At 42.2% G+C, this 72,089-nt stretch overlaps 4 protein-coding genes across 8 annotated transcripts in view; 1 reads left to right on the top strand and 3 right to left on the bottom strand.

The window, feature by feature from the left end:
- The window catches only part of hdac9b (histone deacetylase 9b), a 23,198-nt gene extending 22,750 nt beyond the window's left edge, over nucleotides 1-448 (top strand). For all 3 annotated transcript variants that reach the window (XM_041941753.1, XM_041941752.1, XM_041941754.1), the window contains exon 11: nucleotides 1-448. This exon is cut by the window's left edge and continues 1,406 nt beyond it. The gene's annotated coding sequence lies outside the window, so the exon portion shown is untranslated.
- Nucleotides 449-22,911: 22,463 nt separating this feature from the next.
- twist1b (twist family bHLH transcription factor 1b) lies at nucleotides 22,912-24,242 on the bottom strand. The gene is made up of 2 exons (XM_041942940.1): nucleotides 23,597-24,242; nucleotides 22,912-23,403 (listed from the first exon to the last, which is right to left on the bottom strand). Exon 1 carries the CDS (start codon nucleotides 24,127-24,129, stop codon nucleotides 23,623-23,625), a length of 507 nt encoding a protein of 168 aa, XP_041798874.1. The 5' UTR covers nucleotides 24,130-24,242; the 3' UTR covers nucleotides 22,912-23,403; nucleotides 23,597-23,622.
- A 13,592-nt stretch (nucleotides 24,243-37,834) lies between these two features.
- macc1 (MET transcriptional regulator MACC1) lies at nucleotides 37,835-43,498 on the bottom strand. 3 transcript variants are annotated; one of them, XM_041942813.1, is made up of 5 exons: nucleotides 43,369-43,498; nucleotides 41,678-41,800; nucleotides 39,531-41,581; nucleotides 39,229-39,417; nucleotides 37,835-39,106 (listed from the first exon to the last, which is right to left on the bottom strand). In XM_041942813.1, the coding sequence occupies exons 2-5, from the start codon at nucleotides 41,790-41,792 to the stop codon at nucleotides 38,903-38,905; spliced, it is 2,559 nt and encodes an 852-aa protein (XP_041798747.1). In that variant the 5' UTR covers nucleotides 41,793-41,800; nucleotides 43,369-43,498; the 3' UTR covers nucleotides 37,835-38,902. The 3 variants fall into 3 exon arrangements, with proteins under 3 accessions (XP_041798747.1, XP_041798748.1, XP_041798745.1); XM_041942814.1 differs by lacking the exon at nucleotides 43,369-43,498 and adding an exon at nucleotides 43,186-43,279; XM_041942811.1 differs by lacking the exon at nucleotides 43,369-43,498 and having other exon boundaries at nucleotides 41,678-41,810.
- An 8,266-nt stretch (nucleotides 43,499-51,764) lies between these two features.
- sp8b (sp8 transcription factor b) lies at nucleotides 51,765-53,596 on the bottom strand. The gene is made up of 2 exons (XM_041943086.1): nucleotides 53,576-53,596; nucleotides 51,765-53,102 (listed from the first exon to the last, which is right to left on the bottom strand). Exons 1-2 carry the CDS (start codon nucleotides 53,594-53,596, stop codon nucleotides 51,765-51,767), a joined length of 1,359 nt encoding a protein of 452 aa, XP_041799020.1.
- Between the last annotated feature and the right edge of the window lie 18,493 nt (nucleotides 53,597-72,089).

Genomic DNA, 72,089 nt, shown 5'->3' with positions numbered 1-72,089 from the left:
AAGTGAGTGGGGATATGGTTAAGGGAGTCCCTTTTAAAGGGAATCGCTTCCTCCGTATTCCCCAGTGGCATGCTTACCTCAACATGCAGGTTTGATGTTACTTCAATAAAAACCCTGGATAGGACCTTGCTTCTTCTTCTTTTTTTTTTCTCGAGCCTGTTTTCCCCTGAAAGTGCCCATTGCGACATGTATAGTCTGTCTTAAAGTGATCAATCAAATGTATTGCATAGCCGTAAACCTTCCTGTTTCATTTGTACCGTCGACTAAATGTAAAAAAAATGCTAGTATGAGGTTCTGTGTTTGGATTCATGTGAAACTCAAAGCTGTCTGTCTTATATTGTACATTCAGATTGTCTAATGTTTTTAGTGCAAGTAAACACAATCAGAACAATGTGAGTCTTGTTGTCTTGCTCCTTTGATTTGGTTGTAACGAGAACCCCTTTGCTGCCAGCAGGGGGTGGGGGGTGGAGGGGGGTTGGGGGTCCTGTGGTCTGTTCATAGCTGTTTGCATCTCTTCTTTTTTTTGCCTTGTGTGATAAACCGTTCTTTTTTAAAATAAACGTTAATTTACCTCTGACGTTTGTGCATGTTGCAGATTATTTGTACACATCTCATCAAGCAAAGCACCATACTCCATTAAGTTCATGTTTCAGCTTTCTGTTTTATATTTCAATTCACAAGTTACATCTTAATCATTTTGACATCATTATCTCAAATGGACTGCCTAAATCATTACCCAGCTAGCTTTTCCCACACTGGGTCCCATAACCAAGCTCTTTATTTTCAGGGGATCTTTGTAACCCTTTAAAGGGAGCTTAAGAGGCTTTCAAAACATTTCTTTGATGTGTTGAGCAAGGCTTCTTGTGGCAGTATTAGAGCAGTCAAGATAAGGTGAGCTGCGAGAGGGTGATATATTACTTGTGCAGGTCCTTTCAAACCAAGCTTAAGCAATTTCACAGCAAGCTTAGTTCATGGGACTAGCATGATATGCAATACGCTCAATGATGAGACTGGAAAAGTGCACTCATAGTCTAATGTTGCTCTCTGCCAAACACCACTCCACAGAGAACATCTATAGAACGGCAGTGGTGAACAAGTTGGCACTCCTTGCTACACATATATGTACATAATAGTTCAAGTAAGACCTTTACTAGATTGTATCTTATATAAAACAATGCAGTTTGTACAAACAGGCACGTTCTGTCATGAAACTTTTATTAGAGCTCCTAAAGCATTTTCACAAAGGTGTAGAGTTACTTCACATTAGAAGGTATTTGAGTTAAATTAGACACTGACTCTTTCTTAAGTTGATTCCATCTGTCTTGGGCTTCAGGCCCTTGTGATTTTAAATGAGCTGTTACAAAGGCAGAAAAAATAACGAAGCCCAAATCCATCTGCGCTGCCCCTCCCCAGCTGCCCACAGAGGCAGTTGTAAAAGCAAACAAGCATTTTTAAAGGTGTAAGGAAGTAAGGATGACATAAGCCTACCTATTTCCTCTAAATGGACTACACTCCAAGTGAGGCCTGAATTTTTATCACCTACAGTGCTATAAAAACTAGGCGTTTGGATGCAGTGGGCACATGCAGTACATACAAGAATGTGCAATAGGTGATGGTAATGATAACTTTTAGTCTAAAATCTCACCTACCTTCTGATAGAACAACTTGGAGTGGTACTCAGAGATACTTATTGTGGGTTATTATATAAATTCAAACTATGTCTTGTGGTTTAGATTGGATATTCATAGGTGTTACAGTGTTAGCCACTGTACATTTGGACCCGATGAGGTAGCTTACGTAAAGGTAGTTTGTTTGCATCATCTAATCCTCCAACCACATTATACAGTATGTATAGGGACATAGTAGGAGACCTTGGGGAACTACTTTAGCCTGAACTGACGGTGGCAGTCAGAGAGGATGTGTTACGGTCAGTTATTCAGTGTGATTAGATTGATGTGATCAGTGACAGCCATATGAAGATAAAATGACTCTCAGCTCATTATTAATGATCAACATTGTCTCACCAAAGCAGGTCAGGGTTATAGCTGATCAATCACCAGCCTCCAGTGGCTAAATGAGAGAACATTATACTTCTCTAAATTTACTTAAAATAACTGAACTGACCTGAGGCCTACACCAATCTGCATTATATTTGTCATCATTTCAACTGCTGCAAATACCCACAACGAACAGTAGCAAGATTGAGCTGACCAATGACTGCAGAGAGGGCCAGGCAGAAGAAGTTGAACCCAGCCGATGCCCTGTAGTAAGTGCTTTCTACTCTTGGAGACACACAAATCTTCCTTCATTAGTGACTGAGGCTAACGTTTACCACACACGCAGAGTAAAGGTGCAGCTAATGATGCGTGGCTAACTTAGTTTGGCGACCTATTAATGGCTTAATCTTCCCTGGACTAGTAGTGATATGTGCATAGATTAGGGTTTTGATTTTTTAGACTAATAGCAAAAGAATTGCATGGATAACTGAGTGAACCTGCCAATGAAACCGTACATGACAATGGAGTTAAACTGCTAAAGCAGAGGCCAAGTAAAGCCACAGTTTCCCAGATAACACAGAACAGCTGGACAAAGGGAAACAGCACCTGTGTTTTCTTCAGGCCATTGCTCTAAACTGAACTCAGAAATCACAAACCTGAAAACCAAGTCATACAACAGCCAGTGGTTTCACAGATTGACTTTGTAAAAATCTATTGATACTACTGGAACTTAACGGGCAGGAACACTGTTTGAATGCGTCTACGTGGTGCAGCTGACAGCAGATCTGGTCATATTGAATATGGACACGGCTGAATACAATCTGAAGACTTTCTGTTGTACATCTTGCGCACTCCTGCAATCTTACAATGAACTATGAACCTTATTCAGCTTTTTTATGGTTATGTTTAGACGCTGGCAGCGCTTGGTTAATGGAGGGAAAGATAATGGTCTGTTTTAATAGAGAAAAAGTCAGCAGCAATGATCTTTTCCCTGACCTTAACTAAAGCGCTCTTGTTTCCTGAGCCTAACCACGCGAACCCTGGATTCTGCGCTTTGTACGGCCGCCATCCACCCTGACCACCTCCCTGCAACTCATAATAAAACACGACATAAAATGTAGTGTTTCATTCCCTCAAACAAACTTTGACTCCGGACATAATCCCGGCAGCGATTATGTTTGTCAGCACAACCTAACTGTGAATACAAATCAGTTGTATATAGATGTAATTTCTAGATGTATATTACCATAACTACTCTACTAAAGTTACTGAAATGCTCTCAATTGCTGTCAAATCACAGTGGAGCATATTTCATATGATTCAACATGCTCTCACTTTTAATCTCTGAGAGTTACTAGCAGAGAAAATACATACAGTCGAAACACTGCAACAGAACATTCATTGCATCAGTTTTTCCACTGAGAAAACATTGACCCTGGATCAGAATAAGCAGATACAGAGAACGGGTGGATGGACAATAGCTACAGTTGCTTCTTCTTCTTCTTCTTTTTCTTCTTCTTCTTCTTCTTCTGCCAGGTACAGCAGTAGTTATTGATATTCAGATGATCGTCATTTCACTCCGCTGGTCAGGTTCCTGAGCCCTAATATTAAAGGCAAGGGGTGTACAGCCAATATTGGGATATAGAGCCATATAACCATTATTACAAATTTACAAGTTCAAATAAAGCGCCAGCAGCTTTATGTTAACTAGCATTACTGTGTTTGATGTTTTAGCTGGTAACAAATTAAATAAGTTTGGGTTTTCATCTTTTTTCTCATGTTAGAGATTGATGTTGTGTGTATAAATATTTTGACCGCGTAAGTAGAAGTAAATCAGGAAGTAATTTGTTTGACCAACCTCCACTATTTCAAACCCTGCCCACCAAAGTCGAAGATGACAGAGGGATAAAACAGTGCATAAAGGACATTTTCCAGCTTTCTTGTGTGTGCATGTCAGGATTTGTATGAATCTGGCTTCTAGCGTTACAACGTGGTGTTTTTCTTTCCATGTGCTCTTAACCATGCTCGAGGTGTAGGACAGTGCAGCGCTGGCAGCAAACGGGGGAGGCTGTTTTGTGTGCTGGTGTGAAGTGCATCATCGAAAAGAAAGGAGGGGGAAAAGAGAAGTGATGTTAGATGGCTGTTCATGTCTCCGCTGGATCCTTTGCAGCCTGTGATGTCTTCGAGGCCAAGTTTTCTTTCTTTGATGGCCTGTGTGCCTGTCATTTAACATTAAATCACACACTTTACGAGATCAATACATCTTAAACTGTGTTTCAAAACAAAGCTTCATTTGCTCATTTTGGATTTTTTAATAGAAGAATTGCATATTTAAGAGTGGAATACATGTTTGAGACAACATTTTAAGAGAAAAACATCCTTTCACATCCTCTCTTGTCTCCTGAGATGAAGCATTGATGACCCAACGTAGATAGCGTTTCTATTACTGTCAGTCTCCCCGACTGGTGTCATCCATATTGTTATCTTAGCCTTTCCAGGATTAATATACCTTTTCAAGTTTAATAAGACAAGAGACCTGGGGGAGTTCTATCCCTGCTGTGTTCAAAGACCATCCGGCCTGAGGAACTGCTTTATCTCAGTCACTGATTGACCTGCCTGATAGGTGATACTGAGGAACCACAGTGGCCCGGGGAAGTGGCCTCTCCGCCCGGGTGATGGGGACGGCGTCCCTGGGATGCCGTCTCCTCTCTTTGATTCCTGTGACCAAGCACTTTTACGTGCCTACCTCCCTCACACCGGCCAACCCAGAGCCCATAAAGCAAGTCTCCCGCTCTCCAGCCAGTTGGACAGGACGTGTTTGTAAGTGTTGCCTGAATGCACCGCCAGGCGAAATGACACCCCGAGGGCTCGTAAGACTTGTGATTTCTTCTCCAAGCCCATGCCAAGAAACCATTTTAAGTTCCAGCTCAGTTCTTCGAAAATTTTGCCATTTGTGGCTTGTGACCATGGACCACTGGGGTTTGTCTCATGATCTATACAGCATGGCAAATGCTATGTATTAACTAGAGACATAATCATAAAGGAAATACAGAAAGCCAATAATAATGGCCTGAGTGAAACACCACATAATAACCTCACTCTTCAAACAAAATTTGTTCTTGCAAAAATACTCAGAGCTACATCAAAGTCTAACCTATAAATAACTTCAAATAAATCATCATTGAACAAATATGCATTCAACACTTTGTCCATATTATAGAAGGCATGCCAAATCTCTTGTACCATGGTTCATTTTGATATTTTAAAATATTCCAGGGGATTTAAGACATAAGATAGTGAGGTATGAGGAATGCAGCCAGGGGGGAGCACAGCTCTGAGGGAAATATTTTTCAAGGATAGTTTAAAGGCTCTCTCATTATCACTGTATACCGAGTGGATAGAATGAGGGCCATCTGCGTGCAAAGGAGTTCACGCCACACACTATATCACAGGCTAATCTCTGAGGGAATCATCTGTGTGTGGATACATGAGGCACGTGTTGGTGCAACTGAGCAGCAGGTCGGAGACAGTGGGGGAAAGCAGGGCTCCAAGCTCCATTAAAGCTGCTGCTGCCATGTTTGCTCATCTGTGCAATTTCCAAATAACGTCATCACTCAAACGCACTGTGGAGAGGGTATGCCTGAAGCCTATGGGCTGTGTCTGTTTGAATTTACTGAGACCATGTGAAACTTCATAGTCTAAAGTATTTTAAGCACTGAGGTGATGCTCTATCTGAACAGTCTGTTTACATTTAATCTATGTGATATCCATCCTCATCTCATTTAAGGACCAACATGCAAAATTAAATATTGAAAGCTCTACAAGGTCAAGAATGACACTAACACGACATAAAGAGTCAGAGCGAAGCAGATTCAGAATTCAGGAAATTGAACAATGGAGCTTGGAAACAGCAGCTTGACAAAAAAACAAAAACAAAAAAACACAAAAAAGCACAAACACAAGGCCTAGCTTCTTTTCCACAGCTTCCAACCATATTTCATGGCCTTCTACAGTGATAACAACTAAACCACGAGGGCCACAAGATGTGGTTAAAAGCTTAGGAGGCAGGCAAGCAAGTTGGACCGTGGGTTGATATTGCTTTGTCAAATTGAACAATAATGGTTTATAACCCAATTTAACGTTTAAAGTTTGTAAATGAAAGCATGTGTGGAATTAATTATGGATCTGTTCTTCCTGGAGACAAATCAAATTAAGGCAACCGTGTATTTAAACCGTGCTTCAGTTTGGCAAAAGTTGTTTATCTTTGCTGTGTGAAACCACTGTGAAGTCCTGAGGGAGAGTTTGAAGTAAACCTTTCTGGACAGTATATGAGCTCTGAAAAGTCAGTCAGTACAAGTCAGTACAGTCTTGATGCGCCCTGGAGAGCCACTGTATAATTCACATAATTCATAATGAGGAATGAGCTACACAATTTCATGTTGTGTGACTGGTTTGGGTAGAGGCCAGACTGTGAACCAGCACTGTGACAGATCCATGGTGCTACATCACAGCTTTAACAGAACAGCACAGTGTAGGCATGTTGTTGACTGAACATAACGCACTACTAATGTAATGTAAGAATGTGTTACCCGACCAGACGGGAATGTGTGCCCACGCCGGCGCTGAGAGTCGTGATGGAGCATTTCTTTAGGCAAAGTGGGAAATCACCATCCATACGAGGGGATCATGTGATTTAAATGCATGGGATGCCACAAATTGTGGTGCACTGAAGTTCGAGGCAGTTCCCCCCATGTTTTGAAGTTCAGCTGGCACTGCCACCTCATATGGCCTGGTGTTAATCTGCCATGAACAAGCCTGCATTATGCCAAGAGGGTAGTAGAAGTGAGAGGGAAACAGGTGGCCTTAACTTTCTCTCATTCCTGGACACACAGTTGGATCGCCTGCATTCTTTGGGGGAATTTCCTCCCAAGCCACTTTATTAGTGAGTGAAAATAAACCTCAAATATTACCCAAGTGTTTACAAGTGTGGATCGGTGAAATATGTTAGTGTTAGTGACTGGCCTTGAAGGCTCATTTTCAGGTTCATACTTTTATTTTGGCCGTCTAATAGAAAATGCTTACATGCTTTAATGTTCAAAAACACATTCTTTTTGTCGCACTGCCCATTGCAGCAGCACCTCTATTCACTCTCTGAAAAGCTCAATTCAAGTCCCACCCCTGCTCTGATTGGTCAGCTCTCACAGGCCTGAGCGGGTACCTTGGTGGGTTCATGGCTGAGGGCGGGGACTGTAATGTTGTGACATCACAACCTTACGGAAGTCCTGACGGCTCGTTTAATGGCACAGTTTTTGAATAGGTGTACATTTCTCAGTGGATTGAGCACATTGATACTTTCATAGTATTTACAGACCACCTGGACCTGCTTTATTCTCAAAAAAGATACAGAAATCTCACTTTTTCCACAACATGGGATCTTTAATGTACACACTCACCATTTTGCTAATTATTCTTATGTTCTTTCTTGCTTAGAGTTGTTTGAGAAAATTCACACCACTCTCATGTCTGTACAGTAAATACGAAGCTATCGCCAATAGCCAGTTAGCTTAGCTTAGCACAAAGACTGGAAACATGGGGAAACAGCTAGCCTGGAAACAAAGAAACAAAACTTGCCACCAAGCACCTCTAAAGCGGACTAATTAATGCATCACAGCTCATTTGTTTAATCAAGTTAAAGATGCTGGTAGATGTATTCAGGCTTGCTGTTTTTCCCTGTTTCCATTTCCAGTAGAATTTGTCATCCCTTACATTTTACGTCAGTCCCATCTGTCACTTCTCCAGTAGCATTCATACAGATATACAGTGCTCTGTAAATAAAAACAGCGTTCTCCTGAGAGGACTCTGGTGGATTTATGTTCTGACGCACAGATGATCACATTGCGAAGAGGTCAATATGTGCTGTCTGTTTATTGCGCTGCGTAACACAGCTCTTCACAAGACAAAGACGTTTGACAGCTCAGCTCATCATCATCTGAACTTGGACAGCTCCATAAATAAATCTATTGTTGTACCTGAGATAAAAAGAGAACACATAGATATTACTGTATATAAACATCTCCATCTGTAATGACAGACAACAGACAGTCTCTTCTGAAAGAATCTCTATACATCATATCTTCAAAAGACCTCGTCCACTGTTATCACTTATAGCTTGGCCGCAGCACAGAATATGATTCCATGGATTTGAAGGAATTGATAGCAGATTGTCTGCAAGACTCATTCTGGCAGGAGAATAAATGCGTAGTAATGCGTCACTGCAGTTTGTTTTCTCTGCAAAGGGGTGAAGAATCAGAAAGCTCATTTACTTTGATGAAGGACTGTCACTGTGGGACTCTAGAAAAAATTTTAGGTGGAAACTTGAAGAAAACAGGAAAAGATTGTTGGTTCTTTATTGTGTGGAACCCACTGCTACAGATTTAGGTTATGCCTTATTTCACTGGCTGCTGTATGAGGAAAATCACTCTTATCCCTCAGAGGGACAAAAAGGCATTTGGTACTGAAACCAAGCAGTTCTTGAGTGATTATTGCCATGCAGCCTTCTCCTTCAGCATTGAAGGATTTGCACAGGTAGTATGTTGTAACCCCTGTTTTTCATACTAATAGACAAAGTCAGGTGTCAGTCAACAATACCCAGACAGACTGGGGAGTCATGGCAGCTCCAGTCCTCTGGTGCTGCACTTGGACAGAGATGAGAGAGCGTGGGGAGAAAGAAGGAGGTCTGCTTTCCATAAAGTTCTGGTATCCTGTGAGGCAGCTCCACTTCATAATCATAAATCGTCTAGATGGAAATTGGGGGTTCGTCATATTCCAACATAACGGGGAAGTTTCAAAATCAAAAGATGAACTGGCGGTTCTCATGACATTTTAATATCAAAGGAAAAAATTTGAAATTTCCCAAGGTTTCTGTTCGGTTTTATTTGAAGTTATGCAACTAGAGAAGGCAGCTACAGAATGCCTGGAGTTCAACGCAAACTCACCTCGCAAAAACAATTATCCTGTAATGATGGACATACACTGCAATTCCCTTTTTCTCAATGCATGTGCTTGCATGTGTATAGTATCTGTGATTCTGGTTTTGTGTCTCCGTGTGATAAACCAAGCTCCTTCATTCCTGTTTTGGGAGGCTGTGGAGGACCCAGGTCCCCGGCCTCCGCCTGGCTTGTGCTCCGGCCAGCTCCAGCCCATGCGTGTAATGCTGTTTGTAATGAGAAATCTAAACAGGGAACAGCAGTGAGGCATGACTGGAATGTGTTTCCATTGGAGGGAGCTCCACGCAAGAAAAAGAGAAGAGAAAAAAAAGAAGAAGAAGAAGAAACGTTGAGCCAGAGTTGTGTCCAGAAAGAGTGCTCACTTGGGCCAAAGCGGAAGACTAATGTTATTGTACATTGGCTGTCACTCTGCCAGCCCTCCCTCACCAATTGGTTCCTAGTCTCCCTACCAGTTTCTCCCCCGCCTCTCTCTCTCTGTCTCCCTGCTTCCCCGAGACTCTGTTTGCTCAGGTGGACAGTGACACAGTTCTGAATGAGCCCCAGTCGTCCCCCCTTCTGCACGCATGGCTGTAGACTGTGTCATCGAGTCGGAGTCCGGAGGGGCCTGCAGAGAGCTGGGAGTTGAAGCTCCAGCCCTCTGGATGGGAGGGAGCAGGAAGTCGAGGGACAAACACTGGGAGGAACAAAACAAAAATGGAGAGAAAACGCAAAAAAGTGAGGAGAGAGAGTGGCAAACAAAGGAAGCGAAGACGTTGGGGAGAAAAAGAAGGAAAAGCAAGACAAAGAGGGGAGAGCGAGATGGAGAAAAAAAATCCGACCACCCATTTTGAAAATTAGAGAGAGGTGGTTGTAGTCTGTGGAGGCCGTCTTGGTTTATGGTCCATGGAGGATGTCTTGAAACAGTGCTGTTTAGAGTTTATTTTATCATGCCATGCTGTCTCAGACCCTCCGTCAGGAATCTAATTCTGCAGAGACTAATTACAGTGTAAACACTACATTAAAGTCTGTAGCCCACTCCACCTCACTATTTACCTTTTCTTCCTAACAATCCTGACATCCCTCCACAGATTGATTTTCTCCATAGAGACCGCCTCTGCTGGTGTTTATTTGTTTTGAAGCTTGCATGCAATTCATGCTGAAATGGATGGATATGGATTTCAGTGACAGCAGAGGTGGTCCCACCTGCAAAATGCAACTACGCTTTTTTTTTAATTTATTTATTTTTTTTTACATCTGAGCATTACCAGGTTTTCCAGCAAAAAGGAAAAAAAAAAAAAAAAAAAACAATGTTCACGTTGCCAAAACATTCAGCAGATACAGCACATTATATAACTGGTGCCTGTCAAAGCCGTCCAACACTCAAGGGAGGCAAATGAACACAAAACTGAATATCTCACTCTTATAAAAAAAAAAAAAAAAAAAAAGACAACCAGGAAACTCGGCTTCATTAGCACATGCATGGGTGCTGAGGAGTGGTCACTCAGTGTCAGTCACCTGCATGGCTGAGCCAGAGGACGTAATTGCTACCACATGGAGCCAAAGGGCCGGAAGAGAATGCTTTTAAGGCAGCCAGAGAGTTATGGCCTCCCAGATCTTTTAGCATATAAAATAAACAAGGGAACTGCTACTGCGTGCAAGTGTGTGTAAGTGTGTGTATTTATTTGTGTCCTTTGTGTTTTATTTTTCATTTATGATAACTGGAGAAATCCTGACCCTTCCTGTTTGTCTGAAAATTATGTTGCAATTCTTGGTAAAATGCAGTTTAAGGCGTGCTGATGAAGAAAGTTAGTTACAACAGTGGTGGGAGAGGAAGCATTGAGATTGTGTACTTTAGTAAAAGTAGGATTTCTGCACCACTATAAGCAAAATGCTGCATTTAAAAAGTGAAAGCACTCATGGGGTGACAGATCGGCCCTCGCCAGTGTTACATTACTGATGCGTAAATTACATTTTAATTATTTATCTAGCTACGGTGAAGCTAATTTACACATGCTTTATTACTACTGGATACTTTCATTCATACTTATTCATTATCAGCTAATCTTAATTTTGTATGTAAGATTTTAATGAAACTATATCTGTCTAATAAAATAGGGTTTTACTCCTATACAGGAGTAAAACCCTCTCTTAAATGTAATGAAGCAGTAGTATCTAGTAGCATTAAAATGGACATACTCATTTAAAATACAAGTATCTCAAAATTAACTACACTACCTCACTTAAGTACATGTACACTTGTCAACCAGGGTTAATATGTATTTTAAAAATGAATAAAATGAGACTTGCGCTGATTTTGCCAGTGTTGACGTATAAGGCTTGAAAATAGGAGGCCAGCATTCGTCTGTGTTGTGTGATTCCTGCACTGACACCTGAGGAGTGTTGATATTCAGGCTGGGCCAGCGTACCCGGCAGCTGCCTGGGAGGTGTAATAGGTTGTCTTGCAGAGCACAGACAGGAAATGAACCCTGGTATCAAGATTGAATCAGCCACATCTGGACTCAATTATTCATCCTGGTTGTTTTTGGCTGGTGATAAATGATTTAGTCACACCGCTGACACCATTTCTCAAGTACAAATACATCTATCGCTCGATATAAAGTCCACCTAGATGAGGAGAATGTTGTCGTTTCTCACCTGCAGCTGAGGGCAGGACTGTTAAATTATAGTAAGCAATCTTATTTTGCCCTGCTATTCCTCAGACCCGCATGACCGATTGGTTATTAAATATTTGCAGGGCTGTATCATCTCTAAGTGTTCTTTGTTGCTTCATTTGTCTCCTCACTGTATTTTCTCGATTGTGATTAACTGTGTTCTTACACAATAAATCCACGCTATGCCTTCTGTCATTCCAAAACAAAGCAAACACATTATTATCTTTATCTTGACACAACGCTCTGACGTTTAAGCTGATTCAAGTATTTTGTTGCACTTGCATGCAGGGCGGAGAAGAGCGAAAACATTTAAATATCTTTCCAGTCCAAATCAAACACTGGCATTGCTGGTGTGACCACAGGAGAAAGCTTAATAGCCCCTTGGAGGTTATGAACTGTTGACAGTTAATAAGTCATAAAATTTCCCCTTAAAGAGGATGCTAGATTCCATCTGCAGGGCACCCAGTACAAAGAACCGGAAAGTAAATATCTCTCAATGGAAGTGGACTGGAATCTCTCAGTGGCGGCTCATGGAGAGTCTCTAGAGCATGTCCCTCAAGGTTTCCTGATTTCTAGAGGCATGGAGGAAAATGACCACATTACTGAGTAATTTTCCCTTAAAGTACACTGATTTTTTTTTTCACTTTTGAAGAATATGGGGCCTTGAGAGTGGGAGGCAGCACATTGCAGGCAACTGACCTTCGTGATTACACCTCGTATTATTGTACTTGTCATCTATTTTCTTTGGCCCTTGGGATGTTTGCCATGGTAACAGCACACAGCGGGCTGTCAGGGCTGACCCATGCTGTCCTCTGCATTTCCCAGCTAGACTGTGATGAAGGGAAGTCTCTGCCCATGATCCCTAACCCCTGATGAGGAGGGTTCTCAATTTCAGCTCCAGGTCCTGCATGGGCCTCATAACCCTCTCCGCTCTTTTGCCACCCTCCCTCCCCTGACCCCCGTTCAACCAAAAAGGGCATCCCTTCCTTGAATAAACAGCTATTTTCTCAGCCAGACCATACCAGGTTACCTAAACTGGCCTTCTGCTCTGTCAAAGGGAACAAGTGCTTCATAGCCTGAGCATGCATTTTGTTTTAAGAAATAGTTCGACATTTTGAAAAGTGGTAGAGAAACCGCTTGCCTAGCTCTGTGCTAAGATAAAAAAAAAAAAATCAGCCTACCAGCACCTCTTAAACTCAGTAATCACCACATCTTTTCTTTAACATTCTTAAACAACCAGTGGAAAATCCAGAAAGAAAGCAGGGACATCAGCCCTGTAAATACACAATGTGTTGTTTTTAGTCTAAGATAGCGGTATTAAACCAGGACCACAATCTTTCCCTAACCTTCAGCAAGTCCTGTGAGTGCATAAACATAACCATCAAAAGTGTTAATGAACAATTAGCAGGTCATTTGGCATCAATGATTTGTGATTTACCAAATACGTGAGTAAATATTTTGTAATTATGCTGATAAAACTCAGCCTGCAAAAATAACCATGCAGTATAATGTTCCTTTTAAAAAAATGTTATTTAAGCTAAACATAAACGTCATTCCTGAGAGACGGCGTAAGCTTTAGAGGTGCTGGAAGGTGGATTTTGTTACCTGTGGACAGAGCCAGACTAGCTGTTTCCCCCTGTTTCCAGCCTTTATGCTAAGCTAAGATCATCATGGATGAATAAGTGCATCACCACTATTCCTTTAACAGTGCCTTCTAGACAGCATGCCTGGTCGATCTTATTTCTGGAGCAGAGTTTTCCCATCTTTTAGTGAAAAGAAGTGCCGTTAAGGCTATAATTGTACGATGCACATTGCTTTGACAGGTGTCCGTGCCATATGCTGTGACAGCGGCCTTCACAAGCCGAGCGGGCACTGGAGCAACCGGGCTCCACGCTGATGATGAAGCACAGCCTCAGGCTGCGAAGAGAAAATCACCAAGAGCCCAGACACGCTCACGCAGCTTCACCTGAGAGCAAAACTAACAGTGTTTTGGCTGACTCCTCTCAAAATTTAGGACATCCTTATGCTGGGATATCCAGAGAAGAAACGTTGTGTTTTTTGTGTCCTGTGGGGTTGAAAGAAGAAAATCTATTTACAAAAGCATGAAAATATTTTATCACTAGCAGCAGGGGCAGGAGTGTTTTAATGACCTGATCCACAGGCCTCTGGCTGGCTGCGGGCTTTCTCAAACTGCAAAGAGCCCACTGGTCTGCCTGCCAACCCTTGGGGCAGCATTGAGATGAAACAGATAAGATAATTGTCTCTAATGAAATCCAGATCTCAAGGTCTGTCTGGACGAGGACTAGCTGGGCCCTTTTCTCCCTTTTCTCCTTTTTTTTTTTTTTTTTGAAGGGGGTGTTCCATATTGATCTTGAATTTGAAGAGAGACTGTGGAAGTCGGTCCCTAATTTAAACCAGAGCTCGTGCACCAGCCCCGGTGGAGCTTTGATACTGTTTGAAGTTCTGCTAGTGAACACGGCACCATCAGCCTGCTGGATCATGTTGTCATGACAACCCTAATTATCTTCCTTTACGGCCTAGGTTTTTTTTACACAGGAAGGGAGCCATTATGTTCTTTGGGCATTTGCATCTCTCTGGGGCAAGTGTTAAAGGTCAGGGAATGAACCAAAATAACACATAATATGAATACAAGAAGGCAAACGTATGCGTGCGTGAGAAAAGGTAACTTGCTGCAGCACATCTGATACTCTGACAGGCTCTTCTATTGTGAAACATTTCGTGAATTACTCACTTAAACATATGCTCTCAAGGATAGTTGAAACTCCAGCTTTTCTGCAGCATTTTGTCAAGGTTGCAGTGGAGAACCTTGTTGTACTATTGGATGTTTTTCGACTGTTTTCGAGTTTAGCAGCATGTCACTGTACTTTTTCTTTGTCAAACATTAAAACCCTGCCTCCTCTAAAACTCTTAAACATAGAAAGCACAGGAAACTGCACGCATTGTGAAATAATCAGCCGTTCTCCTGCCTCAGAGAATTATTTTATTAATACTTTGAGCTGCGTCCTAAAAAAGCAGCAGTCGAAACACAATACATTATTCATTCTTATAATGTGATAATACACTTGTAATACAAAACAAACACAGCGCTGTTTTTCCTGATGGGTTTCCAGTTGTGTTCAGACGTCGTCCGTGGAAAGTTAACGTGCCACATGTATTCCCTTGCTGTTGGGTAATGTGCGCCGGTACCAGACTCTCTGATTGAAGAACAGCAGATCATGGCCCAGACTAAACTGCCGCTTTCACACGGCAGATGCTGCGGTTCTGACATCTTGTTCATATATTTTAAAAAGGGGAAAGTGAAGCGCTGCCAATCAGCTGCACCAAAGTAGGTCATTCAAATGATAAACAAGGATTTGATTCATTGCGTCAGTGATTTAAGTTTTATTTCCTCTTTTATATCCCTTGGATAGAAACAAAAGGAAATGCACAACATCCAATTCCCAAAGGGTTTTATGCAACCGTGCAGTGACTTTACAGGTGTAAGTGGAAACTTTTAAACAAACTCTTAACGTTTGGAGTGAAATCAGATTTATCTATTCAGTTTTTAACACTCATGTATCCTGATGACACAGTGGGAGCTAACATGTGACAGAGTGGATTAATGTGGGCTCAGTTCTCAGGAATCCAACCACTCACAGTTAATGTTTCAAGTATTTCCTCTTATCTAATTCATACATTTACTAAACTGGAACTGCACTTGTGATGTTGCCAAAATAATTTCTTATTGTGCAATAGATAGAACCTTTGTGCAATAACGGAACAGAGACTGACAGTTATCAGACTGACCAGCGTGGCTGGATGAAGCGCCTCAAGCGGTGTCACTCTGCCAGGGGTCACAGAGAGCTGCGAATCAAAGGGGGAGCCAGAGGTTGACCAAACAGGCTGTTCTCCCACTGCCCTCACGTAAAACTATCTGCCAAACTCCAGTGGTCCTCTTTGAACTTGATTTAGCACTAAGGTCACAAACAGCCAGTCCTCTGCTGCAGAGGACGAAGCCAGCCCCGTGATGACACGGAGATAAGATGAGGTTTGAGTTGTCTTACGCTGAGATTATCACCGGGTTCTTAATGGGGTCTCAGGCAGACTGCACTCTTTATTCCTAATCACTGCTCAGGATATAAACCTGGTCTGCAAAACATGTACGAGCAGGGAAATATGATTTTCATATATGTAAATATGAGCATTTTAATTATGTGTCATTTTTGTATATTTACACTAATATTGGTAATAATATCATAATACTATATATATATATATTTACAACTACTTGTTTTTTAAGTCATCTTCGTGTTCCTGTGGAAATAACCTCATAACAACAATTTCAAAACTCTGAATTCAGTTGTTTGTTTTTAACAGCATCAAAATGACAAGTTATCAGAGAAATACATCCTATCCTGACAAAATGTTTTTGATAAAGAGCATAAAACATTTTTTATTAACTAAACAACCATAAAAGTAATCACATCTGCTCATATTAAAAAAAAACAAACAAAAAAAACAACAACCTTAATATTGTTACTGTCGTTCTTGACGTCTTTGTTTTGGCTGTCTGACCAGGTGGCGCCTCGGTTGGTGGACTGAAGGATCCTGACGCCACGTGTGAAGAGTCAGCGTTCTGCACCGACGCTCCTGCTGGGATGTGAGGAAATACATGATGAGTCATAACTTATAAAGAACATTAAAGCCAGGTGAGAACTTGCCTAAAGCAACGCTTATCAAAAAATGATCCTGTTTACTACTCCGTGACTTATGCATTTGAAACGATGATTAAAGAAGTTCTTAAAGTGGAAAACAAAATATTGCATTCAACTCTGTATACCGTACCTCATAGCTTGTTGTCCAGAATGCTGATTTAATTATCTTATTTAGTCTCCATGAGCAGTTCAACCACATATTTTCTGTATTCCAGATTAAACAAAGTGTAAGGTTTCCCTCATAATATTTGACAGTTTTATAAATCAGTTTGTTGGTGCTGTAACATTTGATTTGAGCACAATTTCTGTGTTGTTATAGTTGTTTTTAAAAGCCTCTTCAGAGTAAACACAATCCTCTGGGCGTTTGTTAAAAAGATTGAAGAAGCAAATTTCCTCTTCAGCTTCAATTACGGGCAGGAGGAGGAATTCTTCGCTGCGAAAGTCCATTGATGAAGCTCAGTCTGGGCATCATACCACCTTGATGAACAACATGACCCCCAGCAGCCACTTTACATTCAGTTTAATGCTACATTTTGGTGCATCTTGTGATTTTTAGGCATGATCAAATAAGGCATCCATCACAAATGAATTAACCACCGCAGTCTGTATTAGAACAGGTTTTTTGCAGTGACGGTCAATTAGAATAGATGCTGCTGTCTGCTAAGAATTCACTGAATTGGATAAGAATAAAGTATTTAATGGAGTTCAGAGGGAATAAGGAGATCATTGTAACACGAGGTAACAACACATCAATTATCAGCGTGACATTAGAGTCCCGGTATTCGGCATTGGTGGGACCGGTGGGCCAGCAGGTTAATGAAGGCAATGGGATTAATTCCCAGGGAGTGGAGCGCCCTCGGGGACAAAAGCCGGGTTGCTGCATCATTAGAGCCCTATTAACCCCCGGGCAATACACAAGCACTGCATGTTTCACTCAGTGCCTCAAGAAGGGACAAATTGTGCTCTGTCTCACATCCAGGAGGAAGCTGCTTTGAATAGGCTGAGATTTTTAATAAGTGAGGTGACATGGCTCACACCACACATAGGCTTATTTTAAGAGGTATCGGATTTATGATCGTTTAAATTGATTTAACTTTTTACAGTGTGCTGGGACTCATGCAACTCATGCATGTGCTTTAACAGCATTGGTAGGATGTGTAGCTCACTTTCCAAAATGAGTGAACCTCTCATCAAACAGTTTACATTCTATAGTGAGGTATTCTTTTCCCCTCTCCCCTCAGAAAATAATCCTTTGTATTTCATGCTGGAACTGGGGCTACAGTTATATATATATATACTCCATCTTGATTGAACATAAACAGGAATGTTTGAAATCACTGACTATGACTGCCCTCCACTTCATCTGTATGTTTATACTTCCTGTGAGGGGCCCTCTATTTATGGACAACTGAAGAACACAAATAATCATCCCCCTCCAGTGAAAAATCTGCTTTTATTATCTGCAAAGTTTTGCAATGCCTTTGTGTACGCTCACGCTGCCTTCTGATTGCCTGTTTATTATTACAGCGTTTCTGCTGAGCCAATGGGGATCCGGCCAATTCCGAAAAAGGTGCCAAGCCTTCTCCAGCCTTTTCCTGTGTGTGACATCATTGTGTATTCCCCTAAAACACACTGATCCATGTCTTGTCTGCAGCCTGGGTGGCACACATCACACGCAACCGAGGTTAAACACAAGGTGCACACATTTGGACGCGTATCAAAGGACACGTCTGGTCCTGGATACAGTCAGGTCGCCTGCCCAAATCGTGACGTCGCTCTTCACGACCAGTGCGCCTTTCAGTGTGATGAAACGCTGACCTGTTATGGCTTCGCTTTTTCAGTTGAAATCTGTAATTTGCCAGCTTAAACATGGTGCATGTCCACAGGCCTGCAACCAGATTTAAACAAGCATCCATTTAACATTTTCTCAAACAACCAAAGGCGTACAACTCCCTCTGTTGAGTCCACTTTTATGACTGAATATCTCAAGGAATAATGTTACAGCATTGTAATTTAGACAGAGATCATTTACCTCAAGGGCCACCGGACATTTCAGACAAAAGCTTTACATTCTTATTTGATATCAGGATGAAAAATCTTTAATTCTTGCAAATAAATGTTTCTCTGAAAGAGAAGAGACAGTTCATTTAATACTAAAGGGATCTAACTTCTTCCTGCCAGTCTCTGAAAGCAGACGTTAATTCTTGCAGTTTCACGGCAGTAATCAGTAAATCCACCAAAAAAAAAAAAAAAAAAGAAATTTCAATCAATCATTTTGCCAAATCTCTCACTGTTTTGCTCTCCTGTGTTGACTTAAATCAAGTAAGTGCACCGCAGGTGTCTGCACTGTTTAAACATTAAATGCAGCTGAACCTGCACAGAAATGTTTTGTTGGCGTGAAGTATCTCACTGCTCATTGCTCTGCACCAGGTTGGAGACACAGTATCCGAGCCTGCCTTGGATCAAACTGATTTATAAAGCCGCTGTTTTATGTCCAGGTGAAAATACTCTTGAAAGCGAGATCCCTTGTATTTGCACAGTGATTTTGATCAGTTTGTTATCGGCTGACTCTAGAATCAGCAGTTTATTGGACAGTGTGCAATCTATGATGTGGATTTCCTTCATTGATGATGAAAAAAAGAACGCTGTGAAATTCTGAGAGTTGGTTCAGACTTTTAGAGCCAAACCAGCTTCATATCATTTATTTTAACACAAACAGAGTGAGTCTCCACCTGTGCTTGAAAAGAAAACAGTGTCAACGGTTGCGTGTTGTTGATTTAAGAGAGGATTCTGATGCTAAGTTTGAAGATCTCTTTTACACATACAGCTACATTTTAGCTTTAATTGAAGGTTTGTTTTGGTGCGCACAACACATTTCCAACTCCAATGCTGCACATCTGGTGGCAAAGAAACTCCAATAATCTGACAATGGTCCATGATTTTCTTAAACTGGATGTTTCTTCTGTTTTCTGGACACACAGTCATTCACAATTTGATGCCTGATCTCAAGCTGTCATGTTAAAAACTGTATTTTGAAGAGCAGTTAGTGGTCCCAACAGCTACTTATAGGTGCCATCTGCCCAGAGATGTACAAAGATTATGGATTACAATCCATTTCATTGTATTTTCATGTGATGTTTCAAATCAAACATTTCTTCAATTGATTTACTCTCCCATTTTATTTGCTGTGACTTTTTTCTCAGCCATGTATGACAGGCGATGAGGCCAGCAGTGGCACAATGAAGCCAATCAAACACCAATAACAAAGTTCCCATATTGAACAAATAATCAAGATTCTCCATCTTTCCGAGCCTTTTTATAAATCACATATGAAACGAAAGATCTTGCACACATGTGTGGCTGAAGTCGACGGCACACAATACGGCCGCTTTTTGTGGACAACAACTGATCTGACTTTTTACATGTGTATCAAATAAAATGGCCTCTCAACAAAGAGCTGTATTAGAGATGTTAATGTATTCAATAATCAGCAGACTGCAGATGCAGGAGGAATGCGCTAGAGCTGTCTGTTTCTGTTTAGCCTCTCCTCTGTTTCCTTGCCTCAAGTGCAGTCCTGTGCACTGATCTTATCTCCATGCAGCTCAGCTACTCCTGGGTTTAATATACACTTTCAGAGGCATTGTTAAAGGTGTGGATGAAACTGTGTGTGTGTGTGTGTGTATGTGTTTGTGTGTGTGTGTGTGTTTGTGTGTGTGTGTGGGTTTGATTACCAGCTAGAGGACTTCTCAATTCTGACTGACTCAAAATGGAAAATCTGGAGTTTCACTTAAAATTGTGTAACTGGCAGTAAAGTCTGCACCTGCTCTTTCTGCTGAGCCCAGAAATAAACTTTTTAATGCAAAAACGTAAAACAAACCTAAGCTGCCTTGAATAGATATATAGTTAAAATCAGTCTAAGGGACTCTGACATAAATTAAATCAGTTACATTATACTTTTTGTAAAAATTAGCTGCACAAAAAAAAAACAACGGTAGTCAAGTAAAATTTTATGAATGCAAAACGAAACAGAACACAATAATCTTGTGCTGTGATATGAGACAAAACTTGATAGACGTAAAACAAAAGTTGAAAATAGAAAAAATAATGCTCTTATAATGTAATTTATGACTAACCTGTCAGACGTGATGTATCACCTGTCAGCTGCAGAGGCACGTGGATGAACTGCGGTATTTGGTTACGAAACACAGATTTTACTAAGAATAAATTCGAGACAATAAACGTTATTTTTGTGCCATGACTTCAGCCTCACACAATGCGTTAACGAATGAACGGATAATAATAATAATAATAATAATAATAATAATAATAATAATAATAATAATAATAATAATAATTGTTTTTAATACATTTTATTTGAAATCTCAGATTTCATATATCAACGTTACAGAATATACAGTTTTCATAATAAGCTACACAAAGATATCAGAACAAATGAATCATTTGAAAACTTCCACAATAAAGAAATAGTCATTAAAAAAAATGTGATTTGCTCTTGCAGTTAATTTTGTCCTTTTTCAGCTGAGCACATCGTCCATGTGTGACACACCAGTTCCGGTATATCGGCTTAGTCAGAGAGTTCTATGTGTCATGCATTTCTTTTTTCTCCCAATAGCTGGATGATAAATTATCGTCCGTTTCTGAGTTACTCCCCACTTTTAAGCCTCCTCCCTCCCCCAAACGCACGCAGACACGCACGCACACACACACACACACACACACAGAGAGAGAGAGAGAGAGAGAGAGAGAGAGAGAGACACACACTCACACACACACACACACACACACACACACACACACACACACACACACACACACCGCTTCAAAGTAGTCTGAAACTTCGAGGCCTGATAGTTTTGGAAGCTTTTTAAAAAACACATCCTGACTTTCACGAATCAACATGTCAACATGTTCCACCATCACAAGCCCCGCAGACCGTCCGGCCTTTCCCCGCAGCCTACCTTCGTCTCTGCGCGGTCACTCTGCTCCATATAAATCCCTGCAGGTGGCCTTTTTTATAAATCCATGTGAATCAAAGCCGCCGGACGCCGTGAATGCGGGACTACAGAGCCAAGGTTCGTGTCCGTGCGGAGGCAAAGCTCCTCTCCCTCTGCAGAGTAACGCGCTGCACGGCCAGTCTCTGCACAGTCTGAACATCTGCTCATTTCACGTGACTTTTTTTTAAAAATACTAACATCTGTTCTAAATAGGTTTCATTCTGTGCCTCTGCATCGTGTCAATTGCCAGCTCCTCTGTGCTGAAAGAGGGGAGAGAGGAAACTTTTTCAAGCCTGTTGCATTGCGTAAGGGCTGAGTTGGAAACTGTTTTTAAAAAAGAAAAAACTGAGTTTTTTTGTGATACATGTCACGAATGGGCTACAGCTTGCGCTTTTCTGGGCCCTGTCTGTTTATCTGGTATTAAGTGAAAAGCCTCAACTGTAAAAGCATCAGGAAATGCTGTTTATTGATCTAGACGGTGTGTGTGAAGCATTTCCCCCACAAAACTTTCAGTGAGAATAGTCTCTGTGCAGCTACAGACCCACTGCTACCTTCACGGCCTCCTTAAATTTCATAGACATCTGGGAATTCCATACATGCCTCGCAAGCCAATTACACACCTTCAAACGGGCACACACTTTGATTTGGACAGTGAGAAACACTTTCCCAGATCTCGGAGATCAATCACAGCACGATAACAGTGGGAAAGATTTATTTAGTGACAATAATCGGGATTACTTTTCAAAGAGAGACGCACAAAGTCTTGTCTGTTGATTATTTTGTTGCGCACAATCACAAGAGGTACGATGGCTAAAATAACCCTGTTCATGTTTGTTTTTTTTCGTCAGCATCTTAAATGTGACAGACGTTTTTGCCGCAATAAAAACAGCATAGAAAATAATCTAGAACGCTACGCTGCAATGTTGCTCCTGTTCAGCTACAGGCGGGAGAGAGAGACTGTAGCATGGGCCCAAAAGCAGGTTGACATGACCCCAGTGTAACTTATTTACTTATAATGGTGAGTTTCAGGTCCAGTCCTTAATCCAACTGTAAACAAATCCAGGAAAAGAGAGAGTGAGGGAGAAACTGGAGACTGCGCGAGGCTTTTACAATTTTAATTAAAATGGAATTTTAACTTAGTTTATACAGGCTGACTTTGTTTTTTCTACTCCACATTTTTTTTTTTTTTTTTTTTTTTTTGCAGCAATAAAACTTTTTCTCACGTTTAGATGATGTGTTAACACTGGCCCCCTTTTTCCCTTCAATAGTTGAATGACGTGAAAAATTTATAAGCCCTGAATTGTTTTTAGATGTGTAACAATATATATGTATGATGGAAGCTTGTGTATTTCATTTCATATATGATTTACACTGTCTCCCAAATTTTTAGATTTAGAATTAGATTATAAGAAAAAGAAAAGAAAGTCAAAGACAAACACACTCAGCGTTATTTTCTTTAATGCAAAAAAAAAAATGTACAAACATTTACAAAAAAAGATAATAAAAAATAGGAATGTATTTGTATTTCAGACACAGGATCTATTCCTCAATGTAACACGTTTCACCAATAAATAAATAAAGGTATTCTGAAAATATTTTTTTTTAGCACAGGTTAGATCCACACAGTCAGCCTACAATGTGAGCTTCACCACCAGTTGACAGCCTCACACCAAACACTGAGACAACTGCTTCAATAATGCACTTTGACCTCCACAGAAATAAGTCCAAAGGCATGCATTAAACGTTTTCTTTTCTTAAAAAAAGCAACAAACAAAAACATGATATTTTAAACATTCGTCGTCAACAACATGAAAACACACCAAAGTTGGGGGGTGTTTGCAGCGAAAACACGGCTGCAAGTCCCCATCGGGCCTCTGCAAAAAAACAAAAAACAAAAAAACAAAAACTGATCCTCCAGAGCTTCTGTCGTCTTTGGTTTAAATAGAGTGATCCCATGTATCCAGCATTGGACTCCAGATTTGTCCCGTCAGAATGTGATTAGTAGAATCAGCAGTCACCTGCAGGTTAGACAAGGTTTTCATTATCACTGTGCTGTGCAGAGAAGCGCACAAAACAACGCTTTCAGGTTGCATTAGACCACAGTACAGCCATTACAATAAATGCTTCTAGGAGCCCCCCCACACACACACACACACTCTCACACACAGTTTAAGGCTTGGATTATGCATTTCAGGTGAAAATCAAGAGTACCATTTAGGGCATAATTTCTCCAGGTGCTAGTGAGATGTTGACATGGACCAAGCGCCCTCCATCCTCCACACAGAGAAGGCGTAGCTCAGCCTCTCATGAGCCACATAACTACAACTTGCCATTTTGGAGTCCAGCTCGTCGCTCTGCAGCACCTGGTAGAGGAAGTCGATGTATCTGGCTGCGAGCTTTAGGGTCTGTATTTTGCTGAGTTTGTCCGAGGGCAAAGTGGGGATAATTTTCCGCAGAGCAGCGAACGCCTCGTTGAGGGACTGGGTCCTCTGTCGCTCCCGGACGTTGGCCATGACCCGCTGCGACTGGAGCTCCTCGAAAGACTGGGGGCTGCTGCTGCTGGACTTCTTCCCTCTTTTCCCAGGGGTCGGGCTATCTGAGTCCTCCCCGTTTTTCCTGCTCGGTCTCCTCTTCCTCCCACATCTCTTCGGCTGTCTGTCCAGCTCCCCCTCGCTGTGGCTCAGGCTGTCCACAGGAGAGACGGGGGAGCTGCCCGACTCGTCCCCCAGATTTTCCTCAGACATCTCCACTTGGGTAGATGGCGGTCACCGCAAAGTGTCCCCAAAAAAAATAATTATTTCCCTCTCATGAAGTCACGGCGTTAGTCCACCTGTAGATCTGTCTGGCTTTGAAGGCACCAAAGTATCCATAGATGGGATCCTGGGAAGACAAGCCTTTTCCGATACTTGAGAAACTTAGGCAGTTCTTATAGGCTGCATGGCGTAAACTTTTTGGGGAGGGACAGGATTGGCCGAGCAGATGAATTACGTGAGGCGAGGGGTGGGAGCCTCCGAGGAACCGTCAGAAAGGCTCCAGATACAAAGTCAGAGAAGGAAAAGATAAATGGGTAACGTCGCAATTTCGCATCATTGCACTTTTATTGTAAAAGCTACTAAAATATAGTTAAAATTCTGATTATTATGGCTCCAATATGATTGCTGTTAAACGAGAAATCTTTTGATTTTGCTTTAATTAGTTCACATTCGAATGGTAAATTGCCTCATTATGAATATAAAAAAGGCTTCAAACGAAACCGCGTTTAAAAAACATGCAAATCTAATTTAAATGATCCTACTTTAAGGGACGTGCTTTGCCTGCAGGTCTGAGCACAAACAGTGCGTATTTTCATCCCTTCATCCATCCATCGGCATCATCGCCAATAAAACTTTCCTTTCGTATCGCTCCTGCTATATGTCTGCTATAATCTACAGCAATTGCCTGAGCTGACACTTCTTTTTTTAACATCAAGTGTTATGCAACCCTGGCACATCTCTCCAGGCCTAACCCACATGGATTTTGGATTTATGTTTCCATCCAGTCTTACTTCAATCAAGTGAGATCAAAAGGCTCTCATATAGGCAGCATATGATCCCAATCTTACATTTTTGACATGCAGCCAGTACTGCAAATTTTCAAACTTTTCCTCTGAGGGCTGCTGCATGCTCTAATCACATCCCCCACAAGAGGGCACGTTTTTGGTTTACTGCAAAATACCACAAAATATATGTGAAACCACGGAAAAATAAAGTTTTATTCCTCTGTTCCTCCATAAAACAATAGATGAAGTTATTATTCCCCATTGGCTCTAGTCGGGGATGAAGAGAGGGCGACTCTGTGGCCCTCTGGTATTTACTAGGCTGGTGATACAATATCCATCTTGTTTAGTGGAGGATTACTTTGTTTAGGTTGAGAAGGCTGTGGTGCACAGGAGCAGCATCTGGTTCAGGAAACAGGGGGCAGTCGGTGTCAGAGGTCACAACACCAGCGAACATCCATTTACATCCTCATTGAGGCCTTGAAAGTGAAGTAGTGTTCCAGGAGAGGCTTGTTTAAGTGTTAAGTGTTTTAACGAAAGAAACAGACACTTTTACTACATTCTCTGGCTCAAACATGTACGCTCATTCATTTATATCACTCTGCCGCAATGTGAATGCAACACAAGTGTGAAATTTCATAGCTTGAAGTGTGGAATGCAGATGCAGATGATGCTTATTGAAAAAAACATGAGGAAGAGCAGCTCAAGCCTCTGCAAGGTGAGTTTTTTTTACCTGTCTGGTGGCCCTGTCCATGGTGCTGATCTCAGCAGACACCACCCTCTACCTGCTCTGTACCTCACAGGTAAACAAACGCCTTCTTGAATCCTCCTGCCGCCGTTTCTCCTGCTGCATCTCGTAACACACAGAGTCAGTCAGGAGATTTTAAATTCAATCTTAACAGCTTGCTTTGCTGTTTGCTTATGTTTATGTTTTATGTTTTAAAAGTATTTGTTGGCTTCAGTTTTGCCTTTTCAGTGGTGTGTAACTAAGTACATTTACTCAAGTACTGTACTTAAGTAGAAATTTAAGGTACTTGTACTTTGCTTGAGTATTTCAGTTTTATGTGTCATGATATTACTCCACTGCATTAACATTAAATGCAGTATGGTTACTTTTCAAATGAAAATCTTTAGGTGGTTTTGGTGCAGTGTTATAGATACTCAACAGTGAAGCAGCTCAAAGCAGCTCCACCTCTGCCAGCTGATGGGGGTCATTGTGCTTAATGAGCACTTCTGATATTTTAAGCTCATTTTACATGATGTTGTGTTACTACTTTTCCTTTAGTGAACTGATTTGAACACTTCTTCCACCGTTATGTCTTTATTATAGTTCACAGCAAAGAGGTGAGAGGGAATGAGGGGTGATGACATGCTTTTTATGTTTCTTTCACCTGCTCTTGTTATTTTTGATTGTTTTCTTTTCTTGACTGATGTTTATGATTATACTTTATTGAATCTTCGATTTTTTCATATTGGAGGACTTTCCTGTCTTGCACATATCAGCCGAGCTTTATGCCTTTTATTGTGATGCTTAAATTGAGCAAATAAAAACAATAACATCAGCCAGATTCCAGCCAGATTTGAACTTGGGATGCTGTGATTACCTGGTGATCATCGCGGTCACCCCCCCCCCCTTTTTTTTTTTTTTTACAATAATAATAAAGCAAACGCTAGTGTTGACACCCACTCAGCATTTACATTTCTTGGCAGATTGCTCTGCAGAGTTCAGCTCTTTGCTGCTGAAGTGACTCTGAGAAAACACAGCTGCTTCTCGGGAATATGATGTCATCACGGGACAACTCCTCCAGTGTTGATCTTTAATAAAGACAAAACCTTCATCAGTCAGTTACAGGCTGTCAGGGCCGGACAATTACAAGAAAAAATAGATAAAGATGGAGATAAACAGCGCTGATTGTTTTTTGGTGTGATTTACCGTACATTGCAGTCCACTCAGCCTGCAGTGGTGGCTAATAACTGATGAAGAACGCTATTTTCCTTATCAATGAGCAGTGAGTGGGTGTTATGAGAAAGTCAAGTGTATATTACTGACTCATGCAACCGGACACACCAGTCATGAGTGACCCCGGATCGTCATTAACCAGCTTTCCCTGAGGTCACATCAAGGCAGACACAACTCAGGCTCTCACTCACTAAGTCCTGGGCCAGATCCAGACCCACAGAGACCTGTCTATTTTCTCTGCTTGAGCCCTGGAAGGCAGTGTTTCTCTATCAGCCTACTCATATCTATTGAAATAACAAACCACAGTCCTCCACATGCACGAGGCTCCCACAATTGACGGTGATATTCATGTTCACTCCATTAAAGTTTAACCGCAACGAGTCCGGTGCCAGCCCGCCAAGATGGATCAACTGCACAGGATGAGAAAAGACAGGGGTGCGTTCTTCAAAGAGCAGTCCCAGATAGCCTCTAATCAACCCTCGGGACTAACAAGGTCAAACAGCAGAGGGGGATGACAGCATTTTTCCTCAGCAGTCGTCTCAAAATGTCCCATTCTGCAGAGAAATCCAGACATCATATCAGGGGATTTCTGATAACAGCAGTCCGGTGGTGGTGGGAGAGGATCTGCCGGTGCTGAATTGAGAGGTGAGGATGAAAACAGCTCTTTATAAGCTGTCTGGACACATAGGAGCCAGGACTCCTGAAGTTAGCTGTAAAAGAAAGCCTTTGAAAGCTGAGTGCTTTGATGTTGCAGGTTTTAATCGTGGTTCAAGTCGGTATTCCTGTGGCTGAGCACAATTTAGCCTTGTCAGAGAAAACTGAGAAAATCCTGCCCATTCCTGGAACCTTATCTCACAAAAAAGTTGGTTATTGATTGCTTTGTAGAGCAAAAAAGGCTGATTTTTGCGCACGAAGAGGCACACGTGCATATGCACGTGCGCGAGTGTAAAAGATGTTCTGTTAAATCTATTCATGTCGTCCTAATGACTCTGTGGGACATCAGACAGCTCAACAGCACAATGACACCTTATTAGCCACTAAGAACCAACAAACCTCCAGTATGTTTTCACAGCTTGGAAGCTCAGGGTGATGTGGGCTCTGTGGAAGAACTGGCATCCCAGCAGTATAATCTCTGTTTAAAACACACACACACACACACACACACACACACACACACACACACACACAAAACAAACACAGGCCTTCCTCCAAGGGTTTGAGAGCACTGGTCTAACTTTACTCACAAAACAACAACACAACATTATGTTTTAAGGAGAAACAAAAGCTTGGAGAATGACTGAACTCTGCATTTAAGCCACACGACCTCACTTCCTGTCAACTGTAAAATGATCATCAGCTCATAGATTTTGTGCCCTTGCCACTGCTTAAACTTCAACCTCAAGACTTCTGAGCCGTGCCTTCTGCTGCCTATAAAGCCCACTGCCACCCGGCAGACCACACACACACATTCACCCAGGCCGCTGTAGCACGGAGACGAGTGCACTGACCCATGCAATGAAAATATCTGTTCACAGAGTTGCAGTAGCTTTAGCATTTTTTGGCCACACTGTCAGAGCTTGACAGGTGTGAGTGTAGAGATGCTGTGACTGTGTGTGGCTCATAAGGAGATGTGATTGTTTTGCCTGTGTTACACAGATGAGAAATACACAAGTTTATTGAGTGCTGTATATTGCATGGATGTATTTGTGTAATACACTAAAAGGTGTGTTTTTTTCACCCAAATCCCACAAAACAAAAAAGTCAGTGTGCAATGTGGTATCTATGCAGATCATTTTGGTTTTATGTGCTTTAGTTTGAGGAATATCTTTTTGGTGATTTCTGACACCATCCCAATACAATGGATTTTTGTATGTGTTACTCGTAACATTGAAAAATAACATTCATGAAACTCAGCAGCAGCATGTCTTTCCAGAAACAATGCCCCACAGTTACTGTTGACAATCTGCAGACCTCGCCGTCAGCTGTTTTTATTGGAATTATTCTCTGCTGGTGAAACACTCCCGATGAAATGTACATCGAAAATGTATAAAACAGGTTACAAATCCTACACGGTTCATTTGATGTGAGCGTAAATGCCCTCCAGTAAAAGCTGAATGTCAGCGCTTCAACCTCGTAGTTACTGCTTTTCAATTTCAGTGGACAGCCAACACAACAACAAATGTGCCACTCTCTTGACACTTTACGACTGCACTGCACTGAAGATAAACGGACCCTTTAATTGAATATGTGTGAATGAGGGTATAAATGTCATGATATTAAATGACATGCTTCCAAATAAACTGCGCAATAAAACCCGTCGCACAAAATACAGCGGCACGGGCTAAAAACTTGCAAAACTGCACAGTAAATGATGGCATCTGTGGAACGGCGTTTCCCAAAGAGCACACCCACGTACAGAAGTGCTCTCTTGCAGGTGCATGCTGGGTAACTGTCAAGAACACAGGAAAAAATAAATTATTCTCGTACAATGCTGTCATGTTCCCACGAGCTAGCTTTTCTTTTATTGTTGCATATATTGAGCATAACTGACAGGATGACTTGGGGAAGACCACCTGGTTGGAACGTCATCACTCACGCTCCTGGTGTGAAACAATAAAAGTTGGGAATGTTAATAGCAGCGTCTTTATCTTCATCTACAGCTACAAGCCCGGCGAAATAACCCTGGCAGAGCTCGCCGTGTCACACAGTAAGCGATGAGCGTCATGTCCAGTGTGGTTCTTCACTCCAACCGCAAAGTGCTGCGAGGGGTCCCACCACGGCCCCTGTTAATAAGGGCTCTGTGAGGAGAGGGGAGGTCAAACAGAGTGCTCCAGCTGCACATGAGGATGAATAGCATACCGGGGGATGATGGGCAGAGGTGTGGGGGTGGGGTGTGGGGACCTTGAGAGTGATCAGGACAGAGGAGGGTCTCCCATCCTTTGCCAAAAAATACAGGAGGAGTGTGGAGGATCACTCCAGCTGCTTATCACATAGAGCTTATAGATAGATAGATAGATAGATAGATAGATAGATAGATAGATAGATAGATAGATAGATAGATAGATAGATAGATAGATAGATAGATAGCATAAAAACAAAGGCTCATAGAAAAATGTGATGGTTTATGATTTTACTGTTCCACCCGCCTCCCCTCTAAGAGTCTATTTATGTAGCTTTCAGCCCTACAAGCACACAGCATAATAAATTCAAAGACAACCTTTGCAGGCAGTCAATTCTGAGTTATGTGAGGTAGTAACAACGCTAACTCTCCTCTGAACTGCAGCTGTGTTCCCATCTCCCCCAGATTTCTGCTCACCTCTGCTCCTCCCTGTGTGTCAGTTACAGGCGACCTCCTCCTCCTCCTCCTCCTCCCCCTCCTCCTCCTCCTTCACTCAGACCAATCTGTCAGGACACAATAGGCTACCTCTAAAGCTATGTTGTTTTTGGAATGGGAACCCTTCGGCCCTGCTTGTTCGTCCTCTTGGTTGACAGAAATTAGCCAAGAAGACACTTTGAGGGATTTATCTCTCTGCTCTCAACTGACTGCAGATTTAACTTTGCTCAAAGGAAGTTGCTTACTCTCGCTCATCAGTGTGGAAGTTGTGCGATCGTGGCCACACAGATGCGAAGTCACCTTCAGTTCTTACGGTTAACTGAGTAATTTCCTCATCAGCAGAAGCAGCATCAGATAACGTCTCTGTCACAAGACATGCAGTAGTGAAAGTGGACTGTCTGAGCTTTATTCACATGCTGAGGGCTAAGATCTGTTAAAGACATTACTTGCTGTTGTGAAGCGTAGACACCTGCAGCTTGTGGCTGTCTCACCATCTGCTGCATGACATTCTTTAAGTAATGGCAGGTAACAGGAATGTGTCTATATTACAAACGTAAGCAGCAGTGGTTGTGATCTGTCAGTTACAATTGCAAATTATGTGTATTCGACAAGAGTATTTCAGTTTTATTCTACTCTATAATACTCCACTACATTTCAGAGGGAATTATTTAACTTTTTACTCCATTTACTTGGCGGCTATAGTCGTTACAGTCACAGATTTGACGTAAGAAAGGATATTTTACAAAATAAAATTCACCGTTAGAGAGTAATCAAACTTTCCCAGCCTTTTTGGCTTGTGACCTCATACAGAAGAGCAGTGTCTAGCTGGGGGCCCTTGTCATGTTTAAGATGTTGTTTCCTTTTCAGTGGGAATTACGAACTTGTCAGTCACCTGTAAATCGCTTTGAATTCCAACATGCATGGAAGGTGCTACAAGTTTGATTGATTGATTAGTGAGTTGGCAGTCCAGCCAATCGTGATTCCTCCCTCTTAACTTCTCAGATGGTTTCATTTAAGTATCGAGGCCCAAAGAGTCTCAATTATTCAACTTTTTTACAAAAAAAGAAAAACGGAATATAGAATTGTGCGGCAGAACTTTGTTTCTTCCTCTTTCCTGCCCAAATGATCATCTCAAGACCCCTCAGATTACACCTTTGAGGGGGCCCAGGTCGGGAAGCGCTGGACCAAAACTGTATATAAAGTCATTAAACAAGCTCCGCCTTCCACCAGCTACAACAGTAAAATGCTGCTTACACATGGATGTGTCAGCATGAATAATCTCATACTTACCTATAATAATATATCACTCACAGGGGCCATTTCTCTACAAGTACTACCACTAAGTACTTTTACTTTGAATTACTTTAGGTAGATGTTACTGATGATACTTATGTATTTGCAAGACTTTTAATGGAGTATTTTACATCTTCATTCTTCCACTGCTGGTACTCTATTTAGAGCAATACAGAAGCCAAATGTTTATAATGACAGCTCTTATGGTGAAAAGGCCTCAGACTGGAGGATGGCCTACAGTCTGTTAATAAGGCTTGTGTTTGTGTGTGTTAGTGCACTTTTGTAGTATTGTGCAGAAGCAAAGTGCTCATGACGAAAGTGTGGCTGCAGTCCTTAAAATCCCCATGTTTCATTCCCAGCCCTCCTCCATCTGGTTTTTAGATTATTGACGAACTGGGAGTGTCACGGTTGGTACATCAGACCTGTCAGCAGACACGCTCTTTGCACCTCCCCCACTCCATCATGGCACACCTGACAAAACTTCTTACTGCCAGATAGGATGTGATCACATCAACAAAAATAAACCCCTCCAGTAACGGGGGGAACTGGAGAAAGACTTTGCCATCATTCCATTGACAGCAAACTAATCTCACCAGATCAGGGACTTTGTTGTGGTCTGAGGTGCAGATGCTCTCTCGGATGTTTATCAAGAATATCTGGGCTTATTTGTGTCTTCTGAGTCTCCTTAATCTTTATCGCAGGGTTTTGCCATGACGAATCTCTGCGAGGTTGGTTGATGGAAAAAGTGAGAGTTAGAGCAAAGTGAGGTGTCCAAGGATGTGGATGGTGATTACTCACAAAGCTGCTCCGAACGCTGCCAAACACTCCAGGTTGTTTTTTTTCCCTGTGAGTCATTTGGTAACAGAGCTTCCTCCTTCCCAGCGGTGGTCATGGGAAGAGGCTCCAAGCAGGCTGTTAGTCAGCAGAAAGGCATTGAACTCCGGGCAACAATCGACACCTTGTAACACACACCACAAACATTTTCAGCTAAAACTGGAAACATGCAGGTTTACAGTACTACAGCAGTGTGTTTTTGTGATATGAGCAGTTTAGATCAATGATTTCTATTCTATTTCAGGCATACTGTGCATCAGGAGTATGTGATTAACACAATTCATATTTCTCATTATAAAAAGCAGATTTAGTGAAGAAATGCAACTGATTTGTAAGTCGAGTCACTAAATTTCTGATTTTCCACAAGAGGTTTGCTGTAGGTGTCTTATTGTGGAGGGGTTTCTTTTTTCTTAATATATATGGACTCCAGCCATAATGCAGGTTGCTGTGGTCTCAGCATTTAATCATTTACTCAGTGACTAAAACACCAATGATAAATGATGTGCAGCCATAGAAACGGTAAACCCTCACCTTTTTTTCCTGACTTTTCTAATTGCTGAACTTTCTCTGCTTTCACATCATCTATTACCAAATTATTACGGTGCAACGATATAGGGGAGGAGGGCGGAGGGAAGGGTGGTGGTCTTAGAGACACCACCAGCACCTTTGCAGCATGCATAAATCACCAGGCTAATAAATTGAAAGCTAAATGACTTCTTGCCCTCTACATATATCATGGAGGCAAACCAAATGAAGCCTTATATACCCTTGAGGACAGAGGAATGCTTCTGTTCATAACAGTGATTTGTGGATCACTCCCCCAACTGCTGGCTTCAGAAATCAGAGTCACAGAACTGTTTCGACTGCGAGCATTCTTACTCATAGCAGTTTGTATATCAGCTGTATGTCAGCATGTTAAAGTGAGTGAATCGGGAGAAATGCAAAAAAAAAAATAATAAAATAAGTCTAACAATTTCTACTGTTGTTTATTCTTTTCCTTCCTCAAATACATTTCAAATATCTATCAAATTCTCTATCAAAATTCAACAGTAGAGATAAAATAAAGAATACAAATGTGTACCAGCACTTTATTTATTTCAGCCGAGAAGCTCACAGTTTCTGTTGCTGACGTTATTTAGTTGTCTGATAAAAGACATGATGACACAATTATATTATGTTATCGTTTTAAATAGCTGTTTGTTAGCAACAAGGCATATGAGATAACACAAAGCATCAACTGTGGGCTAACACTGAAAATCACTCAACATCAATACAATGGCGCCACCCACTGGATTGACACCACCAGGTCCTGTGATGGTTAAAGGACTCCTGGCTTACTGTACTCTGCTGTATTTCAGACATATTGAGGGTTATATCTAATAAATCAGCTCAATAACAGTCAGTTAGGTCAATTAAACTGAACTAAAGGTGAAAACGAGAACTCAATGATAAGAAAACTTTAGACATTGGGTTTTTTTTTAGTTCACATCTGTTGTGTTACTGCGAAAACATTTGAGGGGGACAGGAAGTATAAAAAGCAACAGCATGATATGAAGGATAGTCAAGATCTTCTCAGTGCATCATCCACATTTCTATGAAGAAAAATGCACCATTGGACTAAGTTTTTCTTGGCACTTAGCTGCAATAAGAGCCAGATGAAACACAAACACCAGCATTTCTTCATCCACGAAAAGAAAAGAAAATCCAGCCAACCTTTCCTTAATCCTGCCTGGATCACCGGAGCAGATCGAGCAGCTGAGATGGGCTTTGTTTGTGAGGTCTCACCTTGATGAAGAACTGCGTCTGTCTGGGACGCTTCTTGAAATGCAATCTGTGATGAGTATTTGCCTTGAATGAAGAAGCCCAGAAAGCAGGAAATACACACGAGGTATGCTGAGGAAACATAACGTGCATAGCAGAACAGACCTCAGCATCTTGGACGTGTGCCTGGTTTAATGCATTCCTGGAATTTTAATGCTGCAGTCAAGGGATGCACTTAGGAGTGCAGTGTGAGAGCATTTTCAGTGTCACATTTTGTTCTGCAAATAACCAACAGGATCCACAGAATCCACAGGAGACGCTTCGGCTTGTATTTTCCTTAAATGTTCACACACTGGAAGGCAGGGACTTAGCATTGGCACATGTTTGGCAGGAGCATCGGTGACATGGACTACTTAATGTGTTAATTTGTTGATGTGTAAAGAGGAACAGCAGTGGCTCATGCTGGCACGGAGCTCTGAGCGAACCAGCAGTCTGGAGAAGTGTGTGTGGACATAAACGCATGACTGTGATGTATATATGATCCCTTTTGATCATGTAGTTTCACTGAGAAAAGTCTGTTCAGAGGTCAGAGGAGAGACGCTTTAGTCAGCCCTTCCCACAGCTAAAAATGCTGTTTTGTGAGCGAAGCGGTAAAAATAAGACAGACAGCGGTCTACTGAGAAGTGGACAAAAAAAAACAAAAACAAAAAAAGATGAGTCAAACTTCAGCCTACGCTCAAAAAGTGGATGAGTAAATGTGGTATGTCAAAAAAAAAAAAAGCCAGTCGCTTAAGTGTTGTGGTGGCTCTGTTGTGGTGTGTTCATTTTCCTGCTGTATATTTTCTGGTCCATAAATACCAGAAAACTCAAAGAACGCAAAAATAGTTCTCTCCTAATGGGAAGTGAGTCATTCAGAACAACAATGCCCATAATTAAAGTGAACAAAAGCCCACGTAACAGTAAAAAAAGGAGATTAATTTCAAAACAAATGAAGACTGTCTTGTTGTAAATAGATGACAATAACTGGGGTTAGTTTGGCAATAAAACACTTGCAAGCCGACCTTTGAATTTGGATGCCCAGTGTTGCTCTAAAAGTAGGAGGCGACGTGGTCACTTACTGTACTTGACACTGTAAGATCATCCAGATGCAAATAGATCTGAAAAAATCCCTGTAGGCCTCTTGTGTATATTTTATTTAAATATAGTTTTTAGTTTCACTCATTTTGCGGTTCAGTTCAATGCATCCTCAGCTGTTTAGCCGTGGCTTGTTGTCAGGTGTACTGGGTCAATAACAGGGACCCTCTGACTCTCGGTCTAGCAGCACCATCATGGACACTTGAAGGGCTGCAGAGGTCAAATAAACACTCAGCGGCCACTTCATTATGTACACTTGTGCAATCTAATGTGATCTAAAAGAGCAGCTCTGCCATGAATTCTGCTTTCATGAAGCTCCCCCAACTCCTCAGACATTCTCCCTCACTCCCCTCTGTCAACACTGTGCTCAAACCCACCTACTTAAATCCTTTTAATCTATGATCCATTGTGCCCCCCGTTATCTTTCATTGTTGTAGCTGTTCCATTGTTATTTGCTTCTACTGCTTCTAGTTGTTTGTAGTTGTCTTTCACCAGGTAAAGTATCTCTGAGTAAGGTGCTTCTTCTTCATCATCATCCTCTTTTCTTTTTCTTCTTCTTATTCGTATCATTATTCAGTTTTTGTTGACACTATCAGAAACGGAACAATCCTACTTCCTGTTTATTATTGAAGTCACAGTGGGTGGTGTTCTTGCACTGGAGCGCATTGTATTGAAAGGGGTTTTCCAATATTCTGCCCCATGTATCTAAATGGGGTGGGTATAATGCAGTCCAGGTCAACACCCCTGCAAACTACAACCTCAATAATTAACAAGCAATTAAACTAGTACCTCCCTGACACTGTCAATCATAGTGTACCTAATGAAACGGCCAGTGGGTGATGAAAAAGCGTTGTTTATCCTTTCATACTGAAATCAGCATTAAGCCATCACCATTCTCCACAGCCACGTCCTCTGCTTACGATGTCCATGGATGACATACAAGCCTGAGACAGGCAGCAATATTCATAATAATAAACTGTTTTCTGCACTCTCACACTGCTGCTATAAAAGGCTCCTGAAACAAAAGTGGTCACATTTCATTAGTCGCAAAGTTTAACACCTCACTGCATCTGAAACACGGGGTCCTAAAAAGGCAGTGTCCATTTTTAAATTGGATGCCTTGAACGTTTTCCACTTGTTCCCCTCACTTCACTGTAACGCTATCAGTGCTGCACCCCGTGTCTCTCTGTGACAACAAAAGCTACACCCCAACACATAATGTCTCTATACTTGAAATATAGAGGAAAATTTGTACTTTTATCATCTATGCTCCTAATTCTATAAAGCTCATTTACATAATTGATTCAAGCATCAATACACTTTATATTCATGCACATATTTTTATATTAAATCATGAACATTGCTGTTAACTTTTGATATTTTATACTGTAAATGAGCACATGACGCTATGGTCATAATTTAAGATGTTCACAGCTACAACAACAATGTTCCGGATTGATAATTAATCATTAATGTTTGGCTCTATGGCTCATTGTTGACTGTTTATCTATGATGAGTCATGTGTTTGAGCTGGAGCTTCAGGTAGATAAACTGGCAGAAACTCCCTCGCCTGAACTGACCCTCATTCATGTTCAACTCTCATGAGAACAGCGAACCTTTGTCCTCCCTAATAAATAATCAGAGCTCACAGATCAGCGCTGCACGAACTGCTCTGCCCAAAGGAGTCCACTGTTAAATGCTTAAAATATTGGTATATTCATTTTGCAAAGTCAGCTGATTATCGCTCTAGTCTGCACAAGTAGCTTTTTGGCTTTCTCTACGTAGATTTGTAACAGTATCACAGCAGCTCTGTGCTACAACTTCTGCAGAATTCCTTTATGTTTTAGCAGAAATGCCCAATTAATCTTAATGTTTTTGCTGTGTTTTTCCACCGCTGAATTATGAGCTTTTCTTTACTTGCTGCCAGAGAAGTGACACAATTCTGGCTGACCAGGAGGCATTAAAGGGTAATAAAAGGAAGACAGATACGACTGCTCCGTCTGATAGATGCTTATACAAAATTTGTTTTCTTAGAAAATCTCAGGAGTGATGTGCAAATTATTTCTTGTTTGGCATCTCACTAAAAATCCAATGTTTCATAGAGCTGATTTTGTCCTTGACGTTCCCTCTAAGCTCCTTCGTGCACAATTATCCTACACTGTTTATCATCAGCTCTTACATAACGAACCTCTGAAGCGCAACTTTATACAATCACTCTCAGCTCGGGGATTGAATCACTTCACTGTGTTGCCTGATACCGTTTTCCCTATTTGATTTACTTTTCCTGAGGTGCATTCAATGAGCCAAAGTAAAGTCGGTTCAGCAGCAGCTCTCTGTTTGATGGAGAGCCGGCACACAATGCTCTCAGCTGAAACTGGCTTAAACAAACAGTGAAGGGAAAAGCAAACAGTCAGAGAGAATAAGTGGAAAACACCTCAGGAAAGGTAATTTTTTCCCCCTATGGTGTCATTAACTGGGAAAACTGCAGCATAAGTTGTAAAGTATTAAAGATTTGAAAACAGGTATAGCAGTTTTTGTCATTGTCCTGCATGCTCACATTAGCTATTAGTTATTAAATCTCCTCAGTTAATCAAATGCAGAGTTTTCTGCAGTAACTTTTATTCACATCTAATGCAACACAACTCTATTTCAGGATCAAGGATAGCAATGGTTGTCTCACATTTCAGTGAATGAAGGCACTGCTTACTGTGTATGGCACCACTCTAAGATACAAGGTTTCCATTTGGCAATCTGATCATACAAACATCAACATCTGCTTTGTACACATCTAATACATTTACATTACATTATAAAAATAGCACAGTAATATTTAAGACAGCGATAGTTTATGGCACATGTACAGTGGCATCTTTAAGGCTTGTTCGCTGGCATCAGGAAAATTTCACTTTGGTAGAACATTCTCAACTTTCAGCACAGCTCAGCGCACTGCAGGCCCTCAGACTGTTAGTCAGCAACAGTGTTCACATTCTTAGTTTTCAGACTGTTCATTCAACTACTCGGTTGAATATCATTAAATAGGAAAAGCTTAAAGTCCCACTGATCACATTGATCCCAATAAAAATCAAACTGAATACAGTCAGTGATTTAAGTAAAGTAGTATAAGAAATCTAATCATATACATTCATAAATAACAACGTAGAAACCTGCTTGTTCAGTAATGCAGATTTCTATCTAGTAGCAGCCTACTATTAAAAGCCAAGGGGATACACAAGTTGAGATTACTGATACCAAAGATGGCTGAACTACTGACCTCATGAACATTTCACAAAAACTTACTTTAAGGCTTCATCACATTTGCACAGACACACTAGAGGAAAAGTGACAAACTAAACGTCCTTTTCTTCTGTTTGCAACATCGAGTGACATTCCTTCACAGCTCAAAACTTGTGAGAACATATTTTACACTCACCAAGTGGGATCTAAACATATAGTGCAAGTACCTGACTGAGTTTCAGAAAAGTTGCTTCTAATTTCTTGTGTAAAAATGCGCATGAAATCAAAGCAAGCTAAAGTATACAGCAAAAAAAAGGAGGCGAGTAACAACAAAAACATCAAAACCTTGTTGCAGGATAACAAAACCTCCCTGCCTCCGCTTTTCCCAGGTGCGTGGAGGTCGCTGTGGTCACGAGTGCGTTTGCATAAAGTTTAGGACTTTGGGTATGCGGAGGCTCGAAAGATGTCGAGGCAGTTCACTGTGATGAGGGCACCGGTCAGCAGCCTCCACTGTTTGGTGGCGGGGTTTTTCATTTTGTCCAGGACCAGGTGCAGATCCTGGATCATGTCCCTGTAGCTGTCTCTGTAACGCAGACTCCAGGAGTACAGGAAGTCATAAGCAGGCTTCCACATGGACTGAAACAGAACAGGAAATGCAGAATGTGTAGAATAAAATGAACATCGCATTTAAGGCATGTCAGAATGTTATCTACTATGCATCCATCACTTGCAGTTTCAGTGTCTTGTGTTAAACTGACCTGGGGACTGACTTCTCCGCCCTTCCCTCGGTGCGGTGCCTCATAGCCCGCTATGTGAGTGCTGGAGAGTTTTCCGGCCTTCTCAGCGAGCTCCCGCCATCGGATTCCCAGCTCCACGGCAGTGGACAGGATGACTGTGTTCTGTATCAGCTGGGCCACAAGATTCACAGAGTCCATCTTTAACAGACCCTAAAGGCGACAAACACCGAGACACACTGTCACAAAAACCATGGACAGCACAGGAAATCAGAGCATGCCAGCTAAGAAACTTCTACAGCATGAGTGGTGGTCTGTGTGCTTACCACCAGAAGCTCGTGCAGGAACTTCTTCCTGGTCTTCTCGGCGTGGCAGTCTTCTTTCAGCTTTTCCAGCACGCAGGCCACTTTATCGGCCTCAGTTTCGGCATACCTCCGCGTGATGGAGTCCAGCGACAGGTTGCTGTACCCTAAAGCATCAGCAAAAGCTCTCCAGCTGGTTATGTGCTCAGTGATCAGCGTCTGGATGGCCGAGTACATGTAAGTAAGCTTCTTGAAGGGCAGAGTCATGTTGTCCAGGAGGACCTCTGTGGTGATCTGAATGCCGGTGAAGTCGATCACTTGGTCTCTGGTTATGAGCTTGACGTTTTTGCAGTGAATCAAACCAGTCCTGCCACGGAGGAACCCGATATACCACTCCTTTACTTTTGAGTTACCCACCGACCTAACAGTCTCTCTGGATAGGAGAGCCACAGTGTCCCCCTTGAAATACTCCAGGAGGTAGTCAACACGTGGCTGACGGAGAACTGACTTTAGGGCGACACCATACCAGTCTAGAGGCACAGGTCTGTCAGTGAATTTGGGGAAATCCGGAACACTTTCCTCAGGAATAGGTGAGGTTCTTGCCATTTCAATCCGCTTCTCTATCGGCCTTGGCACTCGCTTCTCTGATCTTATGGGTGCTGCGGGAGGGGAAAGCACCTGGAAATGTGCAACAGTGTCAGCGTTGGCTTCCTTCACTTGCAGATCTAATTTAAACGGAGTCATTTCTGTATTACTAGCACAAGATAACGCAACTGGCAGATGCAAAACAGTCCCTATTTTGAGCTGACTTTGTCTCACTTCTTTCAGTCTCTCCTCAGGTTTGATTTTAAACACAGAGTCTGAGAGGTCAATCCCGACATGCAGGTCGTTCACTTTGTCTGGTTTAAAACCGTGTTTGCCCCAAAGCTGCAGCACGAGTGGAGGCAAGTTCTTGTTCCCTCTGCAGGTGACTGAAAACGGAAGCTTCGTGGGGACGTCCTCGTGACAGCAAACCACTATTACAACCTTGAATGATGGATGGATGTACCTGGGGCCATAAACTGCTACCGTGACTTGACGGTCAAGATAATCCCACACTGATGTGGCCGGGGACTGGACTGCAGAGGCCTCTGCGACTGCAACCACGTAAAAATGTGTCTTCAGGTCCTGGAGCGTTATCTGCATCATGTTCTTGTGAATGTAACAGTTGTTCACTTTAAGATAAGGTCCCTCTCTCTTGTTGGACACCATCGCGACCACACTAGTCATCACCTGACTTATTGGATCACTCTTCACATCTCCAGACAGTTTAATGTCCAGAGAGATACACTTCTTTGTGTTGATGTTGCTGAGGACCACCTCTAGAAGTGGACTCATGGTTGTCATATAGTTGTTATTGAGTCCAGGAGGAGGGTCTAGCATTGCTTTCAGTGTAACTTCCTGGACATCCCCAGGAGGAACATGGCCTTCCGGGATATGGATGCTAATTTCTGAGTCTGGTAAACGTACCGAGCCTCCAGCGTGGCCGATCTTGCTGATGACCTGAAAGCCAGTGGCCTGGGTCTGAGCCCACCCTGGACTCTGGCTCATCAGATTTAAGTCCAGACACGAGCGGGTTAGCTGCCTGTGGCTCAGCCAGGCCATCTTATAGGCCTCTCGGTCATTCTTTAGCCACTCAAAATCTGGGTTCAGCACCGGCTCGGGCGGCCGGAAGCTGTTTGCCCGTTTTGGCACTTTTCTCTCCAGATCATCCAGAATATCTGAGGCACTTCTCCATCTCCCAGATCTGTTGCTGGCTTTGTGCTTCTTTTCCAAAAAGTCTCCCAAGTCGCCTTCATCAGAAGATGTGCTGACGGCGTCATCGTTATTCGTGTCTAAATGCTTTTCGTTGTCTTGTTTTACGTCTGATGTGTTGGAAATGTGCTTGTCTGTGCTGCCGTGTACAATGTCATCCAGGAAAGGATTTGATCCGGACAGTTTGTTCCAAAAGGGGTTTTTTGATTGAGATGAAAGCGCGACTTCTGGCTGTAAAAGTGGCCACTCGGAGTTCTGGGTTATTCGTGTCACATACCCACCTGTGGAAATATCACAGTGTGCTTAGGACGTCTGTTAACAATATCAACAGGTTTTTAAAATTTGGTTTTGTTTATACTTCAAAAGGAGAACTTTACCGTTCAAGTTGTCACTGGCTGAAACATTGACGTCCAAGTCAATCAACGTCCCCTCAGACTTACTCCGCATTAGACTCCCAACACGACGGACAGACTTTGCTCTTCCAGCTGCCATATTTTCATCTGTAAACATAAAAACTAGATTGAAACTTTTATACTATACTTTTACCTGCAGCTTTTGCTTGTGTAGTCCTTACTTAACATTATCCCTTAAATATGCAAACAGGGGTTCTGAAGTAGAACAAACTACCTTTTATATACTAAATGAATATTATTTTTCCACAAGTATTAATATAACTCATCTAGCTAATAAAATTCATCAATTAATCAATTCATTGAACAGAAAATTAATACAACAGTGCAACAATATTGATGATCTTGCAAGTTATTAAAGCAACTAACTTCCCTGGCTACAGCTTCTCAAATATGAATACTTGTTTTCATTTTACTGAAGATTAATAAAGAAAGTAAGAGGCACATGGGTCCATCAAATCAAAGTACACTTATCGATAAGCAGACATACATTTTGTAAGGTTGCGACACATGACAACAACCAGTGCCTACACAATGTAAGACATGTGAGTAAAGCAATTGTTGCGCCTCAGCTATGTTTCCCCAACACGCTGAGCCCCAGGCTTTCTGCAGGGCTTCTCGTCTGTGACAGAAACTGTTCCAAAACAGAGAATAAAGCCTGAACTCTTCGGCTGTCACTTGTTTGCATAAAAGGACACTACCCATTCATGACTTGTCACAGTGAGTCAGTCATAAATAATGTGGTTTCTTACACCAGTGCACAAAAACAGGTTGGTCTTGTCAAGCCTATGACACAGTAGTCGGTTCTCTCAGCACTTCTTGCTGTGATCAAAGTGCAGATCCACTGTACTGACATTGTTACAGTTCTATATGAAATAATGTATGAAATGCTGGCTGTATTTCATATCCTGATGAAAAACTGCATGACAGGCTGATTTCCTACGCACTGTGCTGTGATTCCTGTCGCACAGCAACCCCTCTCAGTATTAACTAAACTATTCTGATCGCAATCTTCCACTGCTTCTTTTTCATTTAATCATCTGAAAATATTTCCAAACAAATCTTACATTTATTAATAATCCAAACAGAGCAAGAAACAGTCAGCAGCACAGATTCAGGCATAAAATCCCTGAGCTCCTGCTTCATCATGCCAGCAGCCACGCTGACAACCACCAGCAGTGAACAGGTGTGTGTCACACACTCAGCAATCCAGCTGGGGTTTATTAGCATTCATGCTCACTGTTAGAAGTGAACACAGGCAGAAATTACATGAATAGAAAAAGAAATATTTCTATAGAAGATGTTACATCATAAAAAACATAAAACCATACATCTATCTATATACACATGCATCCATACTCATGCATACATTTACAAAAACAACCATACACATAAATACAAGCCATGCATACATTTTAAAATTCCATAAAACAACAACATACAACACAAACACGCTAAAAACAAACAAAACAAACCCCTCAGGTATCCATCTTTGCTGGCTCTCAGCTCTGTGTGCAGTCTGACTGCTGTGGGCAGGCTGCTGCTTTCAGCCTGGTTACACGTTAATAAAGCAGGTCCTACTGAGATTACTTCCTATTCTGAACATGCGAGAAGAAAAACCATCAAATGGCAGAAAAGAAAACAAAGTTTGATCTCACCGTCGGCATGAGGTGGTTGCAGTTTGGCAGGAAAGGAGGCCAGTCCAATATCATTTACACTGCTTGTCTGGGGCGTATCTCTAAAGCTGGCCTCCTCACGTTACAGCGCTTTGCTCCTGTTGGCTCTCAGGCACGGAGCATTTTGGGACTGGAAGTTCACAAACGTGCAGGAACCCGCAGCGGAGGAGGAGGCCTCTCCGGGCCGACAACTACAACGCCCACAATGCACCTCTGCGTTGACGCACGGGACTTGCAACACCTGAAACTGAGCGATACCTGCGGTTTCGCCGGGCGTGCGAGTGGAGCAACAAGCGTGCGGGAAAGGCGGTGAAAGCGCGCTATCGCACGGGTCTGAGGTCACTAATTCGACGAAGCGGCACATGAAAAGAATTTAAACCCACACAGTAAGCGTTTAGCTTAAAGATGAGTTATGAGTTAAATGCATTTATACTCAAACAGCTTCTGCAGAGCACATAGCTGTGTGTGTGTGTGTGTGTGTGTGTGTGTGTGTGTGTGTGTGTGTGCGCGCGCGCGCGTGCAGGTGCTCACGTGATTGCTGTTGTCAGTGAGTAAAGCAGAGATGACAAAAGAAGCCCGAGGCTCATTACAGTTTTTCCTCTCATTCATTTGAGACTTCTGTCGGTAACAGCAGGGCTTTATTGATTTTACTGTGTCATTATCACCGCTACAGATCAAAGACAAAACGAGCTGAGAGGTTAACAGAACTTAATCTCATCAAGGACACAAGTCATGCTGTCTCACCGAACAGGTAATGCTGTGATGAATGCCTGAATAGATCACAAACTCAAGACTGTTCCATCCCATTTAATCCTGACAGAAATAATATCACAGGAAGCCACAAATTCAAGCGTGCAGCTTTAACGCCGAAGTGGAACAGTTGCATGCCGAAGTGTGTGAAGAGCCCCCCCCGTGCAGAGGCTCGCTGTTTGTTTTGCAGCTGTTATCTTTCGCTGATGAATATCCATGCTGAAAGTTGAAGTGTTCTGTCAGAGCCGTTGTGGTCTTTGGATGCGGGCCCTGGCATCCGAAGGCAGTCAGATCTCCAGGAATGCAACTAAGCACTCTTGAGTGGATTATGAATTTTCATCGCGGATCTGGTCAGGGGCTGCAGGAGTCTGGACTCTGGCATGACTAACAAGCACCCCCTGCTGCAGAAGTGGAAGTGTTTTATTAAATGTGTGATTCAGCTGAAAACCTGCCCGTTGCTGAAATGTCACCGGTTTTGCTTTGTCTTGTTTTGCATCGTTCGCGATGATGCTGGTGTCACTGAAATATGGAGCAGAACGGAGGAAATCTGCATGCCTCCCACACGCCACACAGTTGCATTTCACGATCAGCGCTGAGTCACATCACTTTGCCTCAAGTATCTGGAACAGAGGCCACACATGTGAGTGTATTCTGCTCCCTTGTGGCTGTTTGGAGAACACTGGTGGGATAAGGCTGCTGGCGTGCTCTGTTTTTCCTTTTTAATTGATTTTTTATTTCCCACAAATCCCATGAAAATCCCAAAACCAAGCACTGCCCGTGTATGTGAAGCATGAAATAGTACATTCCTCTGTGCCAGACGTTTGAAGAGGAGAGAAGTCAGAAAGTATTGAGAGACACTTTGTTAATCTTGTTTTTTCATGGGATTCCTTGACAAGAAGAAAAATCCAGAATAACTCCAGACTCCTTTAATGCGCACTCTTCATTAAATACAGTTTGACACGAGGCACATGTGTAAATAATAACATTTATGACGCACTTGTGCTACTCTGACAGGTCAGAAGGTCTGCTGTGAAAAGGGCCTGTCGGTGTGTATTATGAGGTGCAGTAACGTTTGTATTAATACTTTAATCTTCTCACAACAATGAGCCATTGTTCTTGACTTCATCTTAAAGGAATGGCTTTCGTGTTGTTACTGTTAATAGACTAAACTGAGAATTGCTGAAAATGTTCAGGAGTAAACTGCTTTACAACATGGCTGCAACAACAGTGTAACTTTAATGCCACTTCCCTGCAGCTAATATAGTGTTTAAACCTTGGAAAACGATACGTACATTTTTGGTGGCTACGCTTCACATCTAGCTTCACTGCTTACAGGTATCTCTAGTTTTAAAGTCCATTTTTTGTGTTTTTTTAGGCGAAGTGACAGAATTTCCTCTGTCATTTCATAATTGAGGAGCAGATTTTAACAAAGCCTGCTAAGCGCAGTTTGCATAGAAACAAACTTATGACTCAAACACTGAAGTTAAAGGTTAACATGAGAGAACTGAAAACTCATTTTTAACCCCCGGATGATGAAATGCATTGTCATCAAGTTAAGAATGAGCCAGCTTGAATGTATGTGGATCAGATCTAGAAATGGTGTCTGAAAGTTACACATTTGTGCCACTTGGTGGCGCCATTTATCTACCATTCCTCTGATCAGACTTCAGGTTTTTTTACTCAAAGACCAGAGAGCAGACGTGTTTTTAGACTTTCACCAACCCAACAAGTAAGCAACTGCAGAAGCAGTGATTCGGGAATGTTTAAAGCTGTGTAAAGCTCTGTGTATACTTTAACTGTGAGCTCATGAAATATAGATACAACCACGAGTATTAAAAGGTACACAAGCCCGAATTTAGCAGCAAGAAAGCTTTTTGATGGCCAAAATAAAGTCTGCTTCTTTCTTAATATGCAGCAATAACAACACAGCATAACCCTGCTATCGTCATCAGGGCTGTAACTGAATATTATTTTCATTCTTGATTTGTTTGCTGATTATTTTCACCATCAGTCAGTCAGTCAGTGGGTCTATAAAACCCCAGAAAGCTGTCAAAAATTTCCATCACAGTCCAAAACCAAAAAATATTCAATTCACTGTAACGGAAGACAAGGAAAAGCAGCAAATCCTCATAACTGAACAGCAGGAACCATGAAATGTGTGGCACTTTTGCTTGAAAATCAACTCGATTAATCAGTTATCGATGTAGTTGCTGGCAAATTTCCTGTCCATCAACTGAAGGAGCCATAGACTACATGTTGTTGGTACTTGATGTCACAGATCTCGCAGTATATATTTTAGTATTGTGGTGGTTCACTGTCATAGTGATAGGAAAGCTTTGGTAAACCTGTTTGTGGCTTACAGAAATCACAGAAGGAAACCTTTTGAACAGTAGAAGCTCGTCTTCACCCAGTCGCCGTCTCAGGCCTCACCTCCTGCAGGAACCTTCATCTCCAGTCTCTTGCTTTCTGTAAAAATCATGGGGCTTGGATTCATAGAGATACATTGCTGAGTTTAATGTGATTGTCTCACGTCACGCTTATTCTGGTCTGTATGTGATTCAGCAGCCTCGAGGATTGAAGGTGTTCCCTCAGTAAATTTTTCACCCTGTGTGTTTTTTTAGTGTGTGTGCACTTTAGTGTGTATGCACTTGCAGTGAACTCACATTCATTTACTTTACAGACACTGATGTGAGCAAGTCATGAAATCGGGGTGTGGAAAACCAGCGGAGCCTCTCTCAGTGGGGCTCAGTCTGTAGGTATTCCACTCAGCGATCAGACGGGTGAAACTCCACCCGCAACGTGAATGAATCCGAATTGCTGAAAGCATTGTTTAAGGGCGCCCCTGTCAGTATTGCAGCAATTACCGTTAATTATTTTTACTAACCTCTTAACCTTGTCAAATTGCCTTTCCCAGGAGATTGGCTGGTTTGATGACAATGACAGTGCGGTTGGTGGTTTTAACCACAAAATTGGCCACAGATGCATCATCGGTGAGAGGTGCTACCGCAGCACTATGATTTGCTGGGAGAGCTTGAAAACCTAATATATCTCATCATATCAATAGCAGCTGGCGTTTCCATGAAGGCGCAGTCAAGACCGTGATTCAGCTTAAATTTTATCACAGCCTCAGAATCACTGGTACACCCAGTCCTATGGGGCGCAGGATGATGTTATTTCTCTTTCATGTTTTCTAGGTGACTGGATCAAAGCTGGGCCTGGCTCCAAACACACTGTGTGCTCTGACCGTAGCCATTATTGTGGCCTTCATCCACAGCTGGCAGCTCACCCTCCTCATCCCCTTCCTCTCTGAGGCCAGCCTAATTCAAACGAGGGCAGCGGCAGGACATTCCACTGAGGACCAGGTGATGCTGCGACAGTCTGTGAGGGTGTTAATAACACTGGGCCGTGCACTCTGACAAGCTACAGGGCAAAATGACTCTGTCCACATGGGAGGATTATTTCACGACTGTTTGTGTTTCACTCATCGGTTGAGGCAGTTGGAAACAGGAAATGATGTCTTCTCTGAAATGTTCAAGGCCAGTTTGACTAAAATATGTCAGTAAAAGATACATCATCTCATACGGTTTATGGTAATATTGCTTATTCTCAAGTTCAGGTTAATGTCTGTTTAGATACGTTTTCTTTTTTTAAAACTACCCACTTCTTTGCCCGTAATGAAGTCTTCTTTCATTCAGTTCCTGCTTCACTCTTGCCTGGAATTTAAAAAAGTTTCCCTTAAGACTAAATCTTAAACCAGCCAGAATGAAATAAACAAAAAATAAATAAATAAATAACTGTGTCAAACCTCATGCTGAAGAAAACACAGCAAACTTTCCCCCACAGTCCCGTTTATATGGGAGTATATTTGCTCCCTTGAAGCTTTATTGAATGAACAACACAAAAATGACAAAGACAAAATAAACCCTGAAAGTACACATGGCACCTAACACCTTGGCTTAAGATCTGGCTATAGCTACTTCTTGTTTGGTGAATATTAAAACATATGTAATTTAGGAGGGGTTTGAGTTGAGCTCTGAGGAATCCAGACACTAAAAACACCAACTTTACCCAGTGTGGTGTCAATATAGCACAGATGCAAATCTGTAATGTCACCCAGTACCAAAACCACCTAACAGAAGACTTGCTTTGCTCCAGGAACCCAACAGTAATTTAAGAATAACACTAACACTGCTTCAATTTGAGTCAGTGTTGTGTCTGTGCTATATTGACCCCACACTGGGTAAATTATTTGTTCAGCATATTTTAGTGTACACCCTCTTTATAACTGTCCCACAGGCCTTAAATGTTACTCTGAGTGCTTCAGTGACCCAGCAACGGCAGAATTTCCTCAGTCAAAGCCAATCTACTCCTCTATTTTAGTTTAGTTTTTTATCTTAAACTTGGCTTGGTTTCACTTTTAACTTTGACTATTGTCCTTGCAGCATTTTCTGCTTGACTGCACCATCGCAGGAAACCAGAGGAGAGGCGGCAGGAGAAGAGGATAAGAAGGTGGAACTGGCCGAAACCTCATGTGTCTGCACCTGTATGTTTTAGTGTGCGCAAGAGGATCAAAGCAAATAGGAAAGAAAGAAAACAGGCGACTTAACATCGTTCCAGCAGTCGGAGAGTGTGTGGGTGCTGGACAGAAAAGGATATCCGTCGCTTTGAGAAGATGTCCAACAAAATGAGCCATTGTCTGTGCTGGAGAGCAAGAGGTTGAGTTTCCTGGAAGTACTTCAGCTTTAATTCCTAATTTTCTTATTAATTTCAGACATTTTGAAAGCGTTGTCAGTGAGTACATTTAGTTTTAATGAGCTTCTATTTCCAGATGCCTCAACCCTGACTGACACACTGCAGTGATTCACAGAGGTCAGGTGGGTGAACCGGGTCTTCTGATCACTTTATGTCTTCCTCATCAATGCACATGTCTCTTAAGGTGGAAAAAAAGACCTTATGGATCGTCCCAAGAGTTCACATCTGCAGGTGGATTTGTTGAGCTTCAAGTCTCAGAGTACGACACAAACAGGTAAAACTGTTAAATTGGTTTAAAGCAGCAAGAATGACCGAGAGCTTTCTTAAATAACTCGGAATACACTTTCTCAGATCCCTGAAATAACACCAGAACCCCAAACAACACATTTCTGGAGAGGACTGGATCAAACGTGGACTTTAAATTGCAGTTGCTTAATAAAGGCGCTAGGTGGCGCTACAAAGCTGTGCATGAGAAGCAGTCTAAGAGAAGTTTGAAAGGCTTTAGTGTGCCCTTCACGGTAAACCTAAGAAACAGGAAACTACAATCCTTAAAAAATCTGTAACAATGAGAAGGGCTGATATAATCCATGCTGATCAGATCTGTGATACAGTTTAGGGGGTGATCTGAACGTCAGTGCGCACACTGCCATGTGATTTTAGGTGCGTAAATTTGATGCGTAAAAACCCTAGAAACAAGAATTAAAGCATACAAATAAATAGAAAAAAAATGTTTTGTCTGTGTTATAATTGACAGAAAATTAAAAAAACAAAACAAAAAACAAGTTGCTTGCGTAAACGGAAAAAGGCCAAATTGTGTGAATTTAAGTCAAATACACATTATTATATATATATATATATTTGAAAAAATACCAAATAAAGATAAATAAATTGGCGATAAATAATAAATAGAAGTTGTAGCTTCTTAAAACTCATATCGATCATTTTGAATGTGAGTAAAAGACTAAGTGATTAGTCCAATTTGAGCTCAAGTCAGAGTAAACATTAAGACTGACTCCTCGCCACTGGATGACCTTTTCTTAAATTCTGTTACACTGCTGAAATATTAACAGACTGCTGCCAATAATGTCAGCATTTACCTGTGAACACTAAACCTGCTGCGCATTTATTAACAACCACCTGGAATCAAGCAAAGGTTTGCGTGTTTTCTGAGAAGCTCCGCTGATGATGAAAGCTTGATCCGCAAAAACTCAAAACGTCACATTAAAATTGGAATTTGGGAAAAATATTCAGAAAATCCAAAAAAAGAGAAATGACAGTTGTCTACGTTTGGAGATACAGAAATGAAAGCGATATTTCTCAAACATACTCATGCAGTGGTGGCGTGTTTGATCTGTGTCGCCTCAGAGGAGTTTCAAGTTTCTTTTTCACGCTCAAACAGAAAAACGGACATAAACCGGGAATGATGGAATTTAGCCTGAAGGTAAATTCTTGCAACAGTTCTTTGTTTTTTCTAAAGCAGATGCTCCGTTTGATTGTTACCTTTTATGATTCAAATTTAAATGAATTTCGGCGTGAGGCCTCGATCTTACAGGCCCTTTCCCACCCCACCTGGCCTGAACAACCAGCTGTAGACGCAGGTCATGAAAGGCAGCATCTGTATTATTTCACAATCATGACAGAAAAAAAGGTTATGCAATATTTTTTAATATAAAGCAATAAATTTGAGGCCATCTTATAATGTCAGACTCTCTGGTCTGCCGTTCAGAAATAGATTTTTTATCGACTCAACAAACAAACCCGAGTCGATCAGCTGCTTCTGAATTCATACTGACTTTATTGAGTGGCTCACATAAAAAGCCATTCTCGGAGGGAGAGAGAGAGAGAAAAAAAATATATTGTAAAATTAAAATCACTTTACAACATGCGTACTTAAATTAAATGAGCGGGTAAAACAGTAAATGATTTCAAAACCTTACAAATAAATTCAAAGTGCGCCTAACGATAGACCCCTAAATACAAGAAAACTCGTGGTTAAATATAACTCCCCACAATACATTTCATATCATGTCAAAGAAAAATCAAGGTACATTTCCGTATATTTTCAAATATTTACTAGAGTCCATATACAACTAGAAATACCTATACAAAATCGTCTCCTGGACAAATACATTACTCACCTTTACATTGGGCTGTAATAATCCTAACCTACATTTGTCATTATATACAACACATTTTGCAGCGAAGTGTAAGTAACCTCAGCTGGCCTATTACAAACTCGGCGCACACACGGTAGACTGTGGAATGAATAGCAGTATGTGATATAAACCTACGACCGCTCCTCCATTATCAAGCGCTCGATGGGACCAGACCGATACAACGAGACTTATCTCGTCCCACATGTCAGCGAGCTCTACAGGTATTTGTTCCTACCGAGCAGTCCATCCACAGGGACGACCAAAAAAACAAAAAACAAAAAACAAAGAACAATATCCCCTGCTCGGTAATAAAGTGCCACAGTTTGGTTTTGAACAACATGTGTGACTTCGCAGGCCTACATTTTTCACAACAGTGTTTCTCTGCGTCTCAGGAACAAAAAAAAAAAAAAAAGTTTGTGCCCTGCTCCAGCGCGCCCACAGTAACTTGATTACACTTCCACACCGCAGATGTATTAATGAGAAGTTTCTGATGGTTCGGCTATGAAATGATCAATTAGTAGTCTTAAACACTTGTGGGGTGGAGGAGGGGAGGTTGGAGAAACGTATTTTCTCATTAAATGGCGACACTTGGGATGTGAAGCATTTCGCATACATAAAGTATGTCCACTTCCAGGTCGTCTGGGACAATTCCATCACAACACTTTGTGGTTGTTGTTATTTATTTTTCTTTTTACAGTTTTTACTTCACTGAGGGGAGATTTAGAGGCCGTTCATGCCCACTCCCTGGGTTGACTCAGGTGGGTGCAACAGGTCGGGGGAATGGCACGGAGGGCTGCCCGGCGCGCTGTGCTCGCTGTCGGTATCGCTCCCCCTCTTCCCTCCGCTGCCCCCGGAGCCAGAGCCGGCGGATCCCCCGGCGCTGTGAGTTTTTACATGTTTACTCAGGTGGTCGCTCCGCATAAATCTCTTGTTGCACACCGGACAGGCGAATCGTTTCTCGCCGGTGTGTGTGCGTAAATGTCGCTGGAGCTCGTCGGAGCGCGTGAACCTCTTCCCGCAAAAGAGCCAGTTGCACACAAACGGCCTCTCGCCGGTGTGCCACCTCAAATGCGCCTTAAGGTGCGACGTTTTCCCGTAAACCTTCCCACAGCCGGGGATGTGACAGCTGTGGAGACCTTTTCTCCGGAGGCTGGCGCCCGCCGGTCCCAGTCTCTCCGCCTCCTGGCAGTTTGGACAGTCGCAGGTGGCTCTGCCCGAGTACCGCCGGGCAGATGACCTCGGAGACCCCGCTAAAGACGCAGGTGGAGCCCCGGAGAGCATGGAACCCCCTGCCCCCGCTAACGGAGAGGGGCTTGTGTCCGGATAAGAGGATAACACCGGCTTGAAGCCGTCCATCAGGTGCTGGCCGGTTGTCAACAGGTGTGGAGAGGGACTTGTACTGAAAGCAGAGTGACTTAAACTCGAGTAATCAGAATTATATCCGCCCAGAGGAGAGTGCAAGGAGGTCTGGAGTCCACCGGAATGTAAGGACGTTTGTAGTGCTGCTCCATTAGGGTTTTGAACATCAATCCATCCCGCTCCCACATCCCACCATGCAGAGGCTCCGGTGGTTCCAACCTCTCCTGCGGGGATACCGGGATGAGACGATTTGAACCAGGACTCGTAGGGATGCGCAACGCTCATCCTCGGATAGATGCCCTGCAAACTGTCCACTGAGGTGTGCACCTTGGAGATGAAAACCGGCTGGTGGCTGGACTCTTGAGAGCTGCTCGACACCGACGCTTGGAAAACAGAATAATCGTTTCCAAAGTGTGAACTAGACGAGGTACCCGACGTGAGGGAAAAGGCACTGGATCCGCTGGAGCTGTTTGTGCCGAAAGAGTCCGTGATGCCGGATCCATTGCGGGACACCCCGAAGCCGGACAGACCGGATCCGAGGCTGCAGCTGCTCGCGGCGGCTCTTTTCCACGGGTGGAAGCCTTTTCCAAATGACGAGGGATTATCCGAAATTGTGGACGGTGAAGGGCTCGGGCTCCCTATTTTGTTGCATGTCGCAGCTAACATGGCTAAAGGAGTCGATCCTAACCTCGGCTCCTCCTGAAAGGACAAGACAAAGCTGTGAGTGACCGCTCAGCCTTACAAGTTTCACAGGTCATTTCTGCGCAGCATTTCAGCCCCAAAGACAAGGAGCAGTCAGGAAACCCGTTCCCCCACATTCAGCAGATGACCAAATCGGCCACTGGTTAACATTCAAAGTTTGCAAATCATGGCAGTAGATTATTATCACCTCCTACCTGGACGAACAGAAAGCAGACAAGTGAAATGCGACACACAGCGCTTACAAATGCATGCCAAACAGGACAGCGAGGGCAACGTGCGCGTTTTCAGCACCGGGACAAACTTAACATCTCGTCTGCAGAGCCTCGGCTCTCCCGTACGAGCCGCTTCCTGAAAATACAAGCGACGCGCTGCCTTCGCTGCTACTTCTGCGACTGCTGCAAGTTTAATCCCCCTCCGCCGGACAATGACAAGAACTAATTAAACCGGTAAGAAAGTCCTTTTCGACTCACCCCTAGAAGTGAAGTTGCCATCACACAAAAACACTGCCCTCCTCAGAGGATCTTTTTATATTTATGAATCAGAGCACTGTTTTTTTAGAGGTGTGCAATACAATGATGTGTTCCGCCCATTCTTCCACAATTGTAGGCTCCTCTCCGGCTTTGAAGTGCCGCTGTGACACGGGCGACCAATCAGCGGCTCCGTCCCGCCGCACTGCCACATACTACCGTGAGGTCATCACCAGAGCGCCTCAGACAGCTCTCCACCCTCCGCCGCCCCCTCCCCGCCGCCCCCTCCATAATAAAAGACAGCGGAAGGAAGGTAAAGTTAAATGAGAGCGAATTAGGAAGGAGGAATTAAGGGGCCACTTACTGAAATTTTACAGAACACCACGTTCCATAAATTTGGGGCGGCGGGGGGGACGTTAACGTCTGCGATGAGGCCGGTGGCGAATAAAAAGGTTGGCTCAACTGCGACCACAGCACCACCAAAAAAACAAAAACAAAAACAAAACAAAAACAACAACAAACAAAAAGAAGCAAACAGCCAGCAACATACTGTAAATAAAATCCATTTTACGCTGCAGCTCCTATTTTATCCATTTGAAGATGACTCCGACGCTCCTTGCTGTGATTTAATGATCTGAGCTCGAAAAGTTTTCCTCCAAATGCAAAGTGAGTGAAAAGGCCAAAAGTGGGTCAGCTCCTCTTCATCCCGCACCCACGTGTGTGTTTATGGATTTCAGCGCGGATCTCTTGAAGATGTTTTACTTTATAAAAGCCTCCCCGTGTTTTTCGCATCCTCCTCATATTAGAAACTGATTTCTGGCTGTGGCATAAGTCACCCCGCGGGATTCCGCATGTTTTAACTTCTGAAGAGTTAATATACACAAACTATTACACAGGCCACAAGGGCCGCATTGTTCAGATCGTGCACTTATATTGCGCTGTCTCAAACTTTCACATTACTGTAATTGTGTTCAATTATCTCAACAGTTTTGATTAAAGCTGCTAGATGGTGCATTCCGGTGGAGGACTGCTCATTTTATGATGCTCTTAAAACAACAGATGATGATGAAGATGAGGGTGGATGTGGTTGACTTTGGGGCACTTTTTTTTTTTTGGCCTCAAAATTAGCCTGGAAAATTAAAAAAAAAAAACTCAAAATGAGCTGTTAGAGACTGTGCGCCGCGGGTTAAACCGAGATTATTTAAGTGATTTCACTGTGCGTCAGACGGAAAATAACATGATAAGATGGCTGTATTGAACAGGCTCATCACTGACATTTTGTTAAATCCACAGAGGAAGCTCCTGTTACATAATAAGAACTTGAAGGCAAAACGTGTGCTGAACCCTGGGACTCTCTGTGGGCGCTATTAGCATGCAGTGTGCACTGGGAGCATAAATTTCATTTGAATTTCAAATTTAATAACGCAGGAGGTTTTTAATCATCCGCACTTTTATTTGTTTGATATTAACATGCTTATTGACCGGGTCTGTTGACCAGCTTGGTCATTACAGGACAGGGAAAAGTTAATTAAAACGACCAGGGATTATTCATCACATCATCTGCCTAACCCATGTCGCTTCCTTTATTACACAGCGTGATAGATGGACTATCTGATTAATTCTTGTGTTTCTAGGATTGGACAACAGCTTTTTGGATTAATTTACACTGCCTTACCTGCAGGTGTAAAAAATGAAGCAGCGGGGAAAAAAACTAAAACAGCCGAAATTATCCATAATGTCACACAATTTAAAAAAAAAAAAAAAAAAAAAAAAAAAACAGATGCAGCGGCATTTTACACGCACTTATCTTAATTATTATTCTCACAGCACATTTTATTTAGTCTCTAGCATTAACGAATATTTAGAGACAATTTATGACATTTATTTAATGAGTTATTCAATTTCTATCTTTATTTTGAGTTATTCTTTAAACGTGTGCGCGCTTGTGTCAAACGCGTAAAGTGTCCATTTAATTATTTAAGGGGAAATGGGAAATCACGGTAAGCCATATATTTGGATGAAAGCAATGGCAGGTTTTAGACAATCGGGGTTGGAGAAAAAACAACACAAACACACACGTTCATTTGGCTTATTGACGTTGGAGATAAGAAAGAACTTGCATCGATCTGTTTCCTGCTCATCCATTATTTTATTTCCGTCGAACTAACCAATCACGCAAACTGTCGAAAAATCATAGCAAGCCGTGTTTAACGGCGAATAAAATGTGACAAAGTAATGAGGAGAATAAAACCTACATACCGTGCTCCGCCGCTCCGCAGCGCATTGATTGACCCTCGACGTTTGCTCTCAGCAGAGTATAACACAACATCTCCCGCTGCCGCTGTGACTGTGCACCATGCCAGATAAATGTTACACTGGCAATTCAATTAGGAATAACTTGGAAAATTTCCGCCGACCTCTGTTTTCCCTACGTGCACTCAAACCCCTAACAGGCAGATAAAGACACACACATTATTTATCCACGCAGTCCCAGTTTATATTTCATTATAAACCAACTAAACGTTTGTGAGCAATCTGGTTTTCCCCTTTCTTCTTCCTCCTAGAGGGGATGGTCATTCATGATATTGTGCGCAATAGTGATTTTACGCATTTGGAGAGCAAGGTATGGGCTACAGCTACAGGGGACATGTTGGCTTCTGGTGACAAATTACTAAGTGATCGTACCAGCAAGACTGATGTCAGAGGTCAGTGTGATAACTCCTCGACAGGAAACGTCTTGCTGCTGAAGATACAGAGGTACACGAGATTTTTAACCCACACGCACTTCAGATTGTCTAATTTATTCTACCTTTCCGCAAGAACCCCCCTCTCCAAAAAAAAGGCTTTTGTTGCCTGTTGCGTTCAGGGTCGCTCCTAGTTCATATGGTGTGCACAGGTTGTTCTTAACGCAAGGCTGTAACTGTAAGCCGCATTGAACAGATGTCCCCATTGAAGGCTTTCTTCTCCTCCGCACATGGGCTATATTACCATCATGAAATCAAACTCAAAACCTGTCCCTTTCGCCACCATAATGACCGAGTTATTCTGGGCCGCTGAGCACGAACAAAGTGTGTTCAATATTGCGTGCTCCAGAATCACTGCGCTTAGAGAGCCGGGAGAAAGGAGTCAAGGCAGAGATGCAGAAGTACACTTTAATGTGGAGATTTACAAAGCAACGCGATAATCTGTGGGCCGTCCTATCAAAGATATCTCTCCAAGAAAACCGAAGGTAATCACTTGTGGCTTTCATCTGCAATTAGAGGGTGCATACTGTACCTTCATAATTACTAATGTTTTAAGCAGTTTTTTTTTTTTTTAAATAAAATATAAGGGTAGCCTACATTACTAAAACTCATGGTATTAACTGAGAGGTCCAATTCTTTTTAAAATTTGCATCACTCTTATAGATTTATAGATAGATAGATAGATAGATAGATAGATAGATAGATAGATAGATAGATAGATAGATAGATAGATAGATAGATAGATTTTGATATGTGACCTTCCCTGTTGCTGCATCAAAATATTGTTACTGTCCTAACAGACACTGTGTAACCCTGTGCAGTAAACTATGCAGAGCAGAGAGTAAGAGAGCAGGGTCTGTTGGTTGTTGTTTTCTCTGTTCACCAGGAGGTTGGAAAGAGCAGATGTCCGTCTGCGCTGTGAGCTGCCAAGTGGGTCCGGAGCGGGGCAGCCACAGACACAAGGGCCCAAATGGTGTGACAAAAGATGTGCAGGAAGCCCCTCTTCGCCTGGGTGAGCCACAGAGAGGGTCTCCCCTCTCTGCCAGCCTGCAGGGACACTCACAACACGAGCCAGAGTGGTGGCAGCAGAGCCATGTGTTACCCGGCCGGGATGCATGGTACACCGACGCTCGCATTCACACAAACATAAATGCGCATGCATATGCAGGAATGTGCAAATACAGGCCAACCCCATCCCTCGCTGCCATCAGCGCACGCTCACACCTGCACATCGCACTCAGCGTAAAACATACACACATTAATGCTTTTCTCTAAAGCCTTCATATAGATGGCCAGTCAGCTATTTTCATTATTTATCTCTCAAATGAGCTGCTGACAATGATACAAAACATGGTGACATGAATATTCATGATGTAAATGTAACAGAAAAAACAACCATGTCTATCTATCTGTCTACCTTGGAGACTATATGCCATCTTTCCTTGGCCTATGAGGTCATGAAAAGTGGGTGAAAAGGCCTTGAAAGTGTTCCAAGCACAGGTGTGCAGCATGGCCTGTACTGAAGGGGTGCACTGAACCATAAACAATGATATAAATGTCTGGCAAATAAAATGGCTAGTTAACAATCTTTTGACTGCTCTAACCTCTGAGCCTTTGTCGGGTATCGATCAGCCAGCTGTTCCTGGCTTTGTCTGGCAGGACGGGAGCCTCTGGTTCCTCCTGGGATGAATGGAGAGAGCCGCCAAAAAACTCTCCTCAGCTTTTCAAGTTGTGCTTTTCAGGAGCAAAAATCAAAACAGGATGGCGTTCATTCACCTCCCGTGGATCAACATTTCTATATTTATTATGCTCACATGAAGTAAAATCATAAAATAAGCTTGTCAGGCTCCTGGGCCTGTTTAAATGCTTCCATTTAAAGTTGCTTATTATTATATTTAACGAGCCCAGCACAGGCTTCTTTGTTCACAGTTGTCATGTTGTTGGTTTGCATGGAAACCATGTAAATGGTAATTTAGATGGGCATAATTTGTCTCCCTATATTAAGATAATTGTATGTTAAATAACGAACATCCTCAGAATTGCAGTGGGTGTCATGTGATGGGTCTTGTCACGCGAATATGTCAGGACAGGGTGCTAATGGTCCGTCTCAGCACCTGTCTGTCAAACAGGAGCAGCAGTGACATTCTCTGGCCTAGACTCTATAGCTCAGGTTATATAGTTGCCTCCATCCTGCCACCACAATCTATCTGCATTGTTTGGTCTTCTCTCACCAAAAGTCTAACTCAAAAATAAAATTAGCTAAATAATTAATTTAGGCGTTTGTTGGATAGGCTTATTGGATGCTGTGGTCTGTATTTCCCAGGATGCTTGTTTCCTTGGCCGAAGTGATAGATTACAGCGTTTCCAGCACAGGCTGTTTATGATAAACAGAGATAACAGTGTATTTTGCCGCCATTTGGCTTGACTGCTACATCTATGGGCCATGAGGTCTTCTTATTGACTTTCACTGAGCCCAACATTGCACTTTGTCAGTGTGAGCGGCAGTCTAAGAGACAGGCGGGCGAGGCAGTCATACAAAGTGAAGTACTTAGGATTAGCCCTGGCTCTTCAAGTTTCAGTAATTATCCTCCTGGAGGCATTCTTGCTGTGTTGGATAATAATGGAAGTCCGGGTTGTACGCCTGTCACCTCTCAAGTGTGGGTGGAGGAAGCCGACGAGAGGCGCAGGACAGAGAAATGTTTGCTCTTCTGTTATGTCATCGGAGGAGCACAACAGTAAGGCGAACTCGCATTGTTTCCAGAGCGGGGACAAAGCTGCGCGACAACACTGATTTTCCTCTGCTTAACATGTGACACACAACTTGGAATCTTTTCAGCTGCGGATGTGATAATGAAACATGTCCTCCAAGAGGTGATAATGTGTTCTGAGATCGAGTGTAATTACCAAGTGTCAGGCATGTGTTTGTCATAAACAAATCTGTTAAAGCACACAGTTGCATTATTTGTTGCGTGCGAGTGTCATCTGATTGGCGTTGATTACATTTGCAAGATGCACAAATATGTGATCCTTTTTCTTCCTCTTTCCTCTCTCGCCAGATATTCACACAGGAAGAACAACTGTTTGCCCCAAATCCTGGCGTGTTATGGTCTGTTTATCTATCGCATCATCCTTAAAGTTTCATTCAAGTGCATGTTGGAATAATAGAAAGGCCCTTATATCCAGCAGAGAAAACACAATGCTTTAATTAAGAGTCAGTCCGATTTCCCAGAGGGGAGATTGTCTTCTTCCATTAACTTAGTTTATCATATAATAAAGAGGTTGCCTTGTCCTTCCCTACCCAGACAATTGGTTTTAATCAGCCAGCAGGTCTTTCATGGCTGATAATTTATGCTAAATTGACAAGGGTGGAGGATATCACAGAAAATCATTATGACAGGGCTCAGGTCACTGCCTGTCACCGTCTCGTTTCATCCTGTCCTCTGAGCTCACAGACAAGCACCAAATTCTCAAATGGCAAATAAATGCGACGGAAATATTAGCTCGCCTCTCATCTTCAACGCGATGATTCAGACTACGTTTTAAACGTTGCGTTAAAGTTTTGGCCACATTTAACGCTGCTTTACAAATTGTGATTTTAAGGTGTAGGGATATGTTCGCTATCTGCAGAATGAGCGACACATAGGCAGCAAGTCCCAACTGAAAAATCAACCGATACTCAGCTTTTCCAACCCGATTGAGTAAAATCAGACAGCCAACAGGTTATCCGCCTGATAAAAATGCATTAATATCAGGTAGAAGTGAGTTGCCACGATGACAAATGAATGTCTGCGTCAAAAGAAAAGCACAACACACAAGCAACAGATTATCCCGGTGATTGCACAGCAGAGTCCAAATATGTCTGTTGTGACTTTGGTTTTTAAGTGCAGGCTGCGCAAGTGTGAAAGTACAAATTGTGATTTGAAGTAAAGGGTGGTGGTGGTGGTGGGGGTGGGGGTGGTGAGAGGAGAGGGAGATGCAGGATGAGCGCGAGGAGGAAGCTGGGACACACTTCTCGCCTTGCAATTTAATCACTGTATACCCAGGGAAGTATTGACAGTTGTCCTGTGGAAGCTATTAAAGTTGCTGTCCAAGGTTAAATGAAATTGCAGTTTATCAAGGCAGCATTGAGAAAATAAGGGAATCTGTTCATGGCTGTTGATTAATGTGGAGCGTGATCAACACAAGGGGTTCATTAAGCTATACATCACCAGGGTAATTTAACATGTCATCGCGCCTGCTGTCGCTCCCCTTCACACGTTTTGTGCATTGTGTATGTTCGCTATGTGTGTGTGTGTGTGTGTGTGTGTGTGTTTGGGTGTTGAAATCAAAAACTCTGACCTCACATGTTGAGATTGTGATTGTGCCTGCCTGTATGCCTTTGTGTTTGCATGATCAAACTTCAAACTCCCCCCTCCCCCTGTTATTACTGTAAACCACACGCAGACTGGCTTCAAATGCACCACCCGAGCAGTATGAGGGCATAATATGTAAACAGCATGATACACTTTAATTCATGTGCCAGTATGCAATCAAGGATCGGCCTTGAGGGGAACTCCTTTCTTCCAAAAACTGGTGTGTTCGCAACACAAATCACACCTCAACAAGACCATGTTTGTTTTTTCTCCTTATCCTCATCATCATCTCGTCTTATCCTCTTATCAGCGTACTGTTCATCTCATCACGTCGCTGATTTGATCACTTGTAGTTGCACAACAGCTGACGAGCATACAGAGAGGTATGCTAATCAGGCTTGGGACCTGGATTTTTTTTTTCCTGCTGGATTTGTTTACTGGTGGATAATTGATGGTGCTTGAGGGACAGGCGTGAGTCGGACATGAATCATGGGCGACGGGGCTCATGATAAGGAGCTGAAAGTCGCCTGTAATTAAGCCGGGCACTAGAGACCAATTGTTTGCAGAATGATTTGGTCGGGGCTAATTGACACTAATTGTTTAATCAGATTTTCTTCCCCTCCATACTGCTAGCAAGTGTGCTCCACCAGCAACTCACCCGACAATGCAGTGAAAGAAGCCCACACTCTTCATATGAGATTGCTGTGGGGGCTGGGCATGGTTGGAAACCTGGATGTCTCTTTATGATATCTTCTCAAACGTTTAGTAATGTGACTGCAAGGAATGCACATATACATGCATTTTACCCCAGTTTTGGATGTTGTTTTTTACTGTTCTTATATATAATTTATCCCTTTAAGTAGGGATTTCTAAGCAAGTAATGCTACTCCTATTGATACTAACCATTTCAGCAGCTGAGAACATGATTGACAGCTCTCTGATAGCTTCCTGTTACGAACGGTCACCCAAAAGTCTTTTTGGATGAGGAGGAGTTGATTGATCCTGTGTGCACGGCTAACAGATACTGTTCTATAACAGCAGCAGTGCTGATGAGCTGCTGAACAGAGCAGATTTATGACATTTGGAGAAGGCTCGTAAATTAGCGCAGTAGTACCCATGATCCTCCCACGTTCGCTACACAAACTGTCCTGTTCACTGTATTATTGAACAGCTGGTTTTGCACTCCATCGCAGCACCGACTAAATTGCAATGCAGGATGTTACACCGGGAGGCTATTTTGGAAGAAAGTTTTTCAATACCTGTGATACTTTATGAGTCTGGATCGGCATCAAAGCAACAAAAAAACGTATGGCTCATTTACCAAAACTGTTACAGTGATGCTGGGTTTATATTACACGATATCAAACAGATGATGGCCTGATCAGACAGATGTAGGGCATTGGGTTGGGAATGAAAATGGCCGTCGAGGTCGACAATCATTTAATCCCGTATAGTGTGTCATAGTGGACGCAATTTCCAAACCCATCGGCTATCGTCTGATAACGATTTAGCCTCTGGAGGCAGCAGCCAATCTTTCGGGGCATAGCCAGCAGATACCTAGGGAATGGAGAGATGTCTCAGCCAAGACTTCCTCTCCTGTGTGCTGGTCATTGCCTACAGTCTGATTAGCAACTTGACTTTCAAACTCTAACTCTCGTCATTTCGGCTAGTCTCTATAAACAGATGCAATCATATGCAGAAAAAAAAGTAATTGGTTTAGGTTTGGTTTTGATGTTGCACTTCGGCCAATGTATTTCGCCTCTTTTGGACTGTTTGGACTGTTTACCTGCACACAACCAAAACCCGCTCAAATATGACTGGTAAATACTATTCAGACGATACCACAATCCTGCACCTTGCCTGCAGATTCTGCATTCATATGCAGATATCCGTTTATACAGATTATAGTGGATGATGATTGACGCCATACCTGGGACAAAAAGTCTAGCATGTTGGATTTTTTTGGCCTTCTACAACGTGCTCCACAACACGCTCCAAACGCTGACCAATGGGAGCGAAGAACACTCTTCTGTGCACACCTGTAAACATGGCGAAATATTTTTTTTTGAGTTTTTCAGATTATTTGATTTGATTATCTGTGCCCAGAAGTCAGTCCCTGACACCACCTTCCTGGTGACATCATGCTCATCCTGAAAGATGTCGAGCAATGATTGGTTGCTGAGCAGCGTGTTGTGTGTCATATCCCTCCGCCAAAAATCTGACACAATAACCACCGTCATGCTTTCATTATTTACAAGATACTGGCCTGTTTGTGCCCCGAATGTGGATAATTTTATACTGACATAATAAAAAAGCAGAGTAACACACAAATCAGGTTTTTACGCATGCTAAGCTAATTTAATGCTGATTTTGCTGAATGCACACACTATAAAGTATGTACGAACAAACAATCACAGTGTTTCATCATCAACACGCAGGGCGAAGACGTATTCTAAGTTGAGGCTGCAGCACATGTGAGGAGCTGTTTTAGTAAGATTAAATGATGAAACGGAGCAGATAATTAGAGACAAGTCTTCCTTCTCCATCTGATTAAATCCCGCAAGTCTGAGTAACGAGCTGGTGATGGGTGGAGCCGAACACATGAACATGAGATCTAACATCATTACATTTAACGGCAATTAAACCTGTAGCTTTTTTAATTAACGCAAACTATGATGGGAAATTAATGGTTATTACTCGGGGGCCAGCGGAGGGGAACATTGGGTTTTGCTTACCTAATGTAAAGCACACAGAGCAAGTGCAAAAAAGAAAAAGAAAAAAGACTGGACGGTCCTGTGAAGTTCACATACAGCTGATTACGATGTCAAGCTTAAAGGATTAATTTAGCCGAATTACAAAAAACATTTTGTTCGTAAGCAATAGAATTTGACAAAGAAGGCCAGTGGATTATTTGACCACCAGTGTTGGATGATTAAAGGATCGGTTCACCCAAATGAAAAGCACACGTCTCTGCCCTCCAGAAGTGTCTTTCCCATGCAGATAGTTTTATTTGTCTGAGTTTTTATCCACCTATGAGATTTTGGGCAACCACCACAACATAATGGAGGTGATTGGAGTTTCATTTGTGGTGCTCACAGCATTGAAAAATTATAGTTTAAAATTCAACAGCAGCCTCCCCGCCTCTATTTCTCCAGATAAGCCACAGAACACTGTCAACGGTTTGAATGGGGAGGGCAGTATTTACAATAGGGGAGTATTTTGTGGGTAGAAAGTCGCTCTAATTAAAACTGTCCACGGAGTGTTCTGCGTATTATCCCGGGCAAAAATGGACATAATACCTGGAACGACAAAGTACTGTTGATTTGAAAATAAAAAATGTCCTTTGCAATGAGAACAACAAATGGAATTCAGTTTGCCTCCTTTGTATTGGGGTGAAAAATCATGGATTTACTTTTCCTTTCATGTTTGATTTATACATGACAAGATACCAACTGGTGGAAGTGGTCAAATATTTTCTTTGGTAATTTGGGCACTGGTGTAAAGTACATTTAATTCGTAAGTATTGTTTTGAAGTATACTTGAGTGAAATATTTTACTTTTTACTCCACGACATTCATTTAACAGCTTTAGTTACTTGTTACCTTTCTGATTGAGGTTTTATATACCAAACATATGATCAGTTCATAAGAAATACTGCCCATAGCCCATAAGTACCCAACAGTACATGAAGCACCTAAAACCACCTGGACAACACCAAAATACTACTTGTATACTAACACATCAACAATGATTTGTTAATACAACGCTGGAGCCATTCTGCATTATGAATATTTTTACTTTTGATTCTTTTATTATATATTTGGGCTATTGCTGTGGTATTTGAGCACCTCTTCTACCTGTGAATATGGACGAACTGACCCTTTAATAATTCATCCCTGCATCTTTTAAAACAGCAGTCTCATAGGTGTGAGTATTTCTTATGCTGCACTGATGGTTACAAACTGTTGAGTCTGAAATGAGGATTGTTTTAAATCACTGATAACTAAGGTTGAAACCCATATGGATCCAGATCACTCAGCTGGACCAAACTCACATCACTCACACTCACAAATATTGTTTTCATCCAATAAAATACAAGTCAAGTTGGGAACATCCTAGCCGACCGTCTGGGAGACTGTTTTAACGGTATTTTTTTTAGTATTGCACATTATTCACATTCCAATTAGCATTTATCTTGTCTGTGTCGCTTTTCAATAAAGTTTTCTGATTTATTGTGGAAGGCTGCCTTTACTTTGTGCTAATAATTGGATGCTATTGAAAGGATGAGTTTCATTGATTTTGTGGATGACTGGGAGCATTACTGGCCCAGACCATAGATTGTCAGCAAGGTCTGTGTTGAGCTGGGATCGATGCCGGTGAATCTTCCCCTCTGGTTTTTATTTACTTCTGTCTCCATTGATTGAAACATGCAATAGTTCAGGGGCTATTATCACACTGACGCTAAGTTTCTCTGTCTCCCCATCGAAGTAGCTCCCTCTGTTCCTCCGCAATATCTCACTCCAGCAAGTGCTCCCATCTTTCCCTTTCTAACTAATGAGTTAAGAGTATTGCTATGACCTGTAAACATCAATCATTGAGGAAGAGGGAGACAGTGACTAACTGCACCAGCAGGAGAGGCACGAAATGAAATGAAAGTGTACAATAAAAGAAACATCCAGCTTGGGGTTCGTTGGAGAATAAATAATGCCAGAAATAAATTTAGATAATCATCAAATGATTGCTAGTTTGTCAATTTGTGGTAAATCATCTCGTATAAGTAGAAAAACTTGGGTTGTCTTAATTAATGGAGGGTGACTAATAGTACCCTGAGATTTCAGCTGAAAATGGGAGACAAAGAAACTGAAACTTTTTTGTTCGCTCATTGTGAATTCAGCGGCGTGCTCTTAATCCAATTTAGTGCTCTTTGAGTCTGAAAAAAGCAATGAATCTCTATTCAACTGTTAAAATTAAACTTCTTTCAAACGGATAACTTGCACAATCTGCCTTGTAGTGGCTGCCTCGCTAGATTGTTTCCACAATACAACATAGAGATGCTCCCGTGTAAGTGGCCCATCCTGCGTTTACATATCTTATTTCCCGACAAGACAGCAGAAAGGTCAGCGTCCCATCCAACTGGGACTCTCGTGATTGAATGTAATCAGTATGTACTTGTTATTCCGAGTGCCGGGCCTTTCTTTTATTTGCTGGCCCAGAAGTTAATTTCCCTGGTGACCTTTGTGTAATAAAACAGTATTATCTGTTTCTGGAGCCACAACAAGGGAGCAAATTAGCTTCCTCAGCAGTGTTTTGTCGCCAAGGAGATCAGTTATAAGTTTATTTACTTTAATTAGATTAAGGGTGTAGTAAAGTCATGCGTCTGTGTGGGCATCATCCCTTGTCTCCTTGCATTATCTGATTGTCCCAGCCGGTGAATCGGACAACGGTTATGCATTTTAGTGATTGTTCACTCCGTTCAGTCAATGGAGACACTTGCATATATTAGATAAGTGTTTTCCCCCCATTCTTTTGCTGCATAAAACATCAATCCATGCAGTTTTTGACTATTTGCATGCCTGAGGAAGTGTTTTTAGTCAACCTGAGCATATTGCCAATGTTTGGCTTAGACAAATTGTGAGCATTTAAAAGGACACAATCAAGCTGTTGATTTCTCACAAGTCTGCACGAACATATGTCACCTGATACTGTGGAATTCTCTAATCCTTCCCCTACTTTTAGTGGGAGTTTCCATTTAGACTGGATCCCTTTTTTCTTAAGTGCACTCAAACAAGCTCCAGTGAACACTTTAAGTTTCCTCTTAAATATATCATGTGTATCATGTACCAGTACAGCATCCGCAGCTAATTCTTATGATATGAGCGACAATAACATAATATTTGCTGTCTTGAACAGATTTCTCTTTCCTCCATTAAAAAAAAAGTGATAAATAATGTATTAAAAGTATTTAAGTGCCGATTTTTTCACTTGGATTTATTTCTAGGCAACTGATCAACACTTACACTTCACAGATATATTTGCCGTTTTAAATGTCTCTTATAGCTGTTGCAGTTTAGACTAAAGGTGAATGTGAGCGGAGAGGCTGTGAGCTGTGGAGGCCAAAGTGAATGCAATGCTTTACTGACCCGAGGAATCTCTTTTATTATGGGCTCTTTGTGCCTCTCCCTCCGCTGCTCTGTCAGGCCATTCAGACCCAGTGGCAGCCACCTACATTATATCCTGGATAGGCAGGACATTCATGCCTTTTTAACCCATTGTCCTTCCCCCTGGGGTGAGGGCCCAGAGCGGGATGTGAGAACCCCAGGCTGGGTATTGTGTCCCTCTGCGCTCTTCACACACCCGGCGGGGGACTTCCTTTCTGGTGTCACCGAAACCTGTGTGGTGTAATCCGCAGCTCCCTGCTGAGCAGGATGGGAAGGTTATTAAAAGTGCCTCTAATGTCTCGTTAATAAATCGCTTCCATTTTCCGCTTCATTTCTAAGTAATCGTGTTGGGAGTGTGGATAGGAAGGAATGTGTACCCGTTCCTGTGTTTTCAGTATCAAAGCAGCATAAAAATTAGCATGTCTTTTTATTGTCAGCTACACATATCACAGACGCGCGAGTGCAGATCCATTAGAGATGTGACCCTCGCATTAAAGATCAAGTATCTGGACTGCTGTGTGACAGGGTCAACCTACAAGGTGTTGATGCTGCTGTGATTGCCGGAGGAGAGATTTTTAAACACACCGAGTCCAGGCCGGAGGTTTCGGGTTAATGGTGTCTTATACTGTGACCCGGTGGTTGCTGCGTTTAGGTCTCCTCTGGGGGTAGCTTTATAAAGCAGCAGAGGTCACTTCAGTTAGAGTGCTGCTGTGTTAAGAGGTTAGAGAGCAGAGGTCCCCACAGCGTGGTATCGCAAGCACTCTCCATGATGCGTTAAGGATGCTGATGCCTCTGATTGCCACAGTGGGACCTGGAGGTGAGGTTAGGGATGGCTCAGGACTGCTGGGGTAATCCCATTAACTGTGACTCCTGTAGCCCTCTCTCCCACTGTGTGTGTGTGTGTGTGTGTGTGTGTGTGTGTGTGTGTGTGTGAACCAAATGTCTGTCTGTGAGTGTGCAGGGGGTGACCCAAAAGACATTAGCCTGCCCTGGAGGTCAGAGGACATGCGAAATTGAAATACATGCGAATCATTCATCAAATATGAACGTGTCTCCTGTTCTCAGCCGTCGCTTAGTGTGAGTAATTACCTGTCACAACTTGCGAACCATCAAGCTCCAAGTTTGTTAGCGATGACCACGTTCACTCATTTTTTCTCTGGAACCACTCACTTGTTTAATATCTTACTTTTAATCAGTTTTTTTTTCTTCTCTTTTGACCTTCGTTTCATTGCAAATCAGCATCTAATTGTTTATGACAACGGGCCAAGTGTCCTGTCTTTTATGTTTTATTCCTTTCATGAAGCATTGTTAGTTTCCAAATGGCTCGTTGTTTGACAGTTGGAAGTGAGAGTGAGTCAATCAGTGTGCAGGAAAAGTGAAAGATCCTCTCAACGGGATCAACCGAAGGTTTGTCAGTTTCATGTGGCGATGCACATCTCAGTCATTAGTTAAGGCACCAATAATTGCTGAGAATAAATAGCAACATGGCTTGCAAGAACAATGGTTATTGTTGGTTAATTGCTCTCAATTATCACGTGTCTCTCGTTTTGGTGTGCAAAAGTTAGCTGAAGTTCCGCCTCGCCTTGCACAAAATATGTATTGATGTCCTTGATGGCTGCTGAGATGTCACCACTGAGCTGATTTTAACAGCATTGTTAAAGGGTAAAAGATGGTGGCTGCTATGCGCCATGCACCGCAGGGCTATCTGCATTGCTGCCAAAGAGTCCGTTGATGCAGGCCTACATCTGCGGAAATATAAGTGGGGCAGTTATGGCAAACAAAAAGCTATCAGTGATTCTGAATAGAGAAAAAAATACTGAGGGGGTCAAATGTCAATGGCAGGGAGTCGGAGAGTGTTTGGTATTGTCAATAATGGATTCTCCGTTCGAGGGTGGGATATTCACAGCGAGAAAGCTTTTGGTGGGCGGGATGTGGTGGGCTGAAGTCATTCATGCAAGAACACTATATCATGTACATACTGATAAAGCAGAGCAAACACATGATTAAGACAGAGGATGTATTGTCTTTCCTCCCTTTGTGAAATTAGCTGATGCAGAAGCGAAATATGAGCTTCTGACTTTCTTTATAAAATCAACTATATATTATTATTATTATTATTATTATTATTATTATTATTATTATCCTCCATTGAGTGCATTCTCTCTTGTAAAAACCAACGATTGTTGTGTCTGAACCAACTCAGGATTTTTTGTTTTTTACTCTTTCCTGTGGGTAAATTTAACTAGACTGGTGAAATTGTATTCACCTGTAAATGAATATTAAATTAATAATCCGTTTGTTGAGGAATGTTTCTACTGCTCTAAAGTCAATTACATTAAAAGGAAGATTTTTTAGATATGAGGATCTGTACGTATGTATTAATATACATTTGACATGTGGGATCATCTGTGCTTAAAAGGCCACATTTAATTATTTGACTGTAACTAATGCAGTTAAGATGGATATTCACAGTTATTGGTATTTGGAACAATATGGAGAGTGTGTGTATTGATCAGACTGGAGTCTTGTCGCGTCTGTCAATACCAGTAGATGAATCTAATTATGGTTCCCCTCTGTCTACTCAGTTAACTGTCAGCACGGGAGCCCTTAGCCTGTATGCCCAGTATGTGCACACACACGTGCGCGCGCGCGCACACACACACACACACACACACACACACACACACACACACACAACATTAGGACAGTTGGCTTAGGGTCCCACCTCCTTCCTTAACATCCCACCATAAAGACTTAATGCTGGTGCTAAAGCTAAAGTGGCTATGATGTCTTATGATGCACCCCAGTCATACATGGATACACATTTCTCCAGAGCAATTACGCACTGAAGCTGTCATTTACCGAGTTGCATTTCCTCGCAGTATTTCTGCATTTCTTCCGTGAAAAGACGCTGTCGTCCACATGAGAGCTGAGGATTTAATCGGCCGCATTATTTGTATTTTCATGTTTCACTGTCAGAACAGTGTTGCCGTCATGATCTGTTTACCCACAGTGTGATTCCCTAAAGATTAATTTACTGCGAGACCACAGCTCCGGTTGTGGTTGGATAAACACAACACAGGATGCTGGGAGCCTATAGGTTTAACACATCAACTAAACAGAGGCCTGTCTGTATCTCCTTTATGAAACAATGTGCAAATTAGAGAAAGAAAGCACTTATTTTTTTGACTGGTAAAATGTGTCTCTTATAGAAAAAAGTTGCAGATCAGAGGAGGTGCTGAACATTTTCTAAAAATGAACCAAAATAATAGTATTGAGTTGATAGAGAGCACCTTAAGAAAGGTTAGCCTTTATTGGTATTTTTCCTTTTATGGCTGTCTTTTTTTTTTTTTTTTGGCACCACCATCATCAGCTCTAAATCTTCCTCAGAGCATCATATGAGTAATATGTCAGATTTAATACAGGTTTGATTATTTGATGAAACAGCGTTTATGTGTTTCTATGCACGCACCTATTATGCAAAGGAAAACTGGTTCTTGTAAAGACTCGCCTCGAACAAAAGCAAAAAAACAAACAGTTTGGTCCCTTATATGGAGACACAGTGCAGGGGGCACCCAAACACAGCAAGTGCATGCCATTTAAACATCAGTTATTTACCTTAGAATTCACACTTTCTCACATGTAAAAAAAACAAAGCAAGCTTTGCACGTCATCCACCAACAAGACTCCTCACACACACACACACACAAGCTTGTGTCTTTGTTTGTTCTGTCACTTCACTCAGCCGTGTGTGGCCGTTCAGGGACTCCCCTATCTACACAGGTTTTTCGAGGGAAAGTCATTTGAGTTCGAAATCTTCTTTGGCAAGTGCAACACTTCATCAAGGGTGAAGACTCCCAGGCTATCAAAGATGTATCAGTTGGTCTGATAAAGCCCTTGCCCTGGTCCCCACACAGCAACATCCCATCATAAATAAAAGCAGCAGAAAAGAGGCCTTTGTCACTGTTTATCTGGACTGCTTTTCTTCCTCGCCCTTGATTTCCTCTTCAGAAAATTGATGCACCCTTAGATTGAAGCGGAGGGCTTGACAGGTAATGGTTAGTGTGATAACTGCTCAGATTTCATCAGCCAGGGCTTTTTTTTTTTCTTTGTGTGCAATTGTTGGAACTTTCAGCTAGATTACCTGTCATCCAGTGCATCAGATAAAAATGCAGAGTTGAGGAGATATAGCCAATGCTGGAGCAGATAGGAAGAAAAAGATCTGGATGGAGGATGTTGTATGTGAAAGGAACAGTGAGGACACAAATTTACATTTATCTGATAGTGAGGCAAATAGAACGTATTATTACCATCACAATCACAGACGGTTTCCTCTTGGCACAGAGATTTGTGATTTATATTATGTGGTTTAAATGGTGTGCATGCTACATGCGCATATAATTTAGCAGTTTGAAAAAAACAAAAAAACATGTCACTACCTGAATTGGCATTTATGGTTTGTCTCTAAACAATTTCTACTGGCACAAAATGCTATGAAACAGTGAGGTTTAAAACACTTTACAGTCCATGGTTTTATTTATAGGATGGTGAATCAAAATATTATCTTTAAGAAATATATAACACTGTTTAAATATTTTTTCCAACCATATTTAATATGGCAATTGCCGATTTCTTGCAAAGATCTTTTCTGTTGCATGAAAGGTTATTGATTTTTTTTGTTAGGGAGAGACAACCTACTCAAGTCTCAAAAAAGTCAAATCTGCATTTGGTCTTTTGCTCCATCGGTGTTGTGGTAACCAATAGAGCTGAAATCTTTGGCAGATGTGTGGCAGCAATTTTTTCTCAGCTATTATAGCATTATAAACACTCGGCTAGAGTTACATAAAACATGCATATTTTTGACTGGGAAATTTTCTGACGAGAGAAACAGCTGTGCTGGCCTTACAATGCATTAAGTATTTCATCCCTTTTAGATGGTTAAATTGTGCATGAAATGTTGCTGGCGCACGGTTCTCCCGAGCTGGACTGATTAGGCAACATCTGTTACATTGGGAGAAATCCGTGTCGTTTCTAATTAGCTGTCAGGCTGCAGCTACGTTGTGCCTGATGGTGCCGAGGATCTGCCACAGGTTCCTCTCCTCGTACTGTCACCTGCTTGTGTGCCCCCCCCCTCCCCTCGCCTACTCTGGTTCCCCTTTCCCTCCCCCTCTCCCCCTCACTCTCCCTCACACACACACACTCATCAGCTGTAATTAGAGAGCAGGGTCCATACAAAGGAGCGAGCTGGGAGCCAGGCTCGAGC

The sequence above is a fragment of the Chelmon rostratus genome, chromosome 8 (genome assembly GCF_017976325.1).
Source record: "Chelmon rostratus isolate fCheRos1 chromosome 8, fCheRos1.pri, whole genome shotgun sequence".
Lineage (NCBI taxonomy): Eukaryota > Metazoa > Chordata > Actinopteri > Chaetodontiformes > Chaetodontidae > Chelmon > Chelmon rostratus.
The sequence above is the reverse complement of the archived record's forward strand: the minus strand, read 5'-3'. Positions and strand labels throughout refer to the sequence as shown.

Excerpts from the sequence above, each read along its gene's own strand:
- twist1b (XM_041942940.1), bottom strand. The coding sequence starts at position 24,129 with ATGTCTGAGGAAAATCTGGGGGACGAGTCGGGCAGCTCCCCCGTCTCT.
- macc1 (XM_041942811.1), bottom strand. The coding sequence starts at position 41,810 with ATGTTTACAGATGAAAATATGGCAGCTGGAAGAGCAAAGTCTGTCCGT. Across the intron at positions 39,418-39,530 it reads TCCTGCACGAGCTTCTGGTG|GGTCTGTTAAAGATGGACTC; the intron begins GTAAGCACACAG and ends TGTCGCCTTTAG. Across the intron at positions 39,107-39,228 it reads GCGGAGAAGTCAGTCCCCAG|TCCATGTGGAAGCCTGCTTA; the intron begins GTCAGTTTAACA and ends GTTCTGTTTCAG.
- sp8b (XM_041943086.1), bottom strand. The coding sequence starts at position 53,596 with ATGGCAACTTCACTTCTAGGG. Across the intron at positions 53,103-53,575 it reads TGGCAACTTCACTTCTAGGG|GAGGAGCCGAGGTTAGGATC; the intron begins GTGAGTCGAAAA and ends TTGTCCTTTCAG.